Raw genomic sequence first — 72,089 nt, 5'->3', positions numbered from 1 at the left:
TTATTTCGATACCAAAACAAGAGAGTTGAAATTTGTTCCGGATGTTGTAATCATGACAATGACCAATTGGATAAATCTGCAAACACATGTGCAGTGTTGGCTATAGCACAATTGTATTTCATGTTTAAAAAGTATCGTTTTTTCACAAATACTTATTTCCGTATGAGTCACACAATATGGTCTCGTCTGTGACAGGTTGGCTGTCGTATTGATCATGGAGAGTCACTATTTAATTAACCATTCTTTTTGTTTGTTCGTATTTGTTAGTAGAATGGTTCTAAAATCCTTGAGAAAGGTCCACTTCTTCTAAATACAGGGGAGGCGCTGTCCCATATTTTATTCAGTGAAAATAAAAGAAGAGAAAAGGGAGAAGGAGGAAGAGAAATAATTATGGAAAAGGAATGAAGAGCAGACGAGTCACGTAACTCTGCATTACCCCCCTGCTATTCAATTGAGAAAATATGACGTCATCATGTCGTCTTACCCCTTTTGAAATATACTGGTGCTGTCCTTGTCTGAATAATAGAACGTTTCATGTCAGAAGATAAAGTTACTCTAATGATCTCGTATTTGGATTTGATGGAAAAGTAAGTAATCAATCTAATTTCAGTACTTTATATACCAAAGACTTAATATTTCCCACCAAAAACTAATACCATTCAACTCTTTCAAATCAATAAAGAAAATTTATCGCTATGTTTTGTTAAAATATTAAAAAGACAATCATTAAACCGGCCACATTGTCAATTGGTTTTGGTGCCCATTAAGTGAGATACCAATTCATATCATAAATGCATATTTCTTGTATCATTTTCATTTACGGTATTTGTTTGACATGGGTCGTGTCCCTTCCCCCCCCCCCCCCTCCCCTCCGAGTCGAATTTCAAATGGTGTAGCAGCCTGATGGAGAGGGTCGTCTTTTCCCATCGAGAGGCCAGGGGAAAAAACCCTAACGAAGTCGCCGCAACATAGCTGGAATCCCCTGTTGTGGCTTGTGTTGTTCGCAATCCAAAATTTCTGGTCTAATTGATGCCTCGATAGACAATAACGTTATACTCTGAATTTTATTTTACGACTGTAATTATGATCATTGCTATTTACTTCGAAGTCGTTTGCCTTGCTAATGAGTGTGCATGTATTAATAGGTGGGTATCCCAGCAGATAGTTTAATTTGCAATGTTTACTCGAACAAAACCGGTAATTAAACATATACCCAGACTCCCAAAGTGTAAGCGGAGGAGGGGTGAAAAATGAGGAGTCATTCCACAATACGCTATGTACGACTGGACTATTTATTATCAATATTCAGGAACTTTTATTTTTTCCTTGTAATTCATAATATGTATTATCCCATAATGTTGTAACCTGTAACCAAAAAAAATGCAGACCATGGCGTACGGGGGATGTAAATATTCACGAGCAAAGAGATCAAGCAAAAATTGACAATTTTTTTATAAAAAATCTAAATTCCATCTCATATCTTTTCTATTTTTTTTCTTCATTTTTTTTGTCGGTCATGAAACTTTTGGGGGATGGTACCTTCCATCAAGCCGTCCAAGAACCACAAGTCGATGAAACCTACTTTTTGGCTGAAAAAAGGGTTCTAAAAATTGATAAATTTAGGTAAAATCACCTTTTAACTCTAAAAAATAAGGGTATATAAGTACCAATTTTAGAAAAAAACAGATTGCATGCCCCCCAAAACATATGAATAGACACCAAAACTAGAGAAAAAGACCACCAAATAAAGAAGTTGTGGCAAAAAATGTGATTTTGGGGGATTTAATTGGCGGCCATTTTGGATTTTGGCCCGGCACACTTTCTTCTCGGACCCGAGACAAAAAATATTGTCATTTCATGTTGAGATACAATAAAAGGAATAGAAAAAAACTGTTGCCATATTAAAATGACAAAAAAAGTATTTTTGACCCATGTATAGCCCACTCCTATTTGAAGGGCATTTTCCATGTACATTTACTGACTCTTCAATCCGGTCTGTGTAGCAGAAGCAAAATTTTCCTATTAGGCGAGGTGTGCGAGCAAAGAGAGAGAGAGAGGTCAGTGTAACACGACACCAAAGTATGATTCACAAATTCAATGTTTGTTTAACTCGTATCAATCTAACCTTTATTAATCTGAAAACATATCTTCAATAGAATTACTATGCAAACTACAAAAGAAAGAAATTAGAATTTCTTCAAGTCAATGTTAGATTTACTGTAGGCACCCGAGAAGAGTTTTAGAAAAAGAAGAAAAATCAAATGACTTTTTTGGTGGTGATTTGATGGATCGATCAATTTTTTTACAATAATTGTTTGATTGATTGATTGAATGAATGATTGATTGATTGATTGATTGATTGAATGAATGAATGAATGAATGAATGAATGATTGATTGATTGATTGATTGATTGATTGATTGAATGAATGAATGAATGAATGAATGAATGAATGAATGAATGAATGAATGAATGATTGATTGATTGATTGATTGATTGAATGAATGAATGAATGAATGAATGATTGAATGAATGAATGATTGAGTGAGTGATTGATTGATTGATTGATTGATTGATTGAATGAATGAATGAATGAATGAATGAATGATTGATTGATTGATTGATTGATTGATCGATTGATTGATTGATTGATTGAATGATTGATCGGTTGATTGATTGATTGGTAGGTTGGTGGATGGATTTATTGATTGATAGATTAATTGATTGATCAACTTATATCGCGCTACATTGCATTCTTATTCTTAGGTGCCGTGGCCGAGTGGTCTAAGGCGCCTGGCTATACATGGAAAGTCTGGGGTTCGATCCCCGGCCGCGGCACCTATGCCCGATAGCAAGGCATTTAATCGACAATGCTCTGTTATCCTGCTTTCAAATAAATGGAAATGCTATATGCATTTTTGGTAACTTGGTATGCACTTGTTGAAAAAAAATCTTATTAACCACGGTGATTAAACGAAGTCGAATGTCGTTTGTGAATGCATCACAATATAAACCCTGCATTGATTTAATCACTTGAAAAACATCTCGTCAAACTTTTACATGTAATTGGGCAAATAAGATTGATATCTGCTCTATCAAACAAAAAAAATCATCTTTGATATTATAATACTAATGATTTTCTATTTGGGTACCTAATCCCCTTCACGCTCCATTTACAAATGTCAATTCCCCATATTGTGACGCAAGTTGTTCTTCACTTTATATTTAGTAAACTATTTATTGAATGATGAGCTGATTGATTAAAAAATGTATTTTATTATCTTACCTCAGCAACTTCGTCGGCCATTTTGTTCTATATGATGTGGTCTACAAAGGCTGAACCGATTCAATCGACCGTTTGTGAGTATTCGCAGGCGGCAAATAGGAAGATACCAGGAACCTCGCAGTGGAACTCGCAAACTCCACACCCCACAAATTCGTTATCAATCTCGAGATAAAAGATCTCTCAAAGTTAATCAATAACCCAAGATAGGTTCATTAAGGATTGATAGTTTTCTTTGGGGTAGGGAAGACATGTATAGCATGGTTGATAAGAAGAGTGACGTCACTATTGTAATTAGTCATAGTGCATTTCTCAATAGGTAAAATGTGAAGGACTGCGGTTAAAGGACAAGTCCACCCCAACAAAAAGTTGATTTGAATAAAAAGAGAAAAATCCAACAAGCATTACACTGAAGATTTCATCAAAATCGGATGTAAAATAAGAAAGTTATGACATTAATAAACTTTCGCTTAATTTCACAAAACAGTTATATGCACATCCTGGCTGGTATGCAAATGAGGAGACTATGACGTCATCCACTCACTATTTCTTTTGTATTTTATTATATGAAATATGAAATATTCTCATTTTTTCCTCATTGGCAAGTGATACAACGATTAATTTCTCCCTGAACATGTGGAATTAGCATTGTTTAATACTATATGGTTCAGTCAAGTTGGTCCTTATTGTCAATCTATAAAAAATGAAATATTGTATGATTCAAACAATAAAAAGCAAAAGAAATAGTGAGTGATGGACATCATCGACTGACTCACCTAGTTGTGCATATCACTGTTTTGTGAAAAATAAGCGAAACTGTAAAAATGTCATAACTTTCTTATTTTACATCCAATTTTGATGAAATTTTCAGCACTATGCTATAGTTAGATTTTTCTCTATTTATTCAAGTCAGCAATTTCCTGGGGTGGACTTGGCCTTTAAGAATAGCATTTTGTTTAATGGAGGACATTGTACATAATTACTATGTAACTAATGCTACAGTGACATCAACGAAACCGACTCCAGACCGATCAAAGCTATATACATTATTTCCAATGACATACCATCTATCGGTTTGGAGTCGGTTTCGTTGGTTCGACTGAAGCATAAACTTGACTATGATTTTAGATAAATCGATATATTAGCGTCGGACGATATATATTACCCCTGCATCAGCATGGCTAACCTGGTAAAGGGGTCCAGTATCCAAGGAATTCTCTCCTCCAAGGCAGGTAGCCAATTACAACACCAGGGTGGAGAGTGGCAAATAATGATATATGCATTGTGCTGCATTAGGATTCGAACCTCGTACCTTGTGGATTACATAATTTCGTATTCCATGTATTCCCAATGTATATGAAATTAGGCCTATGTATTTTCTCTGATTTTTATTTTTGAATTCAGGGGTTCTATACCTACACATTTTGTAAGGTGAATTGATTTACATAAAATGCAAAACACACAAATGATAAAGTCACTTTGACCACTTTCAAGAGTGAAACTATTTTCACGAGCTATTAACATCGTCCATTAGTCATAAACTGCAGTCATGACAGTGCTACTGGATTGCAACCCCTTTGACACCAAAGATCTAATGATATTAATTTATCTTAACGATCATTTTCTTCATCATTTGAAGAAAACAAGTAAAATAAAAACAACAAAAACCTGTATTCCAATAAGAACAATCCGAATGGCCCGGTTAGCTATATAGGGTGAACCGGATCAGATATTTGGAGTAGGCCTGTGCTGATAAATGAATTTCAATTTGAAACTTACAATACTGATGGAAAATAAAATTTACACCATTAATAATTAGATGCTACCTTTGTTTTATAATAGACAGCCTTTCCAAATAGTCAATCATATGGTTTCATATCATGTCTATATTAATACCCCATCCCCTCTCTCCATCCCTTTCTCTACCCCCCCATCCCTCAGTAAACTGCATATTCGTCTATTGCCAACTATTGCCATTCCGTCTAACAACTATTTCATGTATTTGGTCCAATAATCCTTCGTCTAATCACCAGTTCGTTTATGACAATTTCGTTTAATACCAGTTCGTCTCATACCCATTTTCTTTTCATTCGTTTCGCCCAATTAACCCTTATCCAATTAGACTTAATGGTTTATGGACTAAATGGCTATTGGACGAACTGTTTATTAGACGAAGTGGTGGGTGGATGAAATGGCAATTAGACCATGTGGATAGTGGACGAATTGATGATAGACCAAATGATAGTAGACAAGTTTGTAATTTGTAAACAAATTTTAGGCATTACTCCTATGTGTTTTAAGATCGCATGCTCGATCTGTAATGAAAATCATAAGTCAGAAAAAATTGGAACCAGTGGGATTCGAACCTGCCATCTACTGCTTGCCGGGCAGCGACTCAACCACAAGGCTATTCTGGTTCACGGCTAAGTCTAATTAGACGAATTGGAATTAGACCAACTGGAAATAAACCCCTCCCTTTAGGCTCTTGTCTTTCTCATTCTATCACGCACTCTTTGATATATTTGGGTCCTTTCTCATGATTCGTTCTCTCCCGATTTTCATCTAGACAGGTTAGGCATGTTAGGAGGCTAATTTTGTTATAAGCTACTGAAATCGTTGCACCTGATTGGCTCAGAGCAAATTCCATCTGCACATTAGACCAACTGCACACGAGACCAACTGATTAATGGACCAAGTGAGGATTAGCCGAACTGGGCATTAGACCAATTGGCTATTAGACCAAGTGGTCATTAGACCAATTGGCTATTAGACCAAGTGGTCATTAAACCAATTGGCTATTAGACCAAGTGGTCATTAGACTAATTGGCTATTAGACCAAGTGGTCATTAGAACAAAAGAGAATTGGACTAAATGGGTTTAGCCCGAATGTTGTTAGCCCATCTGATGATTAGACCAAGTGATGTTAGACTAACCGTGAGTAAACCCGACCCATGCAGGTCTGATCTGTTTCAGGTTTGTTTGGGGGGGGGGGTTGCCTTGAAATAACATTGAATCCGTTGCATGAGAGCACGTGCAGCTAAAACTTTGAGAGCAACCAATTCTATTTCACATTTGAATTAATTATGATATGAAAATGAAAGATAATACAATATGCAATCGAAGAATATTAAGTGAACTACGTGGGCATGGCCGCACTCAATTTTTTTTCGCTGGGGGCAGCATGCGCAAATTTTTTCGAAAACTCAAAAGTGAGGGAACGAAGCGACCGAGCTTGTCGTTTGGGCGCTTTTGCCCTTTTTAAAGTGGAATTGAAGGATTTCTTGCATACTTTTTTGTGAATTTTGTGAAAATTTTCAGTAAAAAAATGTAAGTTTTTGCAACTGCCCCCCTGCTGCGTACGGCCATGTACGTGGGAGTCAATGTTGTTCTGCTGATAAGAGCCATGACAACAATACTACAGAGTTGAACTTCGAATATCTACAATTTTGTTCTGTAAATTTTCGAAAAAGGGAAGTTGAAATCATTTTATTTTGCGAAAGGGAAGGTCCACTCCAACCAAGGACGACTTGTGGAACTTATTTTCCGAAAACTTCCTTATGCTCAAAACATGGGAAGAAAAAACAAATTTGTTGTAAGAATTCATTTTATTTTTTTCATTCATGGTTTATAAATTGGTAAATTATGGATCATTTATTATTATGATGCTATCATCAGATCCATAAGACGAAATAAAAAGACATTCGTACATGTTACGTTACAACAAAATCCGGGACAAAAATGGCCAATATTATAAGCCTATATAATATTCAACATGAATATGTGGGCTCAGCGAACCTCTGATAAGTAAATCTTCTTTCAGGGCAATGTCACTTTGTTTAAATTGAACTTTGGCACTATACAAGCCTAGATTAGATTAGTTTATTAAAGCACTAATTAGACCGAGACTAATTAACGATCAAAATTGCAAAGGAATGTCGAGTTAATAGGCTTTAATAATTCATGCGATCATACTCTTCCTGTCTGTGTTGTATTCTTTGGTATTGTAAAGGGTTTATAAGGGTTTAAGTATTCATAAAACATAAGCGCATTATGTATGAAATGGAATCATAGATAGCGGTGAATAGTCATCATGATAAGTGAATTAAATGTATAAAATGAAAAACCGAGTAAATGTTGGCTCAATTATCAACAGCCCCCCCCCCCCCCCGACTCCTTTACCGGGATCGATGCCCTGAAATGGTCATAAAAGGTGTACAGGCCCCCCATAATAACCAAACCCCGTCCTTGCCCATTTCAGAGCGGTAAAGTACAATGAGCCGAAAATCTGAGGGGGTCAAATTAACATGTGGTATATATGGGACAACATTTCTATTAAAAAAAAGTCGCGAGCGAGCGAACTGAGCAGGCATAATTTTGACATTAAATACTAAAAAACATTTTTGTGATAGATTTTTGTCTCAGTTGTGCTACATTTGGGGTCATGACCCCAATCCATCCTCCATCTATAACGCCAGTGATCCAGATTCTTGACTTCCTTTTTTTTTCATGATCTTTTTGTCATCATAATGCAAGCCGAAGATGGCGTTTTCATCGAATCACAACGACATTGATAAAGGGAGAGGGGGAAACGGGAGTAGGCCTATTAAACATGTTAAAAGAGGACTGGGCCGTATCCCGGCCGTGTCATTTTACAATTTCCCTGAAACTAAATTGAACAAAATGACGTCCTGTCCCCGCCCCTCCCCCCAGAAATGCCTTGGTGTAACCTCTTGTCACTATACAGATTAATTACACCAAACAATTGGCATCGAATTATATATAATTCGAGGTTGCACTTACATTTGCGAGTGGATACCATGCGCGACCAAAAAAACACGTATAAAGGATGTCTTTTTCAAGATAGGGCACGTTACGTACGTAATGTAATAAGGGTGTCAAAAACACTAAAATAATGAAAAAGGGTATCTATTTTCGCTAGGAAAGCTACGTGTTTAGGGTCAAATTTGCGAGGGTGTAACAAATTAAGACTAAAATGTTTTATAAAGGATGTATTTTTTGCCTCAAGAGTCAACACTTCGTATTTAGAGTATGATTTTGCGCGAGATGTGGGAGGTGCAGGTGTACAACCCAATCAGGTAAAACCGACGACAGTGCACATAACAATAAAAATATCGTTGTACTTGTTTAGGGAATACTTGCCAAGAGTATTGTTTTGTTTCCCATATTTGTTAAGGGTAGGGTTTCACACACCAATACTTCTTAAGGGGTGCATTTTCAGATTATGGAAAATACGTGTTTGGGGTGCTTTTCGAGACCCCATGGTCGCGCATGATATGGTATCCACTCGTCAATGGAAGTGCCCCCTCCCGGGAGCAGAATTCAATGTATACTGCGCTGTTGCTAGATATACCGAAGGGCGCCATCACATTCACCTTTTTACTTCTAACATGTCTAAACTGTCCTCCAGACTGTCCTTATAAAGTGATGAAGATCCTTTCATGCCATCGAGCTTTCAACATAAAGTAAAATATAAAAAAAATCATCCGAGAAAACAAAAACATTGTTTTCAAAATCAAGGGGAAAAAATCCTGAAATTCCACTGAGAAATGAAATCGGACTATATAGATCGAATTCAAAAGATTTACGAATAGTGTGGGTCAGAGGTCTATATTGGCTCTTGAGGAGATCGAGGTATTTCCTAAAATACAACAATTTAAGGAAAAAAAAAGAAGCAACACAAAAAAAGTTGTGTGTGTCTCATTCTGTATATCTATATAGCTCACTACGCAATTGCAGGCGCCAATCCAGGTCGGGGCAAAAGGGATTTTTTCCTCCCATCTAGCCTAAATCCTGCATGGTCTCGCCCCCGCTTAATGACTGCGTGGATTTAGCTTTGATTGTTAATGTTTGTTTCTTCTCATTTATATCATTTCCGCAATCTAATTGACGCAATGAAACTAATAAAGTTCGCGTGACCGAGTTCGTGAAATGATACATAATGAAATATATAAAGCCATGAAATATATACTTATGTTTTCTCTCTTTTATTATGCAGAGAAACATAATGATAATGGTATGAATGCAAAACTGTGATTGTGGAAAGTATTTGTGTTTTTTTCTGTGTAAAGTCTAAAAGAATAGCTGCCACTAACTGTACATCTCAACAATAAAATCCGCGGGGACCACGATATCTTTTAAAAGAAATTTGATTCTATTATCGTCACTTCTGCTCGAAGTCAACATAATCATGGAAATCCTCATGATTTTGTTAATATGATCGACAGAAACAGCAAAAACTTATAACCCCCCCCCCCCAAAAAAAAAAAAAAAAAAAAAAAAAAAAAAAAAAAAACTAGGGAGAGAGACTGGAAATAAGCCAATTTGGAGTTTCATTCTGCCCGTTCATATTACTGAACCAGGTCGGCCAGAAAAATACTATTCAAACAATCAATGATTTTTGATGAGCCGCGCCTTTCACGATCTTAAAACTGCCTTTAAAGGGATGGTGCGGGCTGAAAATATTTATATCTAAATAAATAGAGTAAAATTCAAAAAGCAAAATGCTGAAAATTTCATCAAAATCACGAAGTTATTGAATTTTAAAGTTTATCAATATTTTGTGAAAACAGTTATATGAACATCGTCTTGAATATTCATTAGGTGGGCTGATGATGTCATATCCCCACTTTCCCTTTTCTTATGTTATTACATGAAATCATAAATGTTTCATTTTTTCATACATTTGTAAATGATGTGTAACTATTATGACGAAATAAGTTGCGGCAATAAATAACTAATGCACTTAATCAGATTTCAATCCAATTGTTTGAGTTCTTGGTAGAAAAAATTTGAATAAACCTAATTTCATGTAATAAATACAAAAGAACAAGTGGGTATATGACATCATTATCCCACCTAATGAATATTCATGAAGACATGCCTAGAACTGTTTTACCGGAATAATACAAATCTTTAAAATTCAATAACTTCGTTATTTGTTATCCGATTTTGATAGAATTTTCAGCATTTTGCTTTGTGAATGTTACTTTATTTATTGAGATAGAAATATCTCCAGCCTGGACCATCTTTTTAAAGCAGCGCTGATCCATTTATGCATCAAAATTTTATAACTACAACATAAGACAATTTAATCATAGGCGTAAATATTCATATCTGAATGGTACGCGCCTTAAAACCCAAGATAACAACAACATGTGCGAAAGATCATAAAGAGGTCAGTCCCTAAGTGACATGGTGGTTTAATATTCAATGAGATAAGTACCAACTTTGATGTCTTGATTTGTCATATATTCTTTTGAATTTTATTTTTCATTAGATCCACAAAAAACATTAATGCATCCATTAGCGAGTGGTATTTCCCAGTTGGCCAAGCAACCGCGTAGCCAGGATTTCATTTTGGAGGGGGCGGTAATCGCACGTGAAGCGTGCCAACACTTACAGAGCGCGCGAAGCGCGCTCCCTAGGGGGTGGGTGCAGGGAGGGGGAGTTTCTCCTTCCCGCGCGAAGCGCGAAGCTTTTGGTGTTTCATAAATTAAAATGAAAAGGAGCCGTCTCTCTTGTCTCTAGTACCTATATCACCTCCAATTAAGTTGACAATATTGTGATTTTGAACCTTTTTTTCATGAACCTTGTTTTCAAAAGTGATTGTGAGCGAACGCATAAAAAGGGAATACAATGGAGGAAATTAAAATAATAACCCCGCGCGAAGTGCGGAAGCTAAAGCGTTTTTTAAATTTTTTTCTGCCATGAAAAGGGTCCCGATAAAAGGGTATTTTCAAAGATATATTGAATACTTCCCTTGGAAAGATCAGATTTGATTACAAACAATTTAGCGACAGTGCATAACTCGCAAAACAGAGGAGAAGAAGTGTATATGCCGGGAGGAAGATATTCCTCCCCGCGGGTCTAATTCGATTGATTTTCTAAGATTATTGAACTTCATTACAAGGAAAATAGTGCGCAAAAAGTTGAAACTTCTGTGATTCATTGAAATTATATAAAAAAGGATGCCTAATTTCTTTGACTTATCCTAAAGCGCTTCATTTTGAATTATAAAGAACCCTAAGTGTCATTCAAAATTTCAAACTGAGTGCGCAAAACAGGACAGGAGATGAATGTGCATGGAAATTTGATAATAAATATTGTACTTTTTTATCTAATACGACACGAATTTTATACCTTCCTCTTTCTAAATTAGGAACCTGTTTGCCCCAAAATTATGGTTGTTTAGTAATGAGCTGAAAAGCAGGAGAAGTTGACTTGATGGAGGTGACGGCAGAAATTGATATAAAGATTTTACCCGCCCAGGGCCGACCCGTCCAGAAGTTGCGCAATCAATAAAAAAAAAAGATAACTTCATATACTTCGGCCTAACCTTACTCTAATTATATGCCCTAATGTATACATTTGAACTTTAACTGGCAAGAAACACATATAGCTGAGGTGGAAAAACAGGGTTAGAGAAAGGGTGGGGGAAACAATGGAGAACTTCAATATTATCATTTAACCGCGCACCGCGCGGAAGCAAAATTCATATATAAATTTAGAGCAAGAGAGAAGGAGTTTCTCTTTTGAGAAAAAAAAATAAAGAATAAAAAGAAAAAAAAAACACAAAGCTACCTTTCTTCCCTTTCCTCCCTTCCCTTTTCCTTTTCTCCCCTCTTTTTTCCCTTCTTTTTTTTTTCTTCTTTTTGGGGACGTTTTGGGGGGGCGACCGCCCCCACCGCCCCCCCTGGCTACGCGCCTGTGGCCAAGTATCGCCATATAGCAACATGCTATAATGCATTAAAAGAAGAAGCAACAAATACCTCCAAACAGTGTTTATTGGTGTGTTTTTCTGCTCACATAATCTGCCTATCACAATGAAAGAAATGAAAGGTCATTGGACTAAAATTGCCCATGAGCATGATGAGGTAACTCCGAGCTGGTCTATAGACGTGGAGACAGCGTCTGGAACCACGAGACTAGCAGTCAATCGGCCCATCCCACTATTCGACTGGCAATAACAATCATGCCCAGTGAATTTGTACAGTGTACTTCATCATTCACTCTGTGCTTCCTACGTCCACTGTGTAGTAAGTCATCTGCTTCCGCGTACATTCTTTCAACATTTTGAGCTAAAAGTATCAGATTTAACACAAAGATGGCATCCCAAACGGTAAGTTAGCATTTCTCATACAGTTTGACAGCTTATGAATGGCTAGTGTTTCAACCAGCTTGAAATATATGTGTGTAGAATACGATGACAAGTCTGGCTTGTTTGCTGTCTGTGAACATTGTTTCCATACTTTCCTTTCCTGAAATCTCAACACACCCACTCCTGGCACGAGTGAACAGCTGATCGTTGAGCGAACCCTATTGTGCTATTCATTGATCGTGTGTCGTCTGGTTTATGTTTATGATGATAAAGATGTAAAATGGAATTGAAGTGTGAAACATTCGATATTCACACGTATGTTATGATATGGCTTGATGTACATTTTGTATTCCAAATCGTGTGTGTGTGTGTGTGAGGGGGGGGGGGGAGCGAGGATGAGAGAGGGAGGGGAGGAATGAAGATGGAGAGATTGAGATCGAGGTGTGTGTTCAGTTCTGACACTGACAGTGTTCAGTTTATCTGCATTAGGCAAGCTGGTTGAATAGGTCACACTTGATAAGGCATTTAAATCCTCATTACCAGGTCCTTTGGAGAGGACCTTAAGCCGTCGGTCCTCTGGTTATTTGCTTACAAGCATTCATGCTTTCTTACCAATCCGTAAAAAAAAAATCAGTATATGAAGTGACATCAAAGCATATTGATCATTGACCCAAACTCTTCTCTTTGTTTTGTTTGTTTATATTGGATGAGTTGTTACTTGTAATGCATAATTTTGTGTGTGTGATGCTTCGTTATATTATTCTTACCCATTATAATACTGGCTCCATGGAAGATTATAGTGCTAAGCAACAATTATAGATGTAGCTGAAAATGGGCTGCCGTACTTTGCAATCTACGAGGAAAATACTACAGCAAACAACAGGGGAAATGCTTAGTGCTATAGTTGAGCTCAAGACCCAAAATAAACGATTACGGAACAAGGAAGGAAGCAATGTGATATATTGCAGTTTCCAGCTAATGCGGTCCAGATACATTCGGGAAGTTCTTTCTGATAAGAAGTTGATTTTGATAAAGATACAAAACATATTAAAGAAGATTTAATAGAAATCCGTGAAGAATGATGGAGGTATTTAAGTTTGGATTTTGTGATATCACAGATGGGCAGCTCCTCCATATATTATGATGTGATATAAATTCCCAAACGCAATTTTTCTCAAAAATTGAAAGTGAATATGTGCAATGAATATATCAACGCACATTATCATTTAAACCATTTAAATACCCCCTTATCAAGAAGATAATTGTATTAATCTTATTTCATTAAAATTTGGAATTTATATTACATGGTAATGGGAAAGTTCCAAAGTTCCTCGCATGATGTCACAAACTTAAATATTTAAACATTCATAACTCTGATTTTTATTGGTGGATTTTATGATATTAGGGGGAGGGGTCATAACAGAGTTGATTACGAGGTTTATATACAGTAGTTATGCTGCAGTCACATTTCTCCCACGGCGCAGTATGGCGAGTCGAAAACAGCCATTATTCTCTTGTATCTCAAAGGATTAAAAATGTCGAACAGTTTCTGAGCTATTGAACTGTTTTATTTTTAATTGAAAACCTTTAATACTGTAACTAAGCCCGATTTGGATTCACTGATCCTTGAATGGGTTTTATGAATTGGCCAAAAATGCCCCCTAAAAACACCCATTCCATTTGGAAGTAGTCTTGATGCATATACCCTATCATAGATTAATCGGAATATTTTATTTATGTTGGGGAAATAGCATGGTGGTCAATCTATCTTAATTTGTGTACTTAAGGGAATATCTGGAGGATAAGTATTAACCTTATGTTTCTTAGCAAATGTTTAATACCTTAAAAAAAAGTTGTATTAAAAATTGATACCGAATAAATATTCACTGAATTAAATGAAAACGTGTTCGTTGTCTTTGTCAACTGAAACACCTACTTTCCAAAACAGGAAAAAAAAATAACACGAGACCAAGCGCTTGATCCCTCCTCAGCCCCCCCCCCCCCATTATGCACCAGCACTCTAGCATTTGATAAGATAGTATATAATTTGTAAATGTTTCCCTTAATTGCTACGCAGTCAAGCTAAGCTTATATAATTATAGTGACCCCCTACAACCTTATTAATATTAAGTCGATGTGTTGAAAATATAAATTTGTTCATTGTTTTGATTGTAAGATATTTTGTTGCGTACTCTATGTATTGCATTTTCTTTGTTAATTTGTATATCAACAAAGTTGCAGAAATCAATAAATGAAATGAAAAATGAAGTGAAGTATCTTGCAACAGGGGAAATAAAGTATAATTTCAGCAATTGGATGATAAGATTACTGTTTTATCCCGATGGTGCAAGAATCCATCCAGGGACTATTAAATTATGGTTTCGTTCAAACCAATCGTGGAATATTGGCTTTGAAAGGCCTGGAGATCAAATGTCCTACCAAACATGTCTGCTGAATTAAGGCCTCTGATAACAACTTTTAACTTCTGTTTATTTCATATACACAGTGTCAGCAACGACATCGTGTCAGACATTGTTGCTGTTCAATTATATATACTTTATCAAAGCCTGATATATTTGTTTATATAAATCATGTTGACCATTCTTAAATAGATAGATCTATAGATAGATAGAAAAATAGGGGTGGCAAAAAGGGAGAAAAAGAGGGAAAGGAGGGAAATCATGCTTAATCATTAATTTACCAGCATTAGTTTGGGAAACTGCTAGACCCAGGGTCTATGCAAAGCTGACATTTAACATGACGACAGCATTTAAATCTGATTTGGAAAATCTAGAATCTTCATTTATACCAGAATCTTGTAATTCGTAATTCGAAAATCCCTTACTTTATCTAGTGACCCGTTTCAGGATTATTGATTTAAAAGAACTACTGGCATTACCGGTGTCCTTTTTCTACATGTGTGATTCATCATCGTTTTTGTCTTTTATCCTCAATGATAAATGAGTGAACTCGTTTGCTCATGTAAGAGTGAATTTAGAGTTGTTGTTTTGTTTGTTTTCTTTTACCCATTTTGGAGGTGATTATACGAGTTAACTTAGTAATGATAGTCAACGAAAGATGATAAAAAGAAAGAAAGAAACCCCTTGAAAACATTGTTGAACAAACCAGTTTCTTCAACCTATAAGGGATTTTGTGTATTTAAAAAAAAATATTTCTTTATTTACTTATTGTTGTATTTGTTTATCTATTTATCTATATATATTCATTTATTAGTTTTATCATTATTATTTATTTATTATCACTTATTTTTTTTTTTTTTTTTTTTTTTTTGGGGGGGGCAATTTGCTTTATTTTGTTGGTGTAATCTATAATAATTCTGCATCCTTTCCTATTCACTTGTACCCGATTTATCCTGCTGAGAACCGGAATTTACGTGGCCGCATTATTGGGAGTTTTTGGTTAGGGAAACCTCGACCCCTCCCAAAACCCACTTGACTTGCGTTAACGTGAGGGGGGGGGGCAGCCAACCCTAGATCTGTGAGCTGAATAGCAATAAATATCGGAACTGCATAATACGCTGATACATTTCTATGTGCATGCATGTGTTTAGATATGAAGTCTTTTTTAGTCGGAAAATGAAAATATAGATCTTTTGATTTTTTTTTTAATGGAATAAAGAGATTTCGGAATACATGCTTGTTAATAAACATTCAATGCCACTTTTTATTTTCGCAGCCTGAGCCTATCCCCACTCTTGTTTTCCAGTAAATGTGTACACAAAATGTAAAAAATGATCATCAATTTATGATTTCCTGCTTGTTGAGCTCCCCACCCCCGCCCTCAATACCATTCTGTGGCCCTTGCTACTGTACATGTAGATCAATCATCCAGAGTATAAAAAGTGGAATTTATGAACAATTATGAAAATTGCGTGGGCTGTGTACCAGGGATCAAATATTTGCCCTCATGAAAGCAAATACAATAATCTGTCATGCTTATTATTCAATGTTATATGAACGTTAAATGGCTGATGAGCCATTTATAAAGGAAATACTTATTTATGCAAACTTATTGCCATCTTCCAATCATAATGGATATGCAGTATTCGATAATTTTTTTTTCACTATAATCCAAACGTGAACATGTTGACTTTTTTGATAAAATCCTGTAAAGTGAAGAGAAAGAAATTGTCAACGACAAATCTGGCAATTCCACTCCTACAAAAAGTTAATTTTAATTCAAAGAGAAAATTCAGACGTGCTTGACGCTGAAAATGTATGTCATCAAAATCGGGTGTCAAATTTTAGTTTCGCTTGGTTTCTGTTTCTGTGGTATTTTATTACATGTACTATGAAATGTTTCAAATTTGTTATCATTGTAAGCATGTTGGATTGCCGTTGTTGTAACCTGATGTGATTTGATGAACAGCCGCGTTTCTTTTCATATCTAAAAAAATTAAAGATTGTATTGTATAATTCAAAGTTAAAAAACAAAAGAAATAGTGAGTGACATCATCGACTCTTTTATTCGCATATCACTGTCGTAAACTGTGTTTTGCATATAACTATTTTGTGCAAAATAAGTGAAAATTTAACACTGCTGTATCTTTATAATTTTACATCCGGCTTGTTTGACGAAATTAGCAGATTTAGGCTAGTTTGAATTTTCTCTTCTTATCCAAATAAAGTTTTTATTAGGATGGACTTGACTTTTAAATATTATGGCTCATTACCGTTTATGACGGGGCGATAAAACGTCTGCATGACTTGTATGTATTAAAAAATTACATCTCGCGATACCGAGGGGAGCGTTTGGATTGGTATAAGGCCTAAGGGGAGTTGCTTCCTCCTTTGCCAAATATTGAAAGAAAAAATATCCACTTTTATGTCCTTTTTTAAGTAACAATCTGCATATAATTGTTATTTCGCACTTGCTTATTACATTTTCGGAAGATATCGAGGTAAGATTTACTTTTTACTTGATGGCACATCTTCAGAAATCTATATCCGTTCATTTATTAAATCATTTATATATCTTTATCTAAATAACCGATCGCATTTACATGATTTAGGAAACAGCCAAAGATATTAAATGTTGAAGAGATGGAGAGAATGGAAAGTAATTAATCGAAAGCTAAAAAACACATGCATGCTTACTGTTGTCATCAAGTTATGTTTCTTTGATATGAAGGAATTATATTTCGGTGTATCTTACGATATTGATACAACTATCCAATATATGAATTAAAACAAGCTACCGACTGACTGTAAACTTGATTAAGAACTCGTTTTGTATTCACGTACCATGCAATACAGGGGATCATGTAATAACTAAGCAAGATCCACAATACAAGAAGGGGTGCCGCGCAAACATCTGCCCCCCCCCCCCCCACACACTTCCCCAACCTTGGAAAATAATGGGAAAGTAATGCGCGAATTTTCAATGACAATCTTTGTCTTTTGTTGTTGGTGCTTGTTGCTCATAATAATGTTTTAATGAAAATGGTAAGTCTTTTTGTCAAATATATTTTTATGAAGATCTTGACTGACTTGGAATAACATTTTTTTTATTTCTCAGATTTTTGACATAAATTTACCCCCTTGAAATAATGGTAAAAAAAACAATGTAACGGCCATTTGGTTGTTTGTTTTTATGCGGATATCTATAATCAGAATATTGATTTTTTTTTATTCCTTGCAGCCTACCGTTGTTCCTTTCCCTCATTTTGACAAGGATGTTGATGCACAGGGTCTACGAAAAGCCATGAAGGGACTTGGTAAGTAATCAAAATCAAATTCAAACAACTGGGAATCGAGAGTTAACTGGTTGGGGGCCACAGCCCACCGGGGGGGGTGCAAATTGGCTTCCAAGTTCCGTGGCAAACAAATTAAACAAAAGATTAAAACAAAAAACTTTCCCATAAATCCCCCTCCTTCCCTCTCTCGTTCTCTTCTCTCATCAGTATAACCTCAGTCACTTTTCCCCTAAGGCGGCCGTCCGGCGAGTCGAAAACAGCAGTTTTAACATTTTTCGTAACAACATATATAAATAGGTGGTTTGAGTAAAAATAAATAAAACGGCTGTTTTCGACTCGCCGCACGGCACCGCAGGGGAATTATGTGACTGAGGTTTCAGGGGACACAAGGACGGCCAATTTTTTTCTTCCAAATTTCTGAGTGTGAAGCAAACGAAACACATGAAAGACTCCTATAAATTGTCCCTCTAACGAGGGGGGGGGGTCATCTCTCCCAATTCACCCCCAATCTTGATGCCGGCGTATAGGAGGCGGACTAATAATTTGTGTACATTTTTGAAATATATTTCATTAAAAAATCACATTATTTCCTGGGGGAGAGTCTGCATCTGCTTTCAATAGTGCTATCCGATGACATAATCATTTTTTTTAAATTCAAGTCTTTATTGATTTTCAAGACTCATAAAAATAACAAGCATGTAATCACGTAATCGAAGAATACACGAGATACAACTTCTTTGGAATTTGACACCCCTAAAAATATACATCCCAAAATCACTTGTAATTGAGATAAGCTGAGATTTTGGGTGTTTAATCGTTTATTGGTTTATTACTTTATTACTTTCATGATGCACATGACTGAAATAAAATGATGCACATGACTGAAGGAATTATTAACAGCTCTTAATCAGGTTTGATTCATATAGAGATTAGTGGCATAGTGAGCCAAAAACATTTGAGGGGGGGGGCAAGACATGGCGTATCGGGCAAACTTTATAAAAAGTTGGGAGCGAAGGAAGCGTGCGAGCAAAAATTTCGACATTTTATTGTAAAAATCCAATTGTGTGATAGATTTTGACATAACATTTAGAAAATGATATCGTATTTCGCCCTTCTCTCTTTCCTTTCTTTTCCTTTTCTCTTTTTTCCTGGTTGTGATTTTTTTTTTTGGGGGGAGGGGGAAAGCGCCCCCAACTGGAATGAAGTAAAGAGACTCTTAACAAAGGGAATGCCTATCCCTCTTGGCCAGTTAATTCTTAGTATTCAGTTTTCTTTCTTTTATCCTCTAAATCGAGGTATTTGTTCACAATAACATATACAAACATTAAATTAAGATAAATCAATTCAATTCAATAATGCAATGATTTTTTTAGTATCACATTTATTCCAATTTCCAAGCTTTGCTTTTTTGTTTACATAAACTTTCTAAATAAACAGTCATCTATAGAAATAATAATCTTGAAAATATAAAATATTAATCTTTCTGTAATCTTCGAAAACAATCGAACATGTCAACAATACAGTATGAAATGAAAAGTGGATTCAATTTCCCCACAAATGTTGCATGTGTTGTTATTTACTACATGCTACTTAAAATTATCTTTTGAGGGTGAAATCTTGTTAAAAAAATAAAATTAATTTGTCTAATTCTGTTATCTATAATTAAATGCAACTTTAAGTAAAATACATGGTTCCAATTAAAGGAAACTGGTAATGAGAAAAGACTAGACCAAAATGATACAATGGCTGGTCCTTCTCTGCACATAATATTGAATATGTCTTTCTTGTAGGTAAAGAATCTAGAGTTATTTTTTTGTTCTCCATTTTTAATGAAATTAAAGCTCCTTAACTTTTTTCAAATGGGGTAGATAATTTTTCTTAAACAACTTATTCAACCAATAGACAGGAAAATACTTTTTTTTTATTTAGCGTATTCTAAAGTTGTTTAGTCGATCTTAAGAACAGCTATAACAATGATATAATAAAATTTTATCATCATTGACGTTACTTACTATGTATATATTTTTGGGGTGGGGGACAACCCATCGATTTAAAAACCATTTCTTAGTTTGATAGCCATTCTTCTTTTACGTTAAAATAAGGAAGCAATTTCATAAAACAGACAAACATAGTTCGTTCTCTCTTCGTCTTATTTGTAACAGGTACTGATGAGAAAGCAATCATCAATATTCTTTGTTATCGTACAAACGCACAGAGACAGGACATCAAACTTCACTACAAGACGGCTTTTGGTCGGGTAAGGTTTATTTTTTAGTTAAAGCTCCTTTAACAGGATAAGCTCCTGTTAAAAATGCAAGTTCGCCGCCCCCAAATTGTCCCAATAACAAGTTGATTTGATCTAATAAAGGACGCATGAAAATAGATGATGCATGATGATGTTGATGATGATGATGGTGATGAGGATGATGATGATGATGATGTTGGTGATGATGATGATGATGATGATGATGATGATGATGATGATGATGGCGATGGTGGTGGTGATGATGATGATGATGATGATGATGGTGATGATGGTGATGATGATGATGATGATGATGATGGTGATGATGATGGTGATGATGGTGATGATGATGGTGATGATGATGATGATGGTGATGATGATGGTGATGATGATGATGATGATGATGATGATGATGATGATGATGATGGTGATGATGGTGATGATGATGATGATGATGGTGATGATGATGATGATGGTGATGATGGTGGTGGTGGTGGTGGTGGTGATGAAAGCGCAAAAACTTACCATTACCATCAGGCCTGATTACAACTACGTTTACTGTTTAAGATGTTGAACATTATGGAAGTGATACTGCGGATAATTTGGCACCAGTGAAGAGTTAAATGCGTCCTGGTTTTGATTTTCATAGCATCAACAGTTGGTAATATGCTTTGAAGTATGTATAGCCCAAAGATCCTCCATCGTACCCCGTTTCCATTTAAAATAAACCCGGACCTACCCATGGAATTATATTTCCCAATATGGATTCATTGTTCACTCGCAATTTAAGATGTAACTTTTAATACTTTATTCAAATTGTGATCTGATTTTATACTCGCACATATCGATGTAACATATTCCACGATCGATGCGGTAACAAATGAATGAAATGCTGTTGAATGTATGAGAGATGATAATAGCATTTCTTTCTTCCCTCTTCATTTCTTTGATTTAAAGGATCTATTAGATGATCTGAAGAGTGAGCTGAGTGGAGACTTTGAGGATGTGATGCTTGGCTTGATGGACACACCAGCTATGTACGATGCTAGATGCCTAAAAAAAGCTATGAAGGTAAATGATCGTGGGTGTCGATCGGTGTTCATGATTGGGGGGATGGCTGACACCAAGTTTGTTCTCTTAGAGGGATTTTTTAGGGGGCCAGACATGTTGTAAAAGGGCGAAATTTGCAACTGCAACAAAAAATTGCAAGCGAGCAAAACGAGAATATCGCTTTTTCACCGAAAAAAAAAGGTAATATACGTTATAGTTTTTGTCACATTTCATTTTTGTTTTCTTCCTAGGGTGCAGGTACTGATGAAGATGCCATCTTGGAAATCCTGTGTGCCCGTAACAATGCAGTAAGTCCACATTGCCCTTTTCTTTACTCTGCCTTATTTTCCAATTATTGAAAGGGCATTATAACGTCGTATTTTGTTTACTAAGCTATTCCTATGAATAGGAAACATTTTATAAATCTTTCTTTTTGGTACATATAACACGGCAAGTTTATCTACCCAGGCGGGGTTTTTTCTCATTGGAAAGAGGGAAGAAGGGAGGGAGGGGGGGGGGGGGTCATAGGAGGAAGCTTCATAATGGTGATTGTGGTGACTATGACACACCTTGTTGCGATGTATATTCAAACCTCTTACCATCATTGTAAGAATTATTCGGACTTTACACAAAAGTTCAACTTTAAACTTGCGACATCTAAATCGTTCCACATTTTCACTCAACAATATTTGTATTCAATGGAAGATGTGCAAATTGGCCAGACCACTGCAGTGCATGTCATCTTCAATGACACGCTCTTTGCATTTGTGCGTTCTCTTGGGTGAATATTCTCTATAAATAATCCAACGAGATCTGGGTTAGACCATACTTTCAGGAAGAACACAGGGATCCACAGTGTGTTCACAGTGTGGAACTCATTGCGAGGTCCTCTTCACACTGTTAAATTTGAGGAATGCAAAAGTGTGAATCACCCTTTTTTCACAACAGTCCACAGTGTGAACACTCTTTGAATTGAACACTCACTCTGGAGAGGTGTCCATAGAATTCTTCACACTGTTAATTTGGCGCATTTTTACAGTGTGAAATCACATTTTCATAAAGTCCAATGCATGGATACACTGTGAACCTTCACACTGTATAGAGGTATCCACAGTGTGAAATTACACACTGTTTAATCTTCACATGGTTCTCGTGTGAACACACCGTGAACATACAGTGTGACATTGTGTTCTTTGTGCGGCAGGGATTTCACAGAATGCCATTTGCTCAACCGGTGAATGGCGATCTCGCAATATGTGCTCAATGTGAACGTATCTCAAAATTGTGTTCACTTCCTTCTTAATAATTGTGATAATTTTGCAGGAAATCGCTGCTATCAAGGAGGCGTACAAGAAGGGTAAGAGAACTAGTATCAGTTCTATTATGCATTTGATTAATGTATGCATGTATATAGGAATTACGATATAATTATTTGAAAATATGATTAGGTATTATGATAGGAACAATATGAACATTTTGAAGTGTTATTGGTATGATATAAATATTGTAGAATTTTAGAAGTCGAATGTGTAATATGTTTCATTTTTGGCAATACCACTAATACTGCCTTGGTATCAAAGCACCATAATGGGAGGGGTTTCACACCTTAGTATAACGATCGCAAAAACAGTTATATTTATGTGTGAAAAATCTCCATTGTCATAAATCTATGTCTACAGTCCAATTGTAAATTGTTTCACATTTCATTTTCTCTATCTTCATAATACCCTTAATCGTTTTATAGTACTGTACATAGTAAATCCGATAAATGCATTATTCCAAAACATAGATTATGTATGCCCTATGAGATAGCCCTCTGTCGACCAGAGATGACCAAGGATTAGCGTAACATTGTATTGGAGGATTAACTCGATTCATAACGCCAATATGAATTTAATTGTAAATGAATTTATCTATACTACATCATTATTAATGTATACAACTATGAATATTTTGATTCTCCTACAGGCGGCTTTGGAAGTAAGGATTTGGAGAAGGATCTTAAAGGTGAAACAAGCGGTGATCTGAAGCGACTTCTTGTTGGCCTCTCAGTGGTATGTAGATAACATATCTTTCTTCATAGACATAGGCTTATCGCCATGTTAAAAGAGTAAATGCAAAGTAAATTCAGTTTAGATTGTCTTGCCAGCCTATCGGAATTTGAATATAGACGCAATTATTTCGGATGCCTGGGTGCACACTAAAAAAAGTTTGATATTTTACCCTTCAAGTTTAATGTCACATTGAAAACCCGCGGGCCTCAGGTTGGTGTTACTTTTAATCTTTAGAAACATAATGCCCTCAGGGGAGTAATTAGCTACATTTTCCACCATAAAGGGGGCAGAGTTGTACCTCTCTTTTAGAAAATGTACATATCACCTTTTCATTGAAAAAATAGGTGAAAATGTGTACCCTGATTTATTTTTGACAACCCTTTATATCATGAAAAAAGTGTTAATTTGAATATTATTGTTCCGCAAAAGGTATCAAAGATTATTTTTCTCACAATCAATCAATCAATCACTCACTCACTCAATCAATCAATCGACCAATCAATCAATCAATTAATCAATCAATCAATCAATCAATTTATCAATCAATCAATCAACCAACCAATAAATCAATCGACCAATCAATCAATTTTATGCACTCGTATCTTTATCAATGTTTATTCTATTTTCATAGGCACTGACATATATTTTATTTTGCAAATTTTGTTTTGATGACAGGTATTAAAGATCATAATTTTCTCTCTCAATTTGTATGCACTTGTCGTATCAGTATTAGTGTTTATTCAATTTTCATACCACTATATTTTACGTTGCGAATTTTGTTTTGAAATGATTTTTTTTTGTTTCTTGATTAAAATTTCCTGTTGCAGGGAGCTCGTGATGAGGCAGCATCATGTGACCCAACTAAAGTGCAGGCCGATGCCAAGGCACTCTATGACGTAAGCATTACATACCAACATTATTTAAAGAAATATATGATAGTTAAGCCAAAGCTCCATATATGCCTTAAACGGGATGTACAAATAATGCTATAATATTTAGTAGGATGATTATTGTGCAATGCGCACTCATCCACCTCTTTAGGTGCTCAAGGTGTTACTCGTCTATGCGACTATCTAGGCTAAGGATCTTTGTGCCCACAGCTTTTGGGGGAATTATTTCCTTCCTGCCGGTAGCCTTTTACCCCACCAGCAACGTGTGGATAATATTCGAACCCACGGCCATCAGAATGAAATGTGAGAGCCAGAACCACTAGACCGCGACGCCCCCATAGATTATTTCGTCTTCATGTACCCTCATCAATTATTGCTCGTTGAAACTAAAAGTACAATGAGATCCAACACCTACAACATTATTTTACACAACACGATTAACACCTTGCCTACTGGAACCAAGTTTTCTTTGGACAAGGTATATGGGAATTTCAGAATTCAGTAGTCAAATGGTTAAAACGATTTTAACAAATGTCTAACTAATCTTTCTAGGCTGGGGCAGGTCAGCTTGGGACCGATGAGTCCGAGTTTCAGCGGATCATCGTCGGGCGGAGCAGGAACCATCTTCGTCAAGTATTCGCTGCTTATGGATCGGTAAGAAGCTCCATCTTCATATTTGAAGTATTTGTTAAGTAGAAATGAAATAAAGTGAAGAAAGGAAATAATCAGTCATCATCCACGCTTATTTCTGTAAATATTCACTAAGATATAACTTAGAGAATAAAACACATGTGATTCTTTCTCAACATCGTATTGTTTCACAATAGACCAGAAAGATTGTGTATATGTGGTGGTGGTGGCGGCGATTTTTTTGTTTATACCTAATTGCTGAGAAAGCAGGAATGCTTGTAAACAACCAGAGAACCAAAGTGGGAATCGAACCCGGGTCACCTGAATCCGTTACCCCCGCTCTGAGCTATCACGCCCCCCCCCCTAAGTGAAGGCTATAAATATCAATCAGGCTATGATCTTTGAGAATAACAAATAAAATGTAACCATCCATGGTAATTGCTGCAAATATGTTCACTAATGTATGAATAGAAGTAATTTGATTATCTATCATTATTTTTTTTTCAGTTGACGAGTAAATCCATCGAAGATGCGATCAAGAGCGAGATGTCTGGGAACGTCGAGACTGGCTACCTCAATCTTGGTAAGGACCTAGTCCCACACCAATGGAAACTTTCTCTTTTACTTCCCCCAACAGTGTTTCCTCTCTTCGAAAAGTCATAGTGGTGGAGGCGAGGAATAATTAAATTTTCGTATTATAAAATGAAATAACTAAATTGCCAAATACGTCATTAATAAGCAAGTGAAACGGGGAGAAAACGGGGTCTCATTTCAATCATTGTCATACTTGATACTTGATGAGATAATTCCTCTTGCAGCTCCAAAAAGCTAAAACTGGAATGAACTCTGCAATATGTCGTGAAAGATTGGTGTCATAATGAAGATCTCTATTTTACAATAAAAGGAGAGTGCGATGTGCAAGTGAAAACCTGGATACATCTTAAAGAACAAGAGATCCGGTTGGAGGCTGCCGATTTCTAATAATGGGAAGCACAGCCTCTTTGTATGCTGGTAGACCTGTTTTGTATACAACTTCGCCAGGCAGGTGGTTCCATATTCGGATTGTCCTTGTGAAGAAAGAGTAGGAATCAATTGACGATTTTACAGCAAATTATCAAGTATCATCGTATTAGGGAATTCAATCATTGGTTTTGTCTGAAATAACCCATCTCTTACAATCTTTCTTGAATAGTTCGATTCATCAACAACCCCCTTGAGTACTACGTCAAGAAGCTTAACAAGGCGATGAAAGGTCTAGGCACGGATGAGGCATGTCTGGTCAGGATCTTCGTCATGCGCTGTGAGGTAAAAAAATATATATGTTTTTATCATTCCAGCAATTCCCTAAAATAATTAAGTTCTTTGTACGTTAGATGCACATTTTTCTCCGGTGTCACTTTATTTCATGGACTACTCAAACCGTGATACTTTTAGAGCATTTCAACCTTTTGAATTCACGTTTTTGAGCAATTCTGGGCCTGACATCCACTTCTGAAATGTCGCGTTATTTCGGAACTGCATACCAGGGCATTCCCCCAGTATTAGGATTAACTAACAGATAGTTGACTCGTATTTAAACCAAACTTAAGATTAAGAACAATTTTCTGTTCGCTCGCACTCGCATCCTTTTTCTTCTTTTTTTTGTTTCGGGCGGGTGTATATGGTTTTGTTCATGTTGTTGGTGCTCTGTTTCAATGACTCCAATCTCCTTTCTTTGATAATCTGCTAGGTTTTCGTTCATTGATCATGTTGATTTATTCTTTGGATTTTCTATATTTTTTTCATGTTTTCATCTTTCCTCAGCATGACCTGGGTGACATTGCTCACAGCTACCGAGCCCACCACGGCACGAGTCTGGTGGATGCCATCAAGAGCGAGGTCAGTGGAGACTTCAAGCGAGCGCTGGTGGCTCTTCTCTCTTAGATTCAATTCCTTTCTCATTCCAGGCTGATTAGATTCGTAGATAGTCGATTTTTACTCCTCAAATAATTTATCCCTTAAACCAAAGCACTGATAAAAAAAAACATAGGAAGAAGACCATGTTTGTGGCATAGCAGTGTTAGTTTTCATAATTATGCGATCATAGTGATGAGTCGGCACCCATAAAACAAAATGCACCTCTGTGTGGCGGCGACAGGTAAATATTTATGGTAGGCCCAAAGGTGCCGTGTAAGATTGCAACCAACAACCTGAAGCTATTCATCGTTGCCTTAGGGGCGCAAAGTCAATATTTTCCCTAAAATAATGTGTAGATGAGAGCAGAGCAAAAAATGTTAAGCATAATTGGTTCCCTACTCTCATCCAACTTATGCACTCGGGGGATTGATACAACAATAACACAGGGCAAATAATGGAAGTTACGTACCAGAATTGAAAATGATAATGACAATAGAATCAGTTTTCAATGTAAAAAAGTTATCTACCCGTGAACAAGTGTTCACATCTAAGGATTATTTTGTTCGAAACTGGTATTCTATTTTTATATACAGGTGGAGGTAATAGCAATATTAAATGAAATAATTATATGGTCATCATGATCGTGATTACAAAGAATGTGAACATTCAATTATTTTAGTGTTATGAAATTATAATTATATTTTATGGGGATGATTGGTTGAGGTGCACTTTAGATAGTAAACTCATGATCATGTACACAATTTCGTCGAAGGAATTAAATACTTTGTTTATTTTTGTAGAGTTAACAAGTGCCGTAAAGATGAAGTCTTTCATAATTCATGATTTTCCTTCAAGGGGGAATCCATGAAAATAAATACGAAGAAGTGTACTTACAGTGATGATGTACTGCTAAAAAATATGCATAATTATGACTGTATTTTATTTAAAAAATGTTTTCAGTTCACAGTACAGTAATCTGTCCAGCTAGTGCTCAGTGTCATTTAATATAAATAGATACAATCATTCTTACACGCAATTGATACGTTTTGACTCATTGGCCCGTATTCTGAAGTCGGGTTTAACTTAGACCATGCTAAAATTATGGGAAGTCAAACGTTTCAAAATTTTGTTTACAGTGAATGCTTCTCATGTTTACTATGGTCTTTACTAATTATTCTGTGGTGAAGACAACTGTCGTACTTATCCCTCCCAGGCAGTTAATAATATTTTGGGAGTCAAATGAGCTGATACATTGAACCTCTACTGTTTGAGATTTATGTAACAACTGGCTTTCCATAGTTAAACCACGACTTAAAACCAGAGTTTAAATTTAACCCGACTTCAGAATACGGGCCACCGTTGCCGTAGAATCCGCAGCTGCGTCCAGAATGTACAGCGCGCCGCTGAAGAGACAACAAGATAGACGGCGCTGTATCATTATTTTATTATTGATATCAATAATAAGATTGATTTTAATCATGAAATTACCATCAGACCAATGTTCATTATGTCACATGACACTGAACTTATTACATAGATAAATTATGTATATTCGTTTTCAAAACGATAAATAGGAAGAGATTATTTGTACAATTTTATAGATTCTGTTATGGTTGTAGTGGTGGCGGTTGTCCATTTTTATAATCAGATATTTTTAATATGCATATGTATTTTGTTCTACTCTATAAATTTAATTCGGAATATTAGATTGAATCAATTCATTTTCAATCCTAATGTATATATTTTTTTTGTTTAATGTTTCCTTTCGTTCTATTATTTTCACAGATGCAAATTGCAATAAAATAAGCGAGATTTATAAAACGTTCCTACATTTATCATGACTATAATTGCAAATAGAGGCTGAAAAAAAAGATAATAAATGAATTGAAACAATGGAAATTCTTGCTATTAGCCTTTTCATTTTTTTGTTAATAAACTTTCTCTCCCCCAAAGGACAAAATGGCTCCAGATAGGCTACAACTAGGAGATAAAGAAATATGAAGAACTTGAAAATTAAATCAAGGAATAAAAAAGATGACGATTGAAAAAGAGAAAGCTAGTATGAAAAAGATAAACAAACGCACGCAGAGAGGGAAGTGGATAGGGGACGAGAGACGCAATGAAGAGAGAGAGGGGGAGGATGGAGGGGGGTGACCAGAGAGAAAATGGACGAGGGAGAGAAAGATAGTGCAAGTCGAAGGAAAGACAGAAAGAAACTTATTATTATATTGATGGTGATGATGATAATGATGTTGGTGATGATGATGATGATGTTGGTGATGATAATGATGATGGTGATGATGATGGTGATGATGATGATGATGGTGATGGTGGTGATAATAATGCTGATGCTGCTACTGCTGATGAAGATGAGGGTGATGATGATGATGATGGTGATGATGGTGATGGTGGTGATGATAATAATGCTGATACTGCTACTGCTGATGAAGATGATGGTGATGATTGTGATGGTGATGATGATGAGGTGATAATGCTGATGCTGCTACTGCTGATGAAGATGATGGTGATGATGGTGATAATGATGACGGTGATGATGATGATGGTGATGATGATGATGATGGTGATGATGATGATGATGATGATGATGATGATGGTGATGATGATGATGGTGGTGGTGGTGATGATGATCATGGTGATGATGATAATCATAAGAAGATGAAGATGATGATGATGCAAGCATAATAATATTCAATTCTAGTCCCCTTCCCCCATTGCTCCCTCCAAACTCTTTTCTCTCCTTCTATGCAATTAATTCCTTTCCCCTCTTCAGACTGGTATTTCTTTCTACTTGTTTATCTTCCATCACCTCTTTTGACGGTTTTCTTTTCTATTCTCCGTGCCTGCATTTGTCACGGACGATGTTTTCCTTCCTTTTCTCTATCCCATCATCCTTTCATACTGTATATACGGTCTAGAGTGCGTGTGACCATGTCTCTTTCTGTCTAACTCCTTAGACCAATTTGCATACAGCAGTCACAGATAAAGGCATTTTCCCAAGATGCACTGCTGTCTTTCTATAGATGGATCGATAATGATATATCTGACCCCCCCCCCCCCCTCCTCCCCTCCTCTCTGTACATGCGCCACCATCCTGCCTTCACCAAAAAAACGTCATTAGAATAGCGGGACAACAGGACGGCCGCAAGCCAAACTAAAATCACCTCCGCCTTGTCCGGTTTTGAGAGTTTTCCTGTGATCATGATTTTGATGAAATGATCTATGCTTATTATCTTATTGGATCTACAAAGGAATTATTATTTCAAGGGGTAAACTTGGTATTTTAACAAAGACAAAATGGAGACATTTGCAAGGAAATCGACTTTCATGGTAAGTGTTGCCTCATGAAATCATAAAAACGGTGAAAGTAATTAAGACTTTATGACTGTACATCATGTTTTTTTTTTTTTTTTTTTATTGGGATCAGTGTTCAGATGCATTACCATGATATTATCATGTGAACATCAATAACATTTCAAAAACAAAATTTGAGGTGAAATACGACGATTTTATGCGATTATTTGTTACGATCGTGATGATGGAATATGCATGATGTGAGGAAAGTAGAAAAGGTCTTTCTTTTTTATGCCTACACATAATAAAAATTAAACTTCCTGTATCAACTTTCATTTTTTCAATCTTCATTTGTATATTGGAAAGCTGTAAACAGGTTTAAAAACAATATATTAACATTCTTACAACGATGTTCCATTTGTTGAACCATGACTATAAGAAATCTAAAACTCCTGCCTAAACTTCAAAACTTTAGTGTGAGACAAAGATGATAAACCTGATCACTTCCTAAAGTGACCAGGTTGTATAAGACTGTGTTTTTAAAGTGTATATCGTCATAAATAGATGTCAGAAATAAAGAAGACAATGCTTGAAGCATAAAATCAAAACAAAACTTTGAGGTATCCTTTTCATGTTGATATTCTGTTTGAAAAATAGAAATTACAAACTTAACTTTTAAGCTTAGACCTTATGCATATTTCTGAGTATGTTTTTGGATTCAGTTTGGATAATTATAAAACCAAACATGTGAATTCGATACAAATATTAATCATTAAATTGAGTGCGAAACAAAGATAGAACATTATCAAACCCACAAAGACCAGCTTGATCAAATCTTTAACACGATGTTATCTTACTTTTAGTCCGAGTCTATATTTTTATAATTCTACGAATTTCTGAATTTCTATATCTTAATCTTTGTTTCTTTTTGGCAAAAGAGTTTTAAAACAGTCTATGTTTTATTTCTTTCAGCTTCTTGTCTTCGTGATTTGTCTGCATACAACTTTCATAAGAGGTAAGCATCCAAGATGGCGTCGGTCATTTTCGTTTTCTAAACTTAGGCGATAACAAAGTCTATAAGGGAAAAATCAATACGATTACTCTCTCCCCTCTTTCAAAAATACAAAGGGGGCTTTTCACTCGATGTTCTCAACAGAGGGATTTTCGGATTGTAACAAAGAGATGTATCGATTTGATGAGAAAAGGGAGTTGATCAATAATTATTTAAGGTATAAGACGTCAAGACCTCGTTGCGACATCTTCCGCCATTTTGGAAAGAGATGTTTTGATAATTATTTACAAATGCCAATGGAAATAGTCTGAGTTTCACATTATGTTGTAGACCTACTATTTCTTAAACGATTATCAATGCTTTCGAAACTCTTTAAAACTGGTTCACTTTATATTGGTCTACCAATTTCTTGCATGAAGTTTCCTAGATTTTAGATACACATAAATACTAATAATTTAGGGTATTTATATTGCGCACATATCCACCTTGTTAGGTGCTCAAGGCGCTCCTATATTACCCGGCTAAGCTAGGCGTTCATAGCGCACACATCTTTTTAAGGAATGACTTCCTACCGGTACCCATTTACCTCACCTGGGTTGAGTGCAGCACATTGTGGATCAGTTTCTTGCCGAAGGAAATTACGCCATGGCTGGGATTCGAACCCACGACCCTCTGTTTCAAAGTCCGAAGACTAATCCACTGGACCAAAACGCTCCACGATAAAAGCACCCGCCCATAAGCACAAACGTTCACAGCAACTTTTATGTCTCATAACTGATTTAGATGTTTTGATTATATTCATTTTATTATTTTGATGTGATATTGCCTACGTTATGTACATGCCCCTGGGAAGTGGGGGTTGCTGATATGAGGGTGCTGAAGCACCCCTAATATTTTGTGAGGGGGGGGGGGTGATGCGTGTGTTATTCTCCATAGGCAGCTCCCCCTGGAATTTTGTAGTGTATGCCATAATGTAGAAAAATAACAAAAATTATCTCCATTTTGTTGGGAAAAACTTTTTTTTCTTGCTTGTCAAATTTCTCGGGACCAAAATAACCTCATTTTATGGGGCATGCCAAATTTAAATCTGAACATCCTGTATATATAAACATCGTTCCCAGGACCCAGGTTATCTACAGAAATACGTATATCATCTTTTAAATTTTCATGGTCGAGAGATATGAAATAAATATGATTTTATTTAGAAAAAATAATTCAATGTTCTTTCTCTAGTAGGGTTAATTCCTCATTTTCACATCACATTTATCTTTTTCTGTTTCTGAATAGATGTATTTATCGATGATACATCTGTGATTTCTTAATAAATTTTGTTTTCGAGCAAATTATATACATAGCAAGCTGAATTACTCTAGCTACATGTACATTATTTTTTATTAAATCTTCAGTCTGACTACAGTTGTGTACTAATGCATAAAGACATTCCAATTCAATCATAACGCTCAATAATGTCATCTACATCAGATGTGAAAGTAGTATAGGGCCTAGCTACTTCTGGAAAATTATTTATCTTGAGAACAATCCATAAACACCTTGATCAAATCTTATAGACATTGTTATCAGCACATTATATTTGTATTCAACCTGTAAAAATATCAAAAGCAGTTTTACTTTGACTTGCTCTTGATTTTTTTTGTTTTGAATACTGTTTTTATTCTGATTTCATGAACAAATAGTTACATAACGCTTCAATTTAACATTTCAAATCACATATGATACTTTACATTTCATATTTTCACTTTTTTCACTATATATATATATATATATATATATATATATATATATATATATATATATATATATATATATATATATATATATATATATATATATATATATCCCTCTTCTCCCTTCTTTATCCATGCTCAATTTCCTTCCACTGTTATGCTTTGTATAGGCCTTTATTTATAATGATATGTATTATTTTTTATCTATCACGTTCGATAGCTGAAGACTCGACCATCCTAACCGTGACCCTGCCGGGTGATTTTACTACTGATCTCTCATCACCAAGTAATGCTGGTAAATTCAGAATTTCATTATATTATTTATAAAATAATGGGGGTATATTATCATTATCATTCTTATGTCATTAATTGTCACCATTTGTGTTATTTGTTGTGGTGATATTGATGTTGTTGTTCTTTTTCTTAATATAGTCTCGATATATTTTGTTTGCATACTGGATTAGTGGGTAGTTGAGGATTTATATGCAATTGACCACGTTCTTTTCTCTTCTCTACCAGGTTTTATTATGTATTTTTACATAGTTTGATTGAAGCTTCGATATGTCCTTTCTTCTATTCTTTCTATTTCTTTTATCTCTTCCTTCTATTCTCCTCTTCGTGTTGTTATTGTTGTCGCCGTTTTTGCTGTTGTTCTTCTCCTTATTATTTTTCTTCCTCATCTTTATCTTCCGTCTCCTTCTCCTCCTCCTCCCCTTTCTTCTTCTATTCCTCCTCCTTCTCCTTCTTTTCTTCTTCTTCGTTATATTCTTGTATATATTATCTATATATCTTATTTATTGGTAATAGTAAATTCTGATCTTTTTTCTTCATTTTTAATATGTGAATAGTATAATTTTACCATGTTATTATCTTAATTCTATATGTCGAGGACCCCACTGGAAATAAGCTTTCGAGCTTTCATGGGTCATCCTGTGCAAGCCTGTTGTTTTAATGCTACTGTATATATGTTATGGTGACTTGCCAAATAAAATCAATCAATCAATCAATTGATTTTGCATGTTTTATAACGCACACCTCCCCCTTCATCGATTCTTTGTTTTGCTATATGTTTTCCCTTTTCCGCACATGCACATTGTTAGCATGTTTTCATGAAGAATGAATGTCATTTCATGTATTAATTCGCGAATAGTCCTTTATAATTATATTCACGCCCATGAACTATTTTAATCTATCAACCTGGGGGGGCGTTTCATGAAAGGACTTGTCGGACGTTTTATCCGACATGTCCCATTTTATCCGACAGTTACCATAGTAACAGTACCTCTCAGCCAATCAACATCAGAGAAAGATGTCAGATCTGACAACTTGTCGGATGAAAATGTTGATGAAACACTCCCCAGAATTTAACTCATCATAATTGCCTGACATGCCAGTTGGAGTAATCGCAGTTCGAAAAGTTTAATTCTGCCATAATTCAATTTTAACTCAAGAAACCGGGATAAAATTATTATTATTATCATAATTATAATTATTACTATTATTATTAATATTATTATCATTATTATTTTTTAGTTATTATTAATTATCATTATTAGTATTATTGTTATTATAATTGTTGTTGTTATTGTTATTATTATCCTCATCATCAGCAGCAGCATCATCATCATTACACTCTATAAAAAGAATTTACTCAATATTGGGTAAAATGGGAACATGCATGTTTGTTGGGTAAAAAAAACCCAAATATTTTGTAAATTTTACGCCGGAATGTTGCATTGAAATTTACGCTTCAAACATGCATTTTGCCCAATATTGGAGGGGGAATTATCGAGCAAAAATGCATGTTCCCTTTTTACCCAATATTGGGTAAATTATTACTGTCTGTTTTTAGAGTGTAGCATTATTAATATATGGTTCGCCTTATTTCTCTTTCAGTTGATGGGGGATGGAGTGACTGGGGCGATTGGCATTCCTGTACCCAATCATGTGAAGGGGGGTTGACTGTTCGATTCAGGAGGTGCAACAACCCCACCCCTTCCAATGGCGGCGCCAATTGCACTGGATTCTCGATGGAGCAAGGAGCGTGCAATACCGACCCGTGTCCCGGTAAGAGACCCTAAGATTATTGTCATACTAACGAAATCGACTCCAAGTCGACGATATTGCCTTTCGAAGTAACGTAATAGCTTTGATTGATCGATCTGGAGTTGGTTGTGGGGTGTGCTTGCAGCATTATACAAAAGAGATTTCACTTCCCTGTCCAGGGGAGCGTTTCTTCAACATTTTCGTCCCGACAAGTTGTCAGGTCTGACAACTTTCCTCGATTATAATTGGCTGAGAGGCACTGTTACTATGGTAACTGTCGGATAAAACAGTGCCTGTCGGATAAAACGCCTGTCAAATCCTTTCATGAAACGCTCCCGAGATATCTACTTTTCTTCTTTAAGCGTATGAAATTTAAAAGATGTGAAAGAATGTAAACATAATGGAGGGGACTTGGACATTTAATCATGGCCGAAAGGGGAGGGGTGGGGGAAATGAGCGTGACACTGGCGTACAGATTGGATGGGGGTGTCTTGGGAGCCATGAACCCCCAAAAATTCTTCACGACCAAAAACAAAAAAGGAATAGGGGAGAAAATGATAGGTGATATATGTTTTTTCCAAATATTTTGTCAAAATCTGCTGAACAAAAAACAGTTTTAACAGAAAGAATAGACCCATATGCCAGGTCTGGCCCCTCAAAATCATTAGCTCATTTGGCCAATGGGGCGAGGAAGGAGGAAGAGAGCATTGCATTGACTGTATTGGTCACATCTTGCTCATGGGATTTGTCATTACATGCACTGTCATTATCATTGTCACTTAAGAATGATTTCTAGCTATACTTAACTCTTTGTGAAACCTTCCATAAATCTGATGGTATACCCTTGGTCCATGTCATTCTAGTTGATGGAGCCTGGAGCTCCTATTCGGACTGGGGTGATTGCTCCGTGACGTGTGGAGGCGGAAACCAAACAAGGACCAGGACCTGCTCAGATCCAGCACCAGCGTATGGTGGAGCAAACTGCACCGGGGAGGATATCGAGGTCCGAGTCTGCGGCGAGGGCATCTGCCCAAGTAAGTTATAGGCATTCCCATCCATTTTGGTAAATATGACGTTGTTGTTGACTGTTGTATTTATTTCCGTAGGATGAAAAAATGTAAACTTATTAATTGAAAATTCCCCCCCCCCCCAAAAAAAAAAGTGAAATTATGTCTGATAGCCCATTATTACCTGTGACTGTTATCGCGATAGATGTTGTTGTGTGACTACTCAACAATGTGTAATTTGGAACAAAAATTTAGCAGACACTTGGATTGATTAGTCGCAATATGATAAGTCATTGGAACATGCTGACCTTCAGAATATCAATTGGCAATGACGATGAATCGATGGCAATCGCCTAATCAATGAAAAAATGTTAAGTAATCCCTCAAGGGCACCACTTTTCTCCTATCTTATTCAGCGCACGGTGGATGGAGCGACTGGGGATCGTATTCACTTTGTAACACGGATTGTCAGAAGACTCGCTATCGAACCTGTACGAATCCAGCCCCCAAGGATGGAGGCATGGATTGTCCTGGAAGTGAGGTAGATGTTTCCTACTGCAGTGTGCTTGATTGCCCAGGTGAGGAATGATTGTATGATATTCACTTTTAACTTTTCTTTTGGTTTTTTATGGCTCGGGTTAAAACGAATTAGCAACAGGGAATGGCAGCAGCACTAACGGCATCATTATCATCATCACAACAACAGAACAGCAGAAGTAACTACTACTTTTGATTTTACTTTTATTATTACTACTACTCCTCCTAATACTACTGCTGCTACTACTACTACTACTCCTACTACTCCTACTACTCCTACTACTCCTACTACTCCTACTACTACTACTACACTACTACTCCTACTACTACTACTACTACTACTACTACTACTACTACACTACTACTCCTACTACTCCTACTACTCCTACTACTACTCCTACTACTCCTACTACTACTACTACTACTACTACTACTACTACTAATAATAATAATATACTACAACAATAACTACTACTACTACTACTACTCCTACTATTACTACTACTTTTACTGCTTCAACTACTGCTGCTGCTACGTTTATGGTAATGATATCGACGATAATCAAATCAATTTTCTTATAATTAAGTATTTATTAAGAATATAACAACATAATCATTCAACTTTGATATGAAAGTAGTTGATTTGTATACCGTGCATGTATCAAAGTTATTAACCTATATAAAAGAATAAACAAGACGATAATATATATTTTGTTAATACCTATACAGTACATTAGAAATGGCGAGTATATATATCAAATGCATTTCTCTATATGAAAAATATGAAAGAATTATATCTAATAAAAGTGGTGAATATTACATGTGCATCATCATGATCATAATGTCTTCGCCTTGTAAATTAGATAACACTTAAGAACACCCCTTTCCCTCTCCCCTCCCCCCCCCCTCTCTCTCTCTTTATTACGTCATGTCAATCATTGATTTGTCTCCAATTTCTTTAAGAAACTAAGCTTTCCTTCATTGAAGGATGGTAAAGGATCAATAAAAACTGCTTTTGAGAATAGATTATAGGTTGTTTGAATCAATATCTTTCCATTTAATGTATATGTCGAGATCTCAACTTTAGAAAATGCCTAAGCCAACATCCGACTAGAAATTAAATGAAATGTTTTCCAAGATTCAAATGATAAAATGTGAAAATTGATAAAACGCCACAGTTTAGGTATACATAACATTACTCAATATGTCTAACTTTTTTATTTTTGTAATGACTTGTGAATTTAGAGACCTTTTTCACACAAAATGAAGAGATGAAAAGAAAATGACTGTGGTTAATCATGATGACTGTAAGGAACTACATAGAAAGGGAATCCAATGGTTTAACATGTTTAATGTCATTCATTACTCCGTGTACTTAATATGTGTTTATTACGCATTTTTGTTAATTTATTTCATTGGGCTGTTCTCATATTAAGATGAGTTTTAATCATTGCAGATCTATCTGAAATGTTCGATGCAAATTCACTTCAAACGTAGACCAATTCGCAAGTCGATATGTTGTGTCAATACGCACCCGAAGCACGCGATATCTTTCTACTAACTTAAAAAAAAAAATCAGAATATAAATGAATAGGGGCAACGGAGGTGCTATGAGCTGGCATGGGGGCGTCGCCCTCATATGTAATTTTTGTTGTACTATGTTGAAAAAGGGAGAAAAGGGAACATGATCTAAGAAAGAAGACACAAATCCGTTTTCTTGCCTCCCCTACCCTTTAATTGAGGTACCGCCCCTGTAAATTCAATTCAATTCAATCATGAATGGCTTATTCAGCAATAGAATTCAATACATGATATAAAGGCAAAAGATAAAATTATTCATGTTCACAATAGCATGGGGATATGGAATTAAATGTTTAAAATAATTTTGATTATCATTTTTATAGTTAACGGAGAATGGAGCGAATGGAGTGTTAGTTCATGCGATGAGACGTGCAGAGGAAGAAAGAGTCGAGAGTGTAAAAACCCACCACCCCTAAGAGGCGGGGCAGACTGCGTGGGACCATCGCAGGAAGAGTACGGGGCGTGCACCGGATTTAAATGCGTGCAAAATGGTAAGTGGGTAAATTATAAGGACCAAAAATGGTTGTTACATTTTTTTTCAATGAATTAAAATATTAATTTGGATAGTTCACTATAAAAGAGAAGAGGATGGAAAGTGGTACCCTGGAAGATTATAGGAGTGACGTCAGCGTTTTTGTAAATGGATGAAAACGTTGGGGCCCTTTTCTATCCTTGCCGCCCTTTGTGCGTTTAGGGTGTACGTTTTAAAAGTCCTTTTTATAAAATAATCAATTCTGTATATATTTCTTGTAGTTATTCGCATTATGTAACTTGCATTCGTTTGTTTGTTTCACTTTTCATAGCCTACTCCCAATATCACCAGTGTGTTTTCAGTATACTTATAACATTTTTCTTTACCCTATAAATTATCATCCAGTCGCGAACGTGGAAAATCTCGTCAGGGGGGGGGGGGATTTCTGACAACTAAAAAAGAAAAAGAGGTCAAAGATCATGGATTTTTCCAGAAACAACCCTCATAAACATCTTACAAGCAAGAAAAAAAAGCTCCAAAATTACTGCAAAGGGTTGGGGTAGTATTATAAATTACACGGTGAGATGGAGCGCAACCCCCTATATGCTGTACATAGTTCAACCGTAAGACAAAATGTCTGACAAGCAAGGGGAAAATAAGTCATCAAAATTATATCAGGGGCCGCAGTAGCGGACCGTGACCCGGAGGAGACAAAGCATTGGAGGGGCACTGTATTGTTTGTGAACAATGCTGTGCCTCCCCCCATGCTTTGTCTCCTCCGGGTCACGGTCCGCCACTGTCAGGGGGCACTCTATACCCTCGCCCCCTCAGGTACGCTATGACCCTATATATCTTGTGATCTTTATGCTGTAATTGTATTTCAGGGGCGTGGTCGGACTGGTTACCGTGGTCGGAGTGCAGCAAGACCTGCGATCGAGGCGGTATATCGCACCGACGTCGACACTGCAACAACCCTCATCCACGGAATGGAGGTAAAGACTGCCCTGCCTCCGATCCCAACTACGAGGAGAAGAAGTGCTTCTCACATCCATGTCCGGGTAAGCCAAACATTGAATACAGGGGTGGCGCCGCAGAAGGGGGCAGAGGGCGATGAACCCCTATGATTTTACAAAAGGGCGAAACAAGAAGAAGGGGGCAAAAGGGGTGAATGAAGATAGAAGAACATAGACATGATTAAAATAGACTTGTGGGGCTGTTTAAATGCTATTTATTATTCAATTGGAAAAAAATACTATCACTTTTAAGTCGTCTGGACGGTCTTATTGCGCCCCCCCATCGGTCATACCCTAGCTGTCACCGCATGCATGTTTCTAGACCAAAAGCTTCAGTCTCTGTATTTTGGTTGTTCCGCTGAACTACGTTGGCTCCACTCACCATACATAGACTGAAGGGGATGGGGCCCCGTACCTACAGCCAACGTATAGTGAACTAGCGTTTTATAGATCGCGATTTAAAACTGTTTTTTAAGCAAAATTGAAAGTTTCATGGTTTCCATTATCAGGAAAATATAAATAAATTAAGTAATTGCATACCTTGGGCCGGAGTTATTGAAAAAAATCCTCTGGATGATTGAGAAATCTGTCATCTAAGACATTTTCACCTGACCTGACGGTTTTTCTTGCAAGTTGCCATCTTGAATGACGTCATTATCGTTATTAACTTAATGTCTCGAATCGATATATCGCGATTATAACTAGTACTAGTACTAGTATAGGCCCTAACTAGTATCGTTTATCTTCGGTTTCGTTCGCATATGGAGCAGATCGTATAATATCGAAAGCAATATCGATATCACATTCGTGATTGTTGACGTTCGCGGCGTTTGTAAATATTTTATAGTTTGGCTGCCATTTTGACCTTTTTTATCGTGTTCAACCCAATTAAACATCGGTAAAGTATATTTTTCATGCCTTTTTCATCTATATCGTTTAAAGTATTTAAATGTTGGAATATAAATAATTAAAAGTTTGTTGTTTATACATCCTTAGATTGTAAATTCGATGTGTAAAATTACATCAAACTTTGGACTGTGAATTGACAAAAGGGAGGGAATGAGAACACATGCGAGCCCACACGTACACCCTACCGTCGGTAAATGGGGATTACAGTAAAATGTCAGAAATTGTTGAATAAATCCCCAGAAACGACGGTTATTCGTGTCTAGCATGTTTCATACTTTCAACCTGCTGTTTCAATGTAAAATAATAATCTTGATTATTAAAAACAATAAATATTCTTATGATCAGATAGATCGAGCACTGACCGTATAAGTAGTTGTGCGCTTAATCACTGACATTAAGATTAAATATGGAAGGGGCTCAGGGGCAACACCCTCCCCCCCCCCCCAAAAAAAAAAAATAAATAAAAAAAAAATAAAAAATAAAAAAACGCGAACAAGGGGAGGGGAGAAAAGCCAATAAAAGGAAAATATAAAATGTGATATTATTTTCTGAATATGTATTTCGAAATCTATTACAATATCTAATTTCCATTCATTAAAAAGGTACAGATTTTCTCTCGCGACTTTTTTTTTTAAATATAAATATTGCCTCATGCACCAAGTTGCGCCCCTCAAAACGTTTTCCTCATTACAACACATTTTCCATACCAAAACTTTCCCAGCAAAAGCTAATCTATTACATTATATAGGTTATGTAGATTCGAATCAGTGATAGGTCGATACACAATCACGTGATCATAGTTGCAAGGATCTCAGATGTTATTCTATCACTTCTATTTGATTTCCAAAGTTCCTCCGGATTTCGTGAGGCACGTCAAGCACAAGACGTACAACATCAACTGGGCTCTCATCCTCTCAATACTATTTGGTATACTCGGTGTTTTGACCATTTCTCTCATCATCGGGCTATGTTTACGACAGAGACATCTCAAGATAAAGAGACAACAAATGCTTGTAAGTAACCTTTTTTAATCTTTAATCGATGAATGTATAGGCCTACGTGTATACACTTTAAAAACCTTGTTTAAAATTTTAAGCACGTTGTTTAAGCCCGTCACTCTAGCTACTTTTTAAACTGTTTAAACAACTGTGAACTTTTTGAGCAAGTTGTTTAACAAATTTAAACAATTACAAAAAGTTTAAACAACTTGCTGTTAGAGTGACAGGCTTAGACAACGTGCTATTTTTATTTTACTGTGTATTATTCCTTAATCATGAAGTTCATTCATACACCATGTGCATATTGTATTTGATAATGCTTGTAGTTTCCTGCATCAAGATATTTATTCACATTGTCTGCACTCGACCCAGGAGAGTTGAATGGGTACCCGGTTGGATTTATTCCTTGAATCCTTTAGCATATTCAGGGTCTATAATCATGGCGGCTCATCTTTACAGCTATGGTAATACTAATCATTATCAAGAGCAGTAGAATAGTAGCGGCGATATCTATATAGATCATAATACCCCAGCTTATATAGATCTCGAAGGAATTTCGAAAGTGCATAATTACAGAAATGGTAATATTGAACACCTATGATTTGTTTCAGTTATTCATTTAATAAAATCTGTTAAATATCATCATTTATCGAATGTGTTCTCTTCACGGTACACAACGCGAATTCATAATGTTGCTCTTACAAAATGGGCAAAGGCAGTTCATATGCAACAAATACAGTGGCTTAAAATCATATTGATCGCCATATCAAGGAGATCTATATAGTTTGAAGAAGGAGCAATTCTGCTAATTTTAATCAGTTAACTATTTTAGTTTCATGTTTTATTATTCATAGGAAGAACGTGAGAAGGATAAGCTGTATAAAGAAGCTGCAGAAATGAGTATCATTCCGGTAAGAGGACGATCTTAAATAAAACGATAAATAGTACATAATATACATAGTAAAAACATAGTTTGAAATTTTATACAACGCTTTTTACTATATAAAAATTTAAGGTAGTCGTTTAACACTTCAAACAACCATGTTTAATTTATTGAGAATTATCTCATTAAACATTGTTTTTCAAGATTTTAAACAATTGTTTAAACTGTTGGTAAACATATCTCTCTATGATCCATTTGATCTCAAATCATATGGTTATGAGTGTTGTAATAGGTGAATCTAGCAAAATATATCATTCCATGAGTATATGAGCAAGGTTTTGAATTCTGTAATGGACTGCATGCTGTTGCATTATGAAGTCCTCCATCATGTACATGTGTACAAACACAATGAACGCGGTTCGTGATATTGCTTTATTAGCAGCCTCAGTGAATGGAGTTTAAGTCGAAGATTTGTGCGTTGGTATCTGACATTTATTTAAGATCGACAATATTCCTTGTTGGCATTCCAATTTAATAAAAGAGCTATATTTGTCTATTTCAATCAGGATGGGAAGAAAAGCGCGGCGGAGAAACTTCGCCGTCAGAAGCTGAAAGCAAAGCTGAAGAAGAATGGAAGGTTGGATGAGACCGAGGGGCTTCTAGATGACGGGGAGGACTTTGGATTGGTGAGTTTAATAATCAAGCTATCTAAAGAAGTGTAAGCAAGAAATTAAAACATGGCGGACAATTCAATTATATTCTCATCGAACTTAGCAAAGTAGATGATTATAATAACTACTCATGTTGATTAATAACTCAAGACTTCTTAAATGACTGGACGTATGCAGTTTTTCCGAGGCTGATACATCTAGCGAGAAACTTTTGATGTTCAAGAACATGGAACGAAAAGGCAAAGCTACTAAGCTAAGAAGCCAGGGCTTCTAAACTGAGATTGAATAATCTGCTGAACACTTTGGTTGTATTCTTTTAAAATTGAAACAAAATATGTGCTTCCATATGTAAGCCTTTCCTAGTTCATCCTTTTTATCCTCGCAATTCCCGTCTTCGCATTACTAATCGACTTGAGAGGAAATATGCACATTCTGCGTGACAATATCAACATAGACACACACACAAAAAGAGTCGAATTGTATGATGATGGTTTTTAGTAAATTATGCTTTAGTAAATTATGCCTTCATATGTTTTCAGTCTTAAATGTCAAACTTATTTTCCCGATTTTTTTTTCTCCGTTTAGTTGGATGACTACTGGAAGTCGGATAGCGCTAGTTTGGCTGGAAGCTTATCTCGCTCCGGAAGTCTCCGCTCCCGTTCTGGCAGCATGCGTTCCAAGTCTGGCTCAACTGTAGACCTTAGACCTGGTACTGCAACTGATAGACCTGGAACATCCTTGGAAAGACCTGGATCGTCTGCAGAAAGGCCTGGATCTGCCTTAGAGGCTGGTCCAGACTCGGATCCTCGTGGTACATCGTGGAATCCAGATGCGACATCCTGGGAGGCCCAAGAGGACACACTCATATCGGTTCTGAAACTTTTTATTTATTTTTTTTGTATCAAGTGAAATAATTTTGATTTTCTTCCCGTTCTTAGTAGGAAGTTTTCCCTCTGTGACTAAAAACGGGTTCAAGAACACAATAAATGTATTGAGAATGCCCGTCAAATGACATTAAGCAGCTGGTAGGTCTTTGTCAAAATTGCAAATATGTCGTTTGTCCAAAGTCCAGGACAAAATTGCTTTTTGATTCACCACTTTTCGACCAAAGACTTCTTGGCTGTTCATTGTCATGAAGGGCAATTGAAAACACATTTCCTATGTCCTTGAATCCTTCGTGCATCGTAGAGCTAAAATTCCCTGTTGCTTGTGAAAACTGAAAATATGGTATTTGTATGAGCAGGTGGATTTATAATGTGCCTTCATCGACCTGTTCACTGAAATCCATTCTATAGATCACTACAGACAGGAGTCTGCTTGAGAGATGATCACTAAACAAAAGTTTTGACTACAATTTTTTTTTAAAGAGAAAATATTCCCTGTAATCTGTTAACTATTGGCATCTTTACTACGATCATGGTATCCCTGTTTTATTATTCTATAAATAATTACCCAATTTTCATTCTCTAGATGGAGGGTGAAGAAACGAACCAAGCCTTGCCTGATGGTGAGAAGAAGAGGAAGATGAGGAGGAGGAGAAGGCGAAGACCTGGTAACGTTCACCGAGTATCCGCGGTCATCGAGCAGCGTGCCGAACCATTCGAACTCGCCCAAGACGCAACCGACGAGAACCGGGTCGCGACCCCGGATATGATGCAGCACCTAATGCAGGTAAAACTTTTGGAATTCATAAAGACTTAACCGTTATTTACCTTCATAACTAGGTTATGGTTATTCAAAATGTATTTTGTTTGGGTTAAGGCATTAACATAACTGCAGTGCCGTGTCTGTCAGATATGTCACTCGTAATGCTACACCCATTATCACAACTTTATAATAAGGCGCTTTTAGGGCACCTTATAAATGGATTTATGTTATTGAAGTGTCATTAAACGTGGCATATATATAATTATTTTGTATTATATATTTTCTTTCTTTCCTGTTCGAAATAAAATTGAATTCATTTATAATTTAAATATAAATATTCCATCCTGGTAAACATTTAGGTATATACTTCAAATGGGTTTAATGTAGATTAACGAATTTCCAAAAGACATTGGTCAATATGATGTATTTACTATTGTGGTTGGACGCTCAATAATCATTGATAATCGCGGGTGGCGCCTGGCATGATTACCAATAAGAATTCGTTTTCTATTTTAGTTGGATGCTCAATTGAAGGAGATGGCTGGCCATCAGGTATCGCAGACGACCGGAGGAGTGACGGGAGGAATCGTACCGCAATTCGCTGGTCTGACTGATATCCTGGGGGCTCCACTTACAGATGTCATGCAAGGTGAGTAACCATGCGACACCGTAGTGTAGTCGTGTAAAGACCGTTGTGCCCTATGCGATCTGACTACGATCTGAGTTTCGAACAAATTGCATTTTGCAAAAAAAAAAATGAAAAGCTGTCATATTCGGAGTTCGGAATAATCCCCGGAGAAAGTATAACAAAAATATATATAGGCCTATATGGCATTTCTGCAAGATTTGTGGTCGGAGACGGAGTAAAGTCGGTTTCATATCGCAGCTGATTGCAAGCTTGTTCTTGTGTCACTATGCGATTTGGATTCGAAACCTCTTTCATTCTTATTGGGAGGCTAGCCATAGGCTAAAATTTTGATACTGTTACCACTGTTCGGAACATTGCCTGTTAAAGGTTTGGATGTGCTATTACAATATTTTCCAAAATCAGAGTTCAACGCAAACAGATAGTTTACTGTGCTAAGTGCTTTTTAGAGAAGTGAGTTGTCGTCTGTAATTATAGACGCCATTCTGTCAATCTAGATTAGCAGACAGACCTGCAAATTAAAATGATACTTTTTTTTCTCGGGATACATCAATAACAATGCTTTTTGTTTGTTAGTTTGTTTTTTATTTAGGTTGTTCCACTTGGTATGAAAATGTTATGTGTCCAACCAACATTCGGCATTTATATTCATCCAGTGTGATGAAAATTTTGCCCATTCTAAAGTAGCCTAATTGCTACTTATTTTATAACATTACTGGACAAGTTGCTTCCCGCATTGGGTAAAATACTGCCCCAAATTGGTTGGACACATAATTACCCTCGTGCTGGTTAAAATTTTACCCAATATTTTGTACAGTGTTGTTAATGCTCACATATATGGTAAAACATGTTTGTTTTCATTGCAGGTAACACCATCACTTCACCAGGAGGAAACAACAAACAAGAGAGTAAGGAATTGTATTTTTACCACAGTCCCTTCTCCCTTCTCCCGTCTCCATTTTTCTTCTAATCTTTACCCCTAATAGTGCCTGCTGAAAAGAACTCAATATCACAGTGAGTTCACAGTGTGGTACACAATATGAAATTGCCTTCAAACTATTGAATTTGAGAATTTCAACAGTGTGAACCACATTTTTACAAACTATGTGGACACACTGAGCACTCACACTGTGTGTGAATCACATATTCACACAGTCCAATGTGTAAACACACTGTGAAGACTCACACAGTCGAGGTGTCCACAGTGTGAAATTATCTCGACACTGTTGAATTTGAGCACTTTAAACAATGTGAATCCCATACACTGTGTGAACATGCTAAACACTCGCACGGTAGATGTGTCTACAGTGTAGGATTGTCTTCACACTGATAAGAAATGTCCACAGTGTGGTGTTGCCTCCACACTGTTAGATTTAAACAGTTTAACACTGTGAATTGCATTTTCAGAGAGTTCACTATGTGAACACACTGTGAAAATTCACATTGTCAGGATGTTCACAGTGTGAAATCATCTTCACACTGTTAAATTGAAGAGTTGCAGCGTGAATCCCGTTTTCACATAGCCCATTATTTGCACATACTAGCTGTGAACATGCACATTGTTGAGGTGTCCCCAGATTGAAAATATATTCATGCTGTTAAATTTGGGAATTTTCCAAGTGTGAGTCACGTTGTCATATTATGTATAAATATGAACACACTGTAGAGATATTGTGTGGCATTGTGTTCTTTCCACCCGAGATGCAAGAAAGCCGTTTCTACCGCTGTTGAAGAAACTACAGCTTTAATGTCCTTCTTGCAGGAACTATTTGAAAAAAAGAAGTCATCCCAAGACCTGAGTAAAATAAGATTATGACGAGTGAACCCGGTTATTAATTTTATTTTAGAGATACCCATTTCTCGCTTCATTCATGTCATTTCTCTATCATTCGTTTGATCACGTTTCGATAATCACGTTAAGTACTCTCCATTTGTACAGGGTTTTGTCATTATATTGTGAACTAAATACTAGTATCCGGATTATCCTCATGTTTGGTGTTTGTATGTTCTTCTTTTGTTTGGATATCGCCTTGAAAATATTACAAACTAGAGACTGCTTTAGTCATATATTTTGAGCCAATGTTTCTTATCTTGAATCTAAAAACTTCTTAATGAAATTGAATTGTTAAAAGATATGCTTGACTTTTTTGTATATATAATCAGTGCGTCATGCCAAACCACAACAACAACAACAACAAAACACGTTTCTATTGCTATTTCCCATTTCGAACAGTATGTTGATATACCTGGTTTACATCATCTCTTAATGGTTTTCTCGTTTATTGTAGCACCTTCAAGCAATGTCGGGATGAACCTCAGGCAAGCCATGAGCGGAAAGACCGCCAACGAACCCAGCGCACCGATCGCTGCTCCAAACAGAGGGGCCCCACACCAGGCAACACCGGACAAGGGTGTGGGAGCAGCGAATAAACCACAGGCAGCTGCTGGTATGAATCTCCAGCAAGCAATGGGCGGGAAAGGAGTCCAACAGATCGCTCCTCCAAGCCAACAGCCTCAAAGCGTGGGCGGCACAGGAGCCCAGCAACCGAATCTTGGCGGGATGACGATGCAACAGGCGACTGGTGGGAAGGTGAGAAGATGTGTGATATAATTTAATTAAACATGAGATTGCTCGACAGTGGAGGTAGCTAGATATTAAAAAAAAAACCGCAAAAGGTCTTATATACGGTCTATCAAAAATGTATATTAGTCTACTGGTTTAAAAGTAAAGAAAATAATATTAACAAACATATTATTTTTTTGTAGACCCTAGAGAGAATGGGATTTCAATTTTGTATACTTACCAAATATTGTGACAGAAATTACGTTGATCAGTATGTTCATGGATGGCTCAAACCGCGAATATAATGGGTAATTTCAAGTTCAGTGTTGACCTTTTGGTGCTGGTGTTAGGTCAATTTTTACACGATCATAACACCAAACATAAAATGAAGATGGTCTCGAAAAGTCACTCACTAGTTGTTGAGATGTCAATAATGTGATCTGGATCAGTTTGAAAAACTCTGGATAAATTTTGGAGCTAGGGGAAGCAGTCCAAATTCAAACACCAACACCAACATCAGACTTGAAATCGCCCAATGTATTTTTACTTCATTTTTATATTTATTTTCACATCCAATATGCTACAGAGTGCTTCAAAACAAAACAATGAACAGCCCACCGGAGGTATAACCCTATACGATGCTTTCAATGGAAAATCATCGGGCAAACCACAAGCTACACAACAAGGCCAACAGCCTTCTAGACAACAACAACTACGGCAACCACAACAGCAGCAACAACAACGCGGTGGTATGACCATGGAACAAGCAACCGGCGGAAAAACAGCGGCTCGACCGCGGTCTTCTTCGCGTGACAGCCTCACCGTACAACAGGCAGCTGGCGGCAAAACCGCAGTCCGCCCGCGGTCCTCTCCACAAGGAAGCGTTACGATTGAAAAGGAGACTGGCGTGAAAGGAGCGGCTTTACCGCGCACGCCGCAACGTGGCGGTATGACGATGCAACAGGCTACGGGCGGAAAACCGATCTCTCCGCGTGGTGGAGTTGGTTTTACATCTTCAATTCAGGCTCCACCGGTTAAGGCAGGATGGACCACCGGTAAGTTTAAGATATCGACATACTGTAAGGATGATAGGAATAGCCCTATTTTGTTTTTATTGCCTCAAGGTTTTTTAGCTTTTATAGAAGACAATCGCCAACTGGATTTCGTAATTTAATATTCATCAAGCAATTTTTGTTTAAAAGATTTTGGACAAGCCGACAAAATTGTCTCACTTGCCTAAGAAACAAATTTCACTTTAAAAATCAGACAAGCGAACAAAATACTACCGAAGAATGAAACAGGTGTTTGGTCGTCATTTTAAAGAAATAAACGATAATTTGAATTTACTTAGAACGGTGATCAATATCATTTGCATAGAGGGGAACGAGGCCAACAATGAACATCGTTATTATCAAAGGCGGGGCGGAAACATGCCCCTTTCCTCTCGCTCTCGCTCTCAGGGATCCGCGCCAACCTATATTTATTTGAGGATTGTTTTCAAATTATTTCTTGTCTTTCTTACCTCTTTTTAGGAGGTAGTATCACACTACAACAGGCAATGGGACCAAAGATAGCGCCCCCTACCGGTGTCAGCAAGAGCAGGAGCTATGACAGCATCATCCGTGAAGCCATGGGCGCCAATAAAGCGGCGATGAAACCTCGGCGCGCTTCTCTCAATGTTATTGGCTTGACGAGAGAGGTAAAAAAACCAAAAATGTATTAAAGTTTTTCTAATAAAGTTTATTTTGCCTGATGTAGCAGCAATTATGTAAATATATAAATAAAGAAATAAAGAAATGAATAAATAGATAAATAAATGAATAAATAAATAAATAAATGTGTAAAGGTAAATACATTTTTATGGTGGTAATCATTGTAATGGCTCAAACTTTTTACTTCCATCTTTCAACCTATATGATGATTCAATAACCCAATGGAAGTATGGAAGTTGTTAGGTTACAATGTCTACATTTTAATCATGAGTGCTGAAAATATAGGCATATGTACTTGCAATCCTCTGAATAATATTACAAAAATCTCACACTGTTTTAGTATCCATGGTAACATGCAACAGAACCCAACTGACCGGTTAGATAAAAATACACATTTTCTGGATTTTACTTTCTTTTTTTTGTTCGTTAAGCTCTATACACTTTCCATTTCACTCTTTCCTTCTTCCCCCTTCCACGCCTTTCGACAACAATCTTTCAATATTTCACATTCTCTCCAATTTTTCCTGACTTTAGAGGAGTGATCTAAACCAATTCAACAAGCATTATGGTGAGCTTCCTAAAGACGATATCGAGCTCGAGCAGGAGATTGCCGAAGGGGCTTATGGCTCCATCCACCGGGCTAGTGTCTGGTTGCCCGATCAGAAGGAAGATGAAGAACCAACGTCCGTCTTGATTAAAGTTCTCAATCGTAAGTTTTAGATAACAGTAATGTCGCATAGAGGGGGTGGATAATAATAACGATAAAACTTAAAACGTATATATGAAAATATAATTATCACCAATCAAGTCAAATATCGGGAATAGGATAAATACGAATCAATATCAACTCTGAGTGAGATGGGCCTTAAGATTAGATAATCAATCCATAATGACTTATTTGAATTCAATTTCAAATAAGTCAGGCAGCATGTAATCTACTTCGACATCCTTTAAAAAAGAGGTACAATAATACATACAATAATATAAACAATAAAACAGAACAATCAATACATAAATAAATTGATTGTTTTACTCGATAACGTATGATTTTTATTGAATGATTTTGTTAATGTTATTAATGATTTTGGATCTGTTTACTCTTCAAACAGGCAACGTTTCATCGGCCTCCAAAGCTGATTACATCAAGGAGATTGAGACGATGAAGAAACTCAAATCTCATCCGAATGTCATTGCTTTCGTCGGCTGCTGCACCAAATCAGGTTTGCATTCTTTAATCTCTGTTTGCTTGTACTTTCCCTCTTACACCCTATTTATTAGGATTTGAAATAAATCCAGGGAGGCTGTATTCTGAAGTTGGGTTTAACTTAAACTCAGGTTTAAAGTTGTAGTTTAAGTATGGGAAGCCAAAAGTATCAAAATTTTTATTAAGTTGTATGTTTCTTATGTTTACTGTGCTCTTTCCTGATTCATCGATAGTGAAGACAATCATCTATTTATACTTCCTATACAATTATGAATGATTTGAGAGCCGAATGAGCTGAAAGTATGATATCTCTGCTGTTAGTGATTATGTAACAATTGGCTGTCCATACTTAAACCATAACTTTAAACCTGAGTTTAAGTTAAACCCGACTTCAAAATACAGGCCAGGGAGGCTGTATATTATTGTAAATGGTCGAACATTGGATTTATATTTAATCCTGTAGATTCATTTTTAAATTTCAAAGGACTTATATCAAATTCATTTTTTAACCAAAACTTCAAATCAACAAATAAGTTTCAAAGTAAATTGCATGTTTGGCTGGTCTTTATTCACAGCCACATTTGATTTATTTTTAAATCTTTGAAATTTAGTGTGCGAATTCTATGTTAATGCCAATACCAAGCAAGATTGTATAAGAAATATATATACAAGCATAACATTTAAAATGTTATCAACCTTGGAGAATAAGATAGCTTTACGCCACTTTTGTCACTTTTGTGCTACACCTTTTTTTTTAAACAGTCCTTACGCATATAAAGCCAACGATGTAAGCACGTTTTTCTATATTCATTTCTTTATTAAGATATCAAATATTTCCATCCTTATCAATTTAATGATAAAATAGTTATTTCTTCTCGAAAGATTTGCAAGAATCGTGACGATTATTCACAGTGCAATTCATTATTGTAATCTCAACTATACAGTGCGTATAAAAAAAAGTTTACACTTAGAAAAAATCATGTAAAATTGTACATTTGTAAGATCCTGAAGATTTTTTCACATTTTAACATTGGTACAGGTCCATTTAAGCAAATGACGATATAACTGTGGAAAAATATTTCCGCTTGAGTGAGCACCACTTACTTTTGAAAAGTTAGTGAAAAATGATTTGCGCAGAACTTTGAAATAGTTATGCGAATAAAAGTAGAACTTAATCATGAGGAACGTGTGTAATTTAGCTATTAAAATTGATTTGAAGAAATCTTTGACCTTTTTTAACTTGTTTCCTTGCCCAAAACACTTCGGAGAGTGCATTGCGCCCCATCCCACTCCCCCAAACACTCAGGCCATCTTGACGATATTTGCTTTACACTGAGCTGTGATTTACATGAAATGGCTTAGGCTTGATTTTCATTTTTTTTTTATCATTGTCAAGCTTGGAAAAAGTTTGGAGAAACAAGTATTAAATGAAAAATGAAATGTAAACCCACTTTAAATGATAAAAACCTAGTGAAAAAATTCTGGAGATATCTGATATAAACTTTTGTTCAGATTCAGTTATGTCCCAGCTGGCACAAAAAGGGTAAAGTGTTGAAATTTAGATTTGGGTGGCAAAATTGTTACAAAATGCTTGAATGTATCCGTTTTATTTCAATTGACTATAAGTGCAAGTGAAATGTATGAGAAATGTTTCGCAGGGTAAGATTTATTTCGCCCTTTCCCCTTGACACAGCGTGAAAATGAGCATTTCTGCGCAAAAAGATTTCTGCGAGCTTTACAAAAATGGACAGTGCTCACTCAAGTGTAACATTATGTCAAAACTTTTACTTTCATTGAATAGATGAGACCCAAACCCAAGAATATATGTAAAATACCCACATGTCGTATATTTTTTAATTCCCAGGGCTTTTTCAAAGTGTAAACTTTTTTTTTATACCCACTGTATTTTTATGAAATTCTTATCAATTCGATAATAATATTAATAAACCCATTGCCTCCCGATGGATTTTAAATACGGGATGATTGTATAAGGAATGGTACTTCTTTTTTCACAGATCCATTCTTTATGATCTTGGAGTACGCGTCGAAGGGTCCCCTTCAGACCTTCCTTCGCCGTAACCGACCGGGAACCCCCGGCGCAAAGCCCCCACCAGCCGAAATATTCCTCCGTTTTGCCATTCACGCTGCCAAGGGAATGGCCTTCCTACAGACTCAAAAGGTAAACGCCAATATACATTACATTTACCCGATATTCGGTTAAAAGGGAACATGTATGTTTGTTACATCTATTGCAGCTGTGCAATTTTTGCCCGAAGTTGTAAGAAAATTAACTATGCCGAAAGAACGTGTATGTCCCCTTTTAGCCTAATATTGGGCAGCATTTTACCCAGCATGTTTAGAGAACATAAAAAAGACATATTGGTGATAAAGGCAAGTTAAAATAGCAGGGGCCGCGTAAACGAGGGGGGGGGGGGGCTTGTTTCCAAAACCGTATACAAAAACGTAAAAATTACCATCTGATTGTGACCTTTGCATTGTCAGCCCCCCCCCCCCCCACACTTTCAAAACCGTTCCGCGGCCCTTGAATAGGATTACAAGGTAACAGTGATATGTGTGAAAACAGACAAAATAAAAGAACTGAAAGAATTTCGACATTCAATCGAAAGTTTTAGGTTGTTTGTCAAGTGAGATCACTATTTAAATACTTTTTATTTAGTCTGGTTACAATCACAAAAATTGATATTGATAGATTATTGGACCGCTTTGCTGCCATCTCTCGAAATTTTCGAGATATGTATGATTCCGCAAATGCTATCAGAATTCTTTCATACTGACAATGATAATGATAATAATAATTATGTAACACTTATACAGTGCTGAACAGTAGCGTAGTAAGCCTGAAATTTATATTGGGCCTGATATTGCGTATCGGGCAAAATTTATGGTAAAAATTTGCGAGCGAGCGAAGTGAATGAGCAAACATTTTGACAGTTTTATTACAAAAATCAAATTTTGTGATAGATTTGACATAATATTCAGAAGACATTTCACCCTTCTCCCTTTCCTTTTCTTTCCTTTTCGGTTTTTTTTCCTTGGTCGTAAAAAAATTGGGAAGCGGCAAGTGCCCCCCCCAGCCCCCCATTTGTACGCCACTGGTGTTGGAATAATGTTTCTACTTGTTGCTTTTCTCCATTACATTACTATTACATTGAGTTTACCTTATTATAGAATTGTTTAATATTTGTGTATTATATAATAAATTATGATAAGTATGACGTTTGGAAGTGTTATCATCATCATTTATTTGCATATTCTATATAGGTTGCACACGGTGAACTGACCAGTCGCAATATTCTCCTAAACGACTATCTGAGGGCAAAGGTTTCCAACACTCATAGAATCAGAGATCCTACTGATGTAGTGAATCAGGTAAGAATATTCCTCACATCAATAAAATATTCAAAACATTTTAAAGGCATTTCATACACTCTCAGAATTGGTTTAGCCAACCTATAAGTTGGTCAAATATGAACCGACCAGCTGTAGTTGTTTAAAACAAAATCTGAGAGTGTAAGAACAAGGTTATCTCAAATCTTATTATAATCCACGCCCATACAAAAATGTGATGGTAATTAATATTCACCAGCATAAACAGCATTAAAAGAGAAAGAAAACTTGCTTGATTACAGGCCTATACGATATGTTGTTAATCGCCAGTATCTGGGGCTTTTGTTTTGGGGGTTAGATTTGTCCACTTATGAAATAAATCAGGAGAGTCAAGAGTGTCATATCTGACGGATGTGAGCACCTCATAAGAAACCACAATTTACCCTTCTTATTTTTATTATTTCATTATATATCAATTGTTCGTTGGAAAACCAAATTCTATAATGTGGGTGTAGATTCAATTATTTTTTTGTGAACAACTTAAGTATCTGAATACATGTATGTTTGAGAGTGGTGTAGTCTTTCTGACGATACATGTCTTGACTGATTAATCCTTATGATGATTGATTATCAGGGTCGCATGGGGGTGCGATGGATGAGCCCAGAGGTGCTGGCCGGTGGGTCGTACACCCCTGAGAATGACGTCTGGTCCTTTGGTATACTGCTATGGGAGCTGGTTTGTTTCGGTAAGATCAAGATTCAAGATATGATTGGTGATTTAAAAATTGCCCCTGCCATCGCCATCCTTCCCCCTTTTTCTTCAACCTCCTCCTTCCCCTCGTCGTCGTCGTCGTAGCCCTCATCCGCCTCTTTCAACTACTTCCCCCTCTTCTCCCTTTCTCCTCTTTCTCCTCTTCTCCTCCTCTCCCCCCCCCCCCTCCTTCTCTCCTCTTCCTCTTCCTCCCTGCTCTTCCCCCTCTTTCTCCTCCGAATCCGTATCATAGTTCGATCGATAATAAAGCATTATTAATCACAATTGTAATAATCTGATTTGTAACTTTTCTTGGGCACTTAAAACAGACATTTCCTCTCTTTTAGTACTACTCTATTTTGTTTCCATTTTTCATATGGCTCGATTGACTTGCTGCACAGCAGTGCAAATGGAGATTTTAATAATTATTTTTACTTTTCAAAGTAAAATCTTGTTGCCAAAATTGATGTAACTGCAGAATATTCTTGACTAAGATCACGAAGAAGATAAGTGATTTGATGGAATCGGTGGGGTAAAATGAAAAATGTCACATTACTTTTAATGGTTTATTTTGCTGGTGTGGCGTATAAAATAAAGCATTGATTTATTAGCTTATCATTTCAGTTTAGACAAATATGTATGAATCTTTTCTTATGTAAAACACAGGTGCAACACCTTACCCTGGCATGTCGTCACGTGACGTCAAAACACGTATCCCATCAGGCCTCCGTATTGAACAACCACCACACTGCCCAGATGAATCGTAAGTAAATCGTTATCCTTTTCAAAATAAATGACTTACATGTATGAAAATGCCTACATAAAACTGTGGTAAAATATATTGATTCTTCTGTAGCGTTATTTCTCTCACGACATGCTTATGTTTCAATATTAGTTATCATTTACTGTAAGGAAATACGTCATATATCAGCTATACTGTCATTGTACTTGATACTCCAAAATCTTATCTGTATTACTTGTTGTACACCTGGCGAAGGAAACCAATCAATTAATCAACTGTCCAATCAATTAAAAATCAATCGATCAATCAATCAAGCGGTCACTTAATCAATCAGTCAACTATCCATTACATCAGTCAATCAATCAATAAAATTAATAAAGTAGTCAATCAATCCAAGTGTGTTCTTTATTAATCCAACATCAGCAGTTATAAAGTTTCACTTTTTCCCCCTTCTTCATCAACATCTTCTTTTTTCTTCTTCTCCATCTTCTTCTTCCTCTACTGCTTCTTCTTCTTCTTCTCTTGTTTTTCCCCTTCTCTTTCTCTCCCCCTCTCTCTATTCCTTCTCTCTCCCGTTTCTCTTTCTTTCTCCTTCCGCCTCTCCCCTCTCTCTCTATCTCTCTCTCATAGGTATGAGATAATGAAAAGTTGTTGGCAGACTGATCCTAACCAGAGGCCATCCTTCCGAGTTCTCGTTCATGAGCTTGAGAAACTAGGACCGCAGGTAAGTAAAATTATTCCACCATACTATATTATCACATTTTTTTCGCGACAATAATAAGTGTAGAACTTGTCATACTATTGCTGTAAATTTGATGCAATTTGTAAATCAACAGCAGTAGCAAGTGATTCACCGTCATCAGTAAAACTATCATCATCAAATCACCAGCACCATCATCATCGTCATCATCATCGCCGTCATCATCATCTTCATCATCATCATTGAATCATCTTTATCATCATCATCATCACTATCATCATCACCACCGTTATCATCATCATCTACATCACTACCATCACCATCATCATCATTATTACCATCACCACCAACACCATCATCGTCTACTTCGTCGTCATCGTCATCATCTCTCATATTACCACTTATAATATGAACCTTAATTAGTTTAAAGTCTAAAGATGGATTTTTATGACAATGGCCTAATCGAACTCAACATAATATCCGTCATATTCACACGCGGAGCTTCTACCCATTCAGAGACAAAAAACATGTCTAGATTTTTATTAATAAAGTTTTGATAATGAAACCCATTTGAGACTCTGAGACACTGATCTGTAGACAGATCAGTAATTTGAGATCAGCCCTTACGCCTACAAGCTGTCTTCCCATGTGATGGCGCTGTTTATTTAGTTCGAGTTCGGGTAATTGTTTTTCTTTATCACTAATCATTATTTTTCCTCCTCTTTCTTATAACTTTGCTCTAGGACTTTATTGATGTCAGTCGATTCGTCCCTACAAGATATGAATACATGTAGACCAATACTCAACTTCAAGCACTGTGGATTTCTTGGATGATTCAGTACAACCCTAAAATCGAGAAAGAGAGAAAAGGCCACCCGACGAATAAAAAAAGAAGAAGCAGATAATCTTGTAATCAAGGAACATAATTGCCAAAATTTGTATGTAAACATTGTATCCAATAAAAATTATAATAATAAATTTTATTTTGTTGAAAGTCAAGTTTTGGTTGATTTACGAAGATGCCTTTGATCGCTATACTCTTTATCACCCCCCCCCCCCCATTCACTGTGCTTTATAGAAGCACATATATAACCTATTATCTGAGTTTGGGGCTGATTCATGACATTTAATGAGTGTTAGGAATTTTATTTACGCGTGTTGTTATTAGTTATGTAATCTTCATATTACTTTATCTGTATGATAGAAATAGATCATTGTTAAAAAAAGTTTGATGTAATGCAAACCACTTATTAATATTGCAATGGGGACCGGATCTGACCCCAAGATGGTCAATTATTACTACACTCTGACCATTTCGTGTGAAAATGATAACCAAGAATGAGGTCAAATGTTATCCTAAAAGGGGTCAAAATGACCTGGAATAAGGTGAAATGTGACCTACATTTCGGGTCGTTCTTTGACTCGGAACGGAGGGATGCAGCTCCACGCACCGATTTCCTAGTCATCCTAAACAGGGACTTCTCTATTTTCATACTTGAGATTACGGCATCCCTTTAGCTGGAACTTCAAAGTCAAGTAGTGCATATTATTGTGAGGAATCATGAAAAATTGTCCTATGTACCGTAATTTTTGAACCACCGCCTCTCTTAATCAATATTTGAATTTAACGTCAATAAATCACACGATTATAGTTCTTTTTAGTAGACTTTTTATGAACATGAGGAAATCTTAATTGCCAATTTGTGTATTGTATTTATGAAATATTGTATAATATTATATATATGTATATTGGTACAAGTTTATCTTATCTATATACGATTATATACGTTTTAGAAATTTTATTATGTAATTTTATGACGACAGTTTTGTGAAGACTGGACAGATTTATGGACATACCTATTGGTAATTTGTGTACTTTCAGTATGTAAATTTGTATTATATACAGTATGTATTTATATCTAAATATATTATGTTGCGTCTTTATATATAAATATATGATGTTTTGTAGGGTTTCGACTTCCCATACTTGCAAATATAGGTAGGGCTATCATGTTTATGTCACTAAAATATGGCGTTCAACGTAGCATTAAACGTTGGATTCTTAATAGTCATAATATTGCAGTGTTAATTTCTGTTTTAAGCGCGGATATGCGTGTTTGTGTGTTTGTTCTCAGCGATGTAATAGCGAATTCAAATGCGAAGAAAAGAAAATGAAAGAGAGAAAGAGGAAAAAGAAGAATCCCAGAGAATGAGAGAATGGGAAGACCAAGAAAGAGAGGATAATATGGAAAAGAAATAAGAGAAGGGAGAAAAGAAAGTGAAGGCATGAAGGGAAAGATGACAACAAAATGGGAAATAGGCGAAATTAAGGAAATGAATAAAATAAGAAAGATACGGACAGCGGATCATTATCATCATCAAAAAGTACACGAAATAATCAAATAAGTAATCGATGCGGTGCCCTGATTTTCAAGTAATATACATGATATATCAAACTCCAAGGCGGCTCCAGGGTGTTTTTGGATGGGGGAGGGCGGGGGTATGGGCAAGTCGGCTTAAATGTGACGTCATACTTTTCTCAGCTGATCATGTTGACTGACAAGGGTAATATAATTACACAACTCAGAGCGCCCTTCCTATTTTCCATTTCCCCCTATTTTACCTACTACTTGAAAGTCATGAAGGTTGGTCACCCCCCTGCCTTGCCTCCACACTTTGGTGCTGCATCTGTCAAACTCTCATCATGGAGCTATATCTGTGTTTGATAGCTCCATGCTTTTATGTTATCCGGCTGATCAACAAATAACGCTCAAGGATTAAAATCGAACCATTTTATTTACACGTCACGTTTATTTCGATTACTCAGTAGTTCATAACCTTCGTAATTATGCAACTCCAAACATTCGGGAAAGAATCGGTCCTTCTTTCTTTTCTTCTACCGTCCCCCCCCCCCTCCCCCCCCCCCCCCATCAATGATATTTGCATCCCCCCTCTCCTAGTGACGATAGGGAGTGATCGCTTCCAAGGGGTGTTTCACAAAGATTAAAGTATGACTTTCATGACAAAAAACCAACAACCCGAAGTCTTCTTTTTTATTTGATGAATAAAAGCAGCAGTTTCGTCTTAGACTCTGAGTAAACAACATATTTGCCATTTTTCGTCAGCTCCGAAACTTAGGACGAAACTGCTGTTCATGTTCACCAATTTTCGACAAAAATCTCGTAGCTTTCTTTTGTCAATTGACGGGTATTTTCAATATATTTAATGTGTTCTTGAATCCGACATGCATCCCGGAGCAACCACTCCATATTATCTTGGATAACCCCCAGTCTTGGAAGGACAGAGAACGTTGACCTTTTACTGACCTCAACAAAATTACAATCTGATTATCGCTTTTGTTTCAAAAGAAGCGATGTTTAAACCATAGCTTCATGTTTAATCTTCGTTAATTTGTTTTAAAGATAAGGATTGCGGGGTGAAATAAATTAAAGAAGGCCGCACGGTAAACGAATCAGGTCGAATAATTCAGCAAAGGCAGACTTATTTTCCAATGGACAAGACTTTAAAAAATGTGCGAAGCAGACATCTGTCTTCTTTATGCTAGAGAAGAAGAAAAAAATAATGATGCATAGTTAATAAGGAAAAATATATGTTCGTAATGTTTCATGTAATTATATAAGAAATTAAACCTCAACATGACTGATGTAAAATATTAAAAAGACATAATTATTTAGTGACGGGCGAAGCGATCGAGTTTACCACGAAAGTTTTATTTTTTATGATTGCAATTTAAAATTTAAAAAGAAAATGAACCGGACGTACAAACTAACCGTGTAGTTTTTGTTTAAAGAAAACATGCAGAAGAAAATAAAGACTTTAAAATATTGGGAAGGGTGCAGATGCCCACTGAGCCCCCCCCCCCCCCCCCCCCCCGAGTCGAATACGACTATGAGCGAAGTGGCAATATTTCTTTAGTATGATGTTGATGATTGATTATCTTTGGGGGGTATATGCAGCGATGAAAAAGGACGATTCGTTCAGTTTATAAAGAAATAGATTAGCTATATGCTATACCATTCATTATTTGGAAGGTTGAAATCGTAATCATCATTTTTACAAATTACATTTTATTATTTTTAAAAAGACATTTACCCCTAAATCTAAACTGAAATTCTAACTTTAATAAGTTCTGCATGCGCTCTAAGAAACTCACCCCAACTCCCCCATTCTTTCGATTTTTCCCGTGCCCCCTCCCCCGAACTGAATATTTATTTAAAAATCGGAGCTATAAAAATGCATTTGATTAAAACTATCATTATCATCAACATAATCATCAGCTTCGTAGTCAATAAAAATAAGATTATCTTAGTTATAGTATTATTCATAACTACTTCTGCAACAGCCAATGCAAAAAGTGATAATCAATAGGCTAACAGAAAAGTTATTATAATAATAATAATAATACATGTATTATCATTTTCCCTTCCGTCCCTTTTCTTTCCCTTTTTTCAAACTTCCTTTCGGACCTTCTTCATCACCAGTACCATTTTCATCATCACCGTCATTCTCGTCGTCATCATCATCATCACCACCACCACCACAATCATCATCCCTATCATCATCATCATCGTTGTAATCATCATCACCGTCATTCTCGTCGTCATCATCATCATCACCACCACCACCACAATCATCATCCCTATCATCATCATCATCATCGTTGTAATCATCATCATCGTCATCATCATCATCGTTGTAATCATCACCGTCATTCTCGTCGTCATCATCATCATCACCACCACCACCACAATCATCATCCCTATCATCATTATCATCATCGTTGTAATCATCATCATCGTCATCATCATCATCATCATGACCATCATCGTCATCATGACCATCATCATCATAATCGTCGTCGTCATCACCATCATCATTAGTATCATCATCGCCGTCATCATCAACAACGTCATCAAATGATGATGCATGCTTTCTCTCCCATCTGATCTTGTTTGAAACCAATTGGTAAATCAGATAATTGCACACAAAAAACTGTTGCACAAAAATAAAGGCATATATGAAGCTGTAGTATGTGTTTTGTATAAATTATCACAAGAAAGATGGATTTATTCAATCAACATACATAATATACATATAAATCATAGACACCGTAATGCATAATACTGCGATTCAAAAAACTGAACCATATATAACATTCATAATATAAACATGACAAGAAAAGCATAAGTTATCGAGAATTCTCAATAACCAAAAACAATCAAAGAAATAGTAAGTTATCAACCGTCACAAATAATGGTGTTGAAATGGTGGATACGTTAAAACCTTGCACCTACCACAAAATACAATAAAGATAGTAAAACACATAGGCCTATGTGTTTCCAAATTATATACTGTTTCTAGAAACATTTAATAACATACATAAAATCTATTCAGCACTTACAACAAAAGATATATCATATACCTTTCACTAAATAATGTCGAAGAACACTTAACTGAAACAAAACAGATGAGAAAATCTGTGCGCTATATTCATATCATTTGCTTTTCATAGCAACCATCACGGTATTACATAATACCTACAAAATAGAGTAACTCAAGATCCACTCCGGTAAAAACTTATATATCCATCGATACACCCACTTAAGTCACATCATACAGACTGCACCATGAAAAATCAAATAATTTACGAAAAATGTATTTCCCTCTTCAAAAAGTGACATATATTATTATTTCTATACAAATATTTGCTTCTTTCAGTTTGAAATAAATCGTTAAACTATTTGATTTCTCTTTTCAGCGACAGTCATAATTATAACTATTTTAGCGCCCGCGCTCTAATCTGTTAATATACTTTTAACTTCATTTTTCTCTGGATTTATATCTATGTCCAGCAATAAACATATCGGAAGTTTCCAAAATATCCGCGCCTGCGCAGTGTTGCTACTCCCTTGCTCGAATCAAGCAATTTTTAGTATTCATTTTCTTTTTTTTAACTCATAACTAAGTTTTCCGGACGCGCGGGATGTAGGCGTATAGGCGTAACAACAAATGAAATAAACATTTATTTGCTTTGATAATACATTCCATTTCTCTTATTCACTTCTTTGGACTACTATTCCGATAAATTAATGATGCTTATGTCTCTCAACATTAACATCCTGATAAACAGTTCATAATATTCAAAAATATCTTCACATTTAGATAAAATGAAATCAGGAGAATCCCTGAAGATATAAATATCACACACTATAATATAGTCTTATCTGAAATACCCAATTTACAGGTTACCATTAATTCTCCAGCAGAGTTTATTGTGCGGCGTTCCATAATTGCATCTCAGAGATATTCATCGATGTACATCGAATCATTTGTAAATTGTATGAAACTTGCATTGTTGTAGCTAGTCTCATAATATTTTCAAAGAGAGAAACGAGTCCCAAAATAACGTTTGGAATTGAGAAAGCCGTCAAACTGCGACCTTCTGCAGACAAACATAGAACACACATTGTTCTAACTATATATTTGAAAGTGTTGAAATATTAATATAACTTGGTACGAATGTTAAGTTAATTTTTGGTCAGTACGTGTGTTGGTGAGGAATAAAAGTTTAATGAAAAGATAGCTAGAATATCGGAAAATATCACTCTTCAAAATAGAGTTCTGTTACTGGTATAGAGACGAACAGACGCTCCAAAGGAAGGAAACTCGTGCTTTCGTAACTTTATTTCAGTTTTTAATGCATCGAGATAGTCTTGTTTCTTCCAGACGTCGATATTGTTCATTTCTATCAAGAACGAACAGTCAGGCCACAGTTGTATATATCATCAGCATGCCTTTCATCATGTTCACGAGGTATTTTGCTTCATGTTTGTGAGGGCACTGCTGATGTTTAGGCGATTCGGCATCGCCGGCGACCGTAGTCGTCATCATCTTCGTAATCGTCATCATCGCTTGTCCGTTATCTGAGTTAACCATTGCCGTCATCATAGTCGATATCGCAATCCCGAACAGCCGAGTTCACACTCGCAAAACATATATGATGGGATGAGAGTATTCTGCGAACACGTCCTATCATGTTTCAAAGCAGGTCATGGATCATCAAGGGGGTCAGCGAGTCGGTCAACACGCGTCGCTTCACACCGAGGATTCGTAGTCGAGATGGACGGTGCTTTCGATTGAGGGGGGCATGAAGATCCAGCTCTCGAATGGACCCATTGCTTCGAACTCGTTGACGACCTTGGGCTTGGTCCGGGCCATGATGTAACGATCAAAAGCGAAGCATCTTTGGTAGATTGGCACCAAACAGAACAGGACAGTCGCACCGACGTAGATGCCAATACTAGCGTAGATAGCATCATCATATGATCCAGTCTTGTCGACACTCTCTCCTGCATGATGAAAAGAAGAAAAGAAAAGTTATTAATAAACATTTCCGATCTATTAGTATTTGGCAATCTACTAACTTATATACATGATCTTATGTTTATGGTACGATCACATCAAGAATACCGAGTTTGTGTATTTTATGAATTTATGTATTTTTTTTTATTTTAAAGAGGTGTGAAATAAATGAATCTAAATGTGAAATCTGACTCTAAACCAACCGATGTCATGTCAGTGAAATTATAATTATTCAGTCGGTCGTGGGTTGGTCCGGTCGAGGATATTCTCTTTTCTTAAAAAAGTAAAATATGATGGATGCCGACATTTATGACGGTGTATGAAACTAACTGACAAAAAAAAAATCAATCTTGAGTTCGACTTCTTCGATGTCGAAGGCGAGGGGACTTACCGAATAGGGACCCGAGGATGAGACCGAGACCGTTGGCTACCAGAATCACAGTGCATGCCTCCACGCTGCGAGCAGCCCCAAATACTTGGTTACAGATGGAATAAGGAAGGGCGTCAAACACCGTCATGATCAGGAATCCAGTAACTAGAGGGAAGAAAAAAAGTCCGATTATTTTACAAGTACGTGTTTAATTTAAGTATTCCCCCATTAGAAAAATAGGAGTACGAATTCTCGAACAACACAATATAAATACGTAATTGATGTTATGTCTTTGAGTCAAGTATCATCATCGAAAATTCAGAATGTCGTCTAAAATCGTCACATTAAACAAAATTCTGACACAGATGTAGCTCTTTGAGATGCTAAAAAGGTTGATATAACTTTCATATACCCCAAAATTTAACCTATTAAGATGTTTAATAAGTTCAAATATTATCAAATCACCCCCAAAATTAACTTTTTTACAAAGTTTTGAACAGTTTAAAACAGTCTAAAGTGTTCGATTCAATTCAATTCAAAGGAAAATTTGACAATTTCTTACCGACGGCAACGCACATCATGGCAGCAACAGTCTTAGCGACGAAGAGGCTGTACATGATTCCACTACCGACCACGCTGGCGGCGACGAAGAGGTAGATCTTAGGAAACGGTAGATGATCACCGAAGATAGCCAGACAAGCCTTACCACAGACCTCAGCGATGGCGACCACGGCCATGATCAGGGCGCACTTGGATTCGACGATGCCGGCGGTAGTCATGAAGTTAACCTGTAAAGTGGTGGAAAATAGAGATTCGGTTATGACACGATTGTCGAAATCGCGTAAGTAACAGACAAATGCAAAGCTGGAAATAGATATTACACATCAAACACTTTATTGATCATGATCATGAAAATCACTTCCAGACAGGCAAAAGAAACTATTAATATTTGCATATTTTTTGGCAAAAACTTCAACTCAATATTCAATATTTTTTATTTATATTTTTATTCATCCTCATTTCATCACGATTTTGACAAGGATACAATCTTGCCCTTCATGAAGTAGGTCCTAACTTTGAAAAGTTTGTACGTAATTTCTCTGTAGTATTTATGCAAACAATAACAAGATAATAAACAGACTTCCATCGTTTTATCGCAAAGGTACATCATGATGACACCTTATAACAAGGTGATATTCATGTATTTTATTATTATCTACCAGATTAATATCATATCATTCTGTTATCACATGTAAGCACGTAAAAATTGATATCATTTTTAATGTTTACATATTCATGTCATTCATGTCATTCATATGACTTCGTCACTTCATAATCTCCACACGTACAATATCAGCATTTCAAAAATGGAACATATGATAATTAAACATGCTGATAATATGAAAGTCATGACAATGATCATGACATTGGTGCATGCATTTTGAAAGAGCAAACAATACACCATTATGACAATGAAATAAATATGTTAGAACCTCGTATTGAATGACGAAATGTTATGGGGCAGGAGGTATTTAACTTTTTTGTTTACATTTCAAGTGGAATTCAGAAATGATGATGCTCGATTTATAATTCTAAATTTAATTGTATTTAACAGAAAAGGTGAATGACTAAAGGGTTGAAGGTAATGATCATAATACTACTTCGTAATATAATATTCGATGGGTTTTTCTTTCAAGATTTACTATTTTTCAAACAGGCGTCATCTATCCCAAGAACGCTAACCCTAACGCCACTCCCCACCTAAGTGAGTTATGAAATATCGGCATAGCAATTAAAAACCATTTAAAAGTTTCTCACCATCTGTCAAACGATCTGTCAAATGATAGCCAGCTTAAACCAATATCTTAAATTTTTTATTATCCTTCAACTATACTAACCCATCTATTCCCGTCCAAGTCCTGCACATACAACATCATGCGCTAAGTTCTGATTCGAGATTGAATGGTTTTACCAAACCTTATCAGTTGTTTACGAAAGTTAGGCTACTTATAGATAAAGTAGAGCTTAAGTAGGATTGTAAGTAGTTTGAATTAGGATTTATAATCGGACTTCGATACTGCGATAAGGCCATTAGTCAATATTTTCGCCAGGAGTGCGATTGTTTAGAACGAGACTTTATTGCGTTGCTGACAAGCTTATCTCGATTCCTTGATAAAGTCCTAAAAACTAGGACACATGAGATAACAATAATCACTTTATGGATATTACGAGTTACATTACTATTTATATTGATTTCTTCAGAATTTGAGATATAAGTCTTTCTTTATAGAAGGCGATAAAAGTGAATTACTCTGAGTATGGAGCTATTACAGACCTGAGGAATTGCTCGTCATAAAGAAAAAAGTGAACTTACGCAGCGTCATAGTAATTTTTGAAGAATAAAACACATATTGAAAATCTTGTAGTTACCACCATAAATATGAATGAATGTATAACTTAATCAAGTATAGATGAATAGAATATGAATGGTTTTTCACATCGATATTTCAATGGAAATGAGTTAAAGTTGGAAATAATAATGTGGATATCAAGTTTAGAAATTCGCCAAAGAAATGTGGGTTGAAGGGGGAAAAGTTCGACCAATGATGGGAAGTGAACTCAGAATGTCCGACCCTCACAAGGTCCCTGGTCTAGCTGACTGGACACCAATTATCGCCAGACAATAGCCCTTCCTATCTGACAGTACGTTAATAATTAACTCCAAACTGACAGCACGCACCATATTCGTCCGTGATTGGCTAGACCGTCGCGCCTGGATCTCATCGGTATGTGACGTCACGCAAAAACTTCAACTCTTTCTCCTCCCGTCTACGTCCGTGTTTAAGTGCATTATTTTGGTAACAATCCAACAATTTTGATGCCTTTCCTGAGCTCCGGTTTATCGAGCGGAAGCTTCATTCACCTTTACCAAAGGCAATACAATCGATCTGTCAGATCAGCTTCATAATGAAACAATCAATTTCGAATTACTCCCTAGTTTGTGGTTTGAGCAAGGTCGACATGTATTGTTTCGGATGCTGCTCACCAGAAGGTGGTAGGAAAAAAGTGATTGCGACCCAATTATCATGGGCGTGGGTATATTCAAAATATGACATTGCACTATTACCAGGAAGATAAACATTCTATCGCATGCTGACGACCACTGAACATTTTATCAAATTCTCACGAATCCGATAAAATGAATGTTTAAATTCGCACCAAATCCAATTCTTTCCTTATCCCATCACGTCATGACAAAAATGAGTCGAAGCTAATCCCCAGGGCCATGCCATGCATGATTTGTCGAAAATAGGATAAAACTATGGACCTAAACGGACAATTAGAAAAGGGTCGCGGGAATTGGAATTATGGGATAGTTTAAGTTGTAAGACGCAGAAGATGCCTTGTGACATTTTTATAGAAACCGTTATTACGATAGTATAGTGGCGTGATTTAAACCATTTATGAATTTGATGATATGATGATTATTTTTTTAATAAATGGCAAGGGATTTCTAAGATGGGGAATAAAATGAAAGCTTACCATGCTGACGTAGTAGAAGCTCATGGTCATGGCACAACCCATCAGGCCAAGGGCTAGGAACCAGAGTTCCGGGAACGTCAAGACCTTGAGCCTCTGGGTGATCCTCGCTGACCTGCAGACGGGCTTCCCTGGGATCTGAACCTTGACGTCCTGGTCGTCCATCCTCACCTCCGTGCTCTTGACTTTCGATTCAGTGGGCGACATTAGACCTTCCGCTTCGGCTTCCTTGGCCTTGGCGGCGGCGCTGACCTCGACGGCGCTGACGGGTTTCTTCTTCTCGTCCTCATCGAGCTGGGTTGGTGTCTTGGGAGGTTGGCTGTATGTTGAGATGGAGGGCACTCCTAGTGCTAGGATGATACCTGCCATGATGCGGAACATGTTACGCCATCCGACCGTGGTCACCAGGTAATAGATGAACAGGTTCATCGCCAACATCCCTGCAGAAAAAAAAATCGGATAATCATCACAAAACGGAACTATAAAATTTACTATTTTAATTACTATCAATCTACCAAAGTCTTCACTTATGCGGTGTGATAATAAATATGTGGAATAAAATGAGTCTGTTCATCAATGCTTTTATTTCCATTGTTGGTCACTTTTGTTAAATAAGATTCCACAATCAGGTAGTAAGTGGTCATTCATTATCTTTGGGGGTTGGGGGAGACGCAATGTTTATCTTTGGCATTTTTTTATCATTATCAACTTGTTTGGAAGATCATGTTATTAGTGAACTGAAGTCGGAACCTTTGAAAAAAACTTAAAATTCTGTCAAGAGGTCCCGCTCTAAATTGGGAACGTTATAAGGGACATACTGCAATGATATTAATCAAGAAGAGCCTTACCCGAAGTTGTTCCGATGAGCGCCATGCTGGTTGCCCTGGAGCAGTTCTTGTACGGGAAGTACTTGAGGATCAGGTTGATGGAGGAGATGAGGACCATGTTGATACCAAAGCCGTAGAGGGCGCTAAACGTGAAGAACATTGGCGTGATGGACGGCATGAAGGAGGTGATGAGCAGGGAAGCGAAGCACATGACGAGGCCGATGGCGGCGATCGGACGAGCTCCGAACCGAGCGATCAGAGGGTTGGAAACCAGACTTCCCAAGGTGTGGAAACCAATGGCGATCGAACCCACCCAGCCTATGAAAAGAAAAGGGGATACACATATGTTTTGCATGGATCGATCATCAAGGGCGCGCATCTGGTGGTGTTGGTAGGTGGGGTAGCTGCGGCAGGTGGGCGTGGTCGATGGTTGCCGCGGTGATTCTGGTAGTCATGGAGACGGGCTTTATCTTTCAAATAATCTACGAATGGGAAAGAAAAATATACGGCTGCCGAGACTGGGGAGAAACCAAAATGGGAGATAAAAAAAGATGGGAGAGAAAAAGAAGACGGAAACATTTGATGAGTATTGAGGCATCGAATCCTGAAAGAAACAGTACAGTACATCAAGGTGCACATCCTCCAAGAGAGATGTAAGCGAGATGCATGTTGCTGTAAAGAAGGTTCTTAAACTACGACGCCATATTGTAGACTATAAATCACAAAACAGGATGATCTACTAGATATTAGTAATCCAACAAACCTGTATCTACCCAGTTAATCGATATCACAGCGTATATGAAGATTTGTTAATAAAGTGCACATTTTCGGAAATATATATTCAAGATGGAAAGAAATGAGTTTAAATGGTTTCTATCTTGTTTACATTCATATGTGTATGGTAGACGCATTTTATGTTTCAAATGATTTTCTGCTTTTGGTGAAACCGCCCTCCCATCGAAAAGTAAGATAACACGGGAAAACTTTTTACAGAATGTTTTCCTATAACGATGTCAAAAAGGCACACTCGGGAAACTTGTTCAAAGAATTGTTTCCGCCAGAGTATCTTGCAGACTTCTACCCAATCCGATAAATTTTCGCCAATAACAATTAGGCTTCCGATCAACTTTCCCACTGGGAACACTACTCCAAACAAATTAGTCATATTATAAGAGTGATAATGAGAGGAAGTCTATCAGTCATTCGTGTTTCGCACAATCAATCTAATCTATAAGACTGTCCGGAACATAAATGTTATCGGATCTGTAAAACGTGGCAATGCGTAAATGTTGTCACTTATCGCATCGGGAAATTTGATTTGTGAAACAACCAAACCTATTTACGATAAGAAGAAAATAGACAATTACTAAACTTCGCAGATATAAATATACCACGCGGCCACTGTCAAAATTAAACCGGTTTTTGCGAGTTCTGAGTGATAAGAGTTTTGTACGGCACGGCCCACGCTCCTTTGGCGAGGAGGCGGCAAGCGCAGATGGCTGTTGCGCAACTTTCAGCCAATCGCATGTCGTAATACCACTGCGAAGTATTCTTTAGAATTTCGGTGTAGCGCCAGAGACTGGGCAAAAAAATCAATAACGGATTGCATCAATGAATTTCAATTGATTGTCAAATACAATTGACTGAATTTGTAATAATGAATAAAAACTGATTTGTCGAGAAGTATATATATTTAAAAAAAATCTTAGTAGTCTGCCATTATTTAATTTCTTGTATCCTGGAAAATTATTTCAAATGGAACCAAAATCTGCCGAGAGAGTAATAAAAATGCCCACCTAAAGTACGTAGTACTCCAAAAAAGATAACCAAAATATGAAATCTAGTTACGATCAATGCTGTATACACTGTTTCAATTATAGGTGTGCACATCCTACCGCAAATTGACTGATTAACTTGATTGGGATAACAGGTATAAACCACACGCTTTCCGCTCATTCATAATAATTCGAGAAGTCAAAAAGTCATCGATAAAAAGTACAAAAACCCTAAACATTGGCAAGCGGCATATACAGATCTCGTTAGCTATGAAGATTGTTATTTTTGCAATAGTCATTGCAGAGTTTTTCGCATCCGTTCTTCATCAATTCTGAATATTAATTCGAAATCATTTCCTTTATAATCATTAGACGACCTTCTTATATCCATGTTACAACTTGCTAAATCTATTCTTCCGTGACAGTTCTCCATGATAAATTATTTTGTTGTAGCCAGCTCCCTGAGATCAATAAATTTCACGATCGATGACTCGTTCCGATCGGCACTCACTGAAGTATAGCCAATCTCAGTACGGTATAGGTCACTTTCACGAATTGGACCTGATGCTAAGAATTAACGCTCTGTCCATAACTTGGAATCCATTGACCATATTTCAGATCTGAATTTCGACATATTCTAATAAAACCCTGAATTAATGATCTGGTCTTGAAATGTCACATTTTAACGGTTCATAATGAACTAATAAAGAACTTATGAATGAACATTACACCAAAACTGACAACAGCAATCATCCCACTCAAAAACTCATAGAATGAAAAAAAATACAATAAGTGGCCTCTTTTCATTTTAACCTTTCAAAATTTATTTATAATTGATTACAATAAGATTGAAGGCATTGCTCTGTTCAATCTACAAAGAAAGGAAGCTTAAATTAATGAGTACGATGAATCAATAGTGTATTATAACTGATAGAATATCACACATAACTTTCCAGAAACCTGTCAAGAAATGTATAAGTGATTATGATTTATGGATAATGAAACCAGGATATATTATTGTGGAGGCCATCCCGCAATCGAACTGAAAAATGACAATGGATTGTGAAACGAAATAATTAACAATAATCACTAACCAAACAATGGACTAAATCATCATATCACCCACTATTGATTAGAACATTAACAATCACACTTAGACAATATTGTATACATTATTACTATTTCATAATTGTGATCATGCAAAGTAAAAATCAATCATTGCAATAATCCAAATCATTCAAAAGCGACTTCACTGAAACATCTCATTTTCGACTCAAAGATCTCAAACCTTACATTTTGAACTTCAACTCTCTACCTTTTCCAGAAAAGGATGGTGAATATAAAATCGTGTCATCAATTACCAGAAGATTTGGTGAAATAAACTGTTTCTATAACAGCACCAAGAAGGCAAGAACAAAGAATTTTCAGGCGATCGCACTTGAATGATTTTTAGTGATGACTTGGGTAAGTCTGGAGATGGTTTTGGTGATACTTACTTGTAGGTGAAGCACTGCTCCCGAGGTCTTCCTTGAGGGCCACGAAGATGATGCCGTAGGAGTACAAGAAACCAAAGAGAGCGAAGAAGACGATGAAGGCGGAAACGGTCACCACCCATCCCCACTGTTTCCTGATGTACAGCTTGGCACCTTCCATTTTCTCCTGGATGAACGTCATGATGATAATGTAGTTTTTCTTTTCCTACTGGTAGATCTTGATGAGATAATGAGGATCTGGCGTCTGCTTGAGCTGAGGAGCTGAGATACCAAGAACAAAATTCAAGATGGATTGATGCTGGAGTATAGCAGGTAGCTGGAA

The 72,089-nt window shown here is 36.5% G+C and overlaps 4 protein-coding genes across 5 annotated transcripts in view; 2 read left to right on the top strand and 2 right to left on the bottom strand.

Moving 5' to 3' along the window:
- The window catches only part of LOC129279950 (annexin A13-like), a 19,885-nt gene extending 16,430 nt beyond the window's left edge, over positions 1 to 3,455 (bottom strand). The window contains exon 1 of the mRNA XM_054916011.2: positions 3,286 to 3,455. Within this exon, the coding sequence (XP_054771986.1) occupies positions 3,286 to 3,306 (21 nt within the window). The 5' untranslated portion in view covers positions 3,307 to 3,455. The remainder of the gene's footprint in view (positions 1 to 3,285) is intronic.
- An 8,795-nt stretch (positions 3,456 to 12,250) lies between these two features.
- Positions 12,251 to 27,724, top strand: LOC129279789 (annexin A4-like). The gene is made up of 12 exons (XM_064112028.1): positions 12,251 to 12,421; positions 18,062 to 18,137; positions 20,279 to 20,373; positions 21,319 to 21,432; positions 21,663 to 21,719; positions 22,735 to 22,768; positions 23,380 to 23,465; positions 24,293 to 24,361; positions 24,908 to 25,009; positions 25,493 to 25,568; positions 26,178 to 26,290; positions 26,789 to 27,724. Exons 1-12 carry the CDS (start codon positions 12,407 to 12,409, stop codon positions 26,906 to 26,908), a joined length of 957 nt encoding a protein of 318 aa, XP_063968098.1. The 5' UTR covers positions 12,251 to 12,406; the 3' UTR covers positions 26,909 to 27,724.
- Positions 27,725 to 30,007: 2,283 nt separating this feature from the next.
- Positions 30,008 to 58,468, top strand: LOC129280816 (uncharacterized). Its single transcript, XM_054916822.2, has 26 exons — positions 30,008 to 30,229; positions 31,166 to 31,208; positions 33,171 to 33,245; positions 34,847 to 35,017; positions 35,860 to 36,030; positions 36,420 to 36,581; positions 38,444 to 38,611; positions 39,477 to 39,650; positions 41,364 to 41,527; positions 42,367 to 42,423; positions 42,962 to 43,081; positions 43,652 to 43,936; positions 44,537 to 44,737; positions 45,230 to 45,362; positions 46,226 to 46,267; positions 47,648 to 47,949; positions 48,509 to 48,977; positions 49,455 to 49,621; positions 50,169 to 50,343; positions 50,744 to 50,854; positions 52,854 to 53,017; positions 54,121 to 54,228; positions 54,821 to 54,932; positions 55,604 to 55,700; positions 56,310 to 56,403; positions 57,123 to 58,468. The coding sequence occupies exons 1-26, from the start codon at positions 30,197 to 30,199 to the stop codon at positions 57,171 to 57,173; spliced, it is 3,849 nt and encodes a 1,282-aa protein (XP_054772797.2). The 5' UTR covers positions 30,008 to 30,196; the 3' UTR covers positions 57,174 to 58,468.
- Positions 58,469 to 61,431: 2,963 nt separating this feature from the next.
- Positions 61,432 to 72,089, bottom strand: part of LOC129280713 (monocarboxylate transporter 2-like) — an 11,149-nt gene continuing 491 nt past the window's right edge. The window contains exons 1-6 of one of the 2 annotated variants that reach the window (XM_054916720.2): positions 71,771 to 72,089; positions 68,521 to 68,817; positions 67,676 to 68,112; positions 64,695 to 64,920; positions 64,154 to 64,297; positions 61,432 to 63,749 (exon numbers count right to left, since the gene is read on the bottom strand). The exon at positions 71,771 to 72,089 is cut by the window's right edge and continues 491 nt beyond it. In XM_054916720.2, the coding sequence (XP_054772695.2) occupies positions 63,496 to 63,749; positions 64,154 to 64,297; positions 64,695 to 64,920; positions 67,676 to 68,112; positions 68,521 to 68,817; positions 71,771 to 71,948 (1,536 nt within the window). In that variant the 5' untranslated portion in view covers positions 71,949 to 72,089 and the 3' untranslated portion in view covers positions 61,432 to 63,495. Of the gene's footprint in view, positions 63,750 to 64,153; positions 64,298 to 64,694; positions 64,921 to 67,675; positions 68,113 to 68,520; positions 69,018 to 71,770 lie in introns of both variants that reach the window. The other variant, XM_064111743.1, reaches the window with a different exon arrangement.

Source organism: Lytechinus pictus, chromosome 17, assembly GCF_037042905.1.
Source record: "Lytechinus pictus isolate F3 Inbred chromosome 17, Lp3.0, whole genome shotgun sequence".
Classification (NCBI taxonomy): Eukaryota; Metazoa; Echinodermata; class Echinoidea; order Temnopleuroida; family Toxopneustidae; genus Lytechinus; species Lytechinus pictus.
Note: the sequence above shows the minus strand (reverse complement) of the source record. Positions and strands in the feature narration are given on the sequence as shown.

Coding starts and splice junctions, on each gene's coding strand:
- LOC129279789 (XM_064112028.1), top strand. Junction 22,769..23,379: donor CAAGGAGGCGTACAAGAAGG/GTAAGAGAACTA, acceptor ATTCTCCTACAG/GCGGCTTTGGAAGTAAGGAT. Junction 23,466..24,292: donor TTCTTGTTGGCCTCTCAGTG/GTATGTAGATAA, acceptor TTCCTGTTGCAG/GGAGCTCGTGATGAGGCAGC.
- LOC129280816 (XM_054916822.2), top strand. CDS start 30,197: ATGGAGACATTTGCAAGGAAATCGACTTTCATG. Junction 48,978..49,454: donor TAAGGCAGGATGGACCACCG/GTAAGTTTAAGA, acceptor ACCTCTTTTTAG/GAGGTAGTATCACACTACAA. Junction 56,404..57,122: donor TTGAGAAACTAGGACCGCAG/GTAAGTAAAATT, acceptor ACTTTGCTCTAG/GACTTTATTGATGTCAGTCG.